Source organism: Rhinopithecus roxellana, chromosome 3, assembly GCF_007565055.1.
Source record: "Rhinopithecus roxellana isolate Shanxi Qingling chromosome 3, ASM756505v1, whole genome shotgun sequence".
Taxonomy (NCBI): Eukaryota; Metazoa; Chordata; class Mammalia; order Primates; family Cercopithecidae; genus Rhinopithecus; species Rhinopithecus roxellana.
In genome coordinates, this window is record NC_044551.1 from 54,121,197 (window position 1) to 54,193,285 (window position 72,089).

Below are 72,089 nucleotides of genomic sequence, written 5' to 3' on the forward strand. Positions count from 1 at the left end.
AGGGCTTTTGTTTTTTAGCTGGAATAGGAGGGATATGTTCGGTTGAGGGCATAGGCTGTAAGAAGATTTTAAAGGGATGCTGTCAGCTTTGCCACCTGCCCCTAGAAATGGGATTGATCCCTCAGGATTACAGAAATAAAATCCAGAAATCAGACCTCCTGAAACTCTGGACAAAAACAGACCTGCTCTAGGGCCTCCATGAATGAGTGTCCAGAAAGCGAGGAAAAAGGCCATTCTTCCAGCTCTGTGTGGAAGTCAGGTGGCCTGCAGCATCTTGACCATTGCCAGTTTGGGGAACCTCCAATAACCAGCATCCTTAGCATAAACATTGTTGTTCTCAAGGTGCAAGCCTTCAGCAGAAACCATTGTGGAGTTCAGTCAACCAGGTACCTGAGCAGTGGTAAGGACATCTGCATGGGAGAGGAAAAGGTGGAGGACATCGATGAGGCTGCCATGACAGATTGGTTAGTAGGCACCTAGGAGGCTCCCTCGGTGGCTTACAGAAACAAATGAGGAATACTCAGAGTTAGTTTCTCCTTTGGGGATAGGTTACTTAAAAGCCTTGCCTGAGATGGGAATTCTTGCCCAAGTGACTGATTTGAGCACTGTTCTTGGGAGAAGTGCATGAGAGAAGCAGGACAGGGAAGGGGAAGAAAGCTACTCAAGAACGAGGTCTCAGCTGGAAGTTAGCTTCCATCAGACTCCATGCACGGATTCTAGAAAGTGGATCACATCACAGAATTGGCCTTTTGTACTACACATCTCGGGCAGTCATTTGCTGATGTTTGCCCTCAGGTCCCAAGTGTGGAGGATTGGAATAGCCTTCTTAATGAAGCGGTTCCTGAGGGCAATTCTTTGACGAAAAGGAAAGCTGTCCCTCCTTAAAAACCCCAAACTTAGTAGTGAGCTGGGTGGAGCACCAAGAGGTATCCACTACTGCTGTATTCTTCTTTAGCAGGTGGGAGTTTCAGAGTTATTGTAATTAAGGTAGAAGTGTAAATGTGACCCTTATTTTATAGTCCCAGGCTTGTGAACGCAGGCATATTAATCAAACATTGATCTTAGATTAGCTTTAAGCATGTAGGCTAATCGAATTGTTCCCAAGGGAAAAATTAGGTTAAGTACTTTTTATTTGGGAACATTACCTGATTTATCTGTAACATTTGTAAGCTCCATACTTATGATTAGAGAAAAATGGTTACATTTTACAATATCAAAGAGGTAGCTATAGTGTATAAAGAGGATTTGATGCAGGGTTTGCTCAGAGGGAATTTGATCTTGTTTCTACCATTTCTGTGGCTTCACTCAAGTTTCTAAAACTCTCTGGGCCTTTATTAGATGAGGCACAATGACATTTGCTACAGCATTATCAATGTTTTCCTTATTGTGTCTGTGAGGTAATAGGGGGCCATTGAAAGTCTTCAAACAGGAGACAATTTCCTCAAGTTGGAAAATATCTTTGAGAAAGATGAGCCCAGAAATTCTGTGTGTAACTGCCTGGAGGAATGAGAAGCCTAGTATAATTATTCAGGCTTGAGGTAGTAAGGCCTGCTTTACTTCCTTCCCAACCAGACTAGGTTAAAGTTCCCTCCAGAGTTCTCTAAAAGCACCTTGCAATTATATGTTCAATTATTAGTTTATTTTATCCACTAAACTTTACTTTGCATAATGTCAGGAACCATACCTGTCTCATTTATCATTGCATACCCAGAGCTGAACAAATATGTACTGAATAAATGAAGGATTTGAATAAAATAAAGGAATGCAGTTGAATTCAGTAGATATTGGCCAAGAATAAGTGACAGATCTTGGTATGTGATGAAAGGAAAGAGTCATAGGTAACTTCAAAGCTTTGAGCCCAAGTGGACCATAAGAAAGCAGTTAGAAAGTTAAGTCTTCTATTGCTGTAAAACAATTTACCACAACCTATTGAATTTACACAATACACAATTTCCATGGGTCAGGAGTCCTGGCACAGCTAAGCTGGGTCCTCTATTAGAGTTGCGTGGGCAGCCAGGCTGATGTGTTTTGTTCTGTTTTGTTTGAGAAGGAGTCTTGCTCTGTCACCCAGGCTGGAGTGCAATGGCGCGATCTCGGCTCACTGCAAGCTCTGCCTCCCGGGTTCACACCATTCTCCTGCCTCAGCCTCCCGATTAGCTGGGACTAGAGGCATGCGCCACCACACCTGGCTAATTGCTTTTTATATTTTTAGTAGAGACAGGTTTCACCATGTTAGCCAGGATGGCCTTGATCTCCTGACCTCGTGATCTGCCCGCCTTGGCCTCCCAAAGTGCTGGGATCACAGGTGTGAGCCACTGAGTCTGGCCCAGGCTGATGTTCTTACCTGGAGCTTGGCAGCCTTTTCTAGGCTTATTCAAATTATTGGCAGCATTTAGTTCCTTATGATTATCGGACTGAGGCCCTTAGCTCCTAGATGCTGTCCTCTCCATCAGCAGTTCACAACATGGCCGTTTGCTTCTTCATAGTCAACAGGAGAGTGTCTCTTGCTTTGAGGCTCTTCTTTCAGGGAAGGCCTGCACCTGGGTTTAAAGGTCTCAACTGATTAGGCTGGGTCTACCTAGGATAGTTCCCCTTTTAATAAACTCAAGGTAAACTGATTAGGGAGATGAATTACATCTGCTAAGTTCCTTCACCTTTGCCATATTCTGTGAATTAGAAGCAAGTCACAGCTTCTATCCACACTTAAGGGAAGAGGATACACAAAGGTCTGAATACCAGGGGGCAGAAATCACACACAGAGAGCCATCTTAGAATTCTGCACACCACAATAAGTCAGCTCAGTTTTTGTGAGGTTTGCATGTTAGTGGAAGACAATAAGCTAGTCATGGGTAAAAGTCAGACTTGTGGATTTGACATAGTAGATGCTATGAGAGAGGGTTCATTACCCGGAGAGGAAAACGAAGGGCCAAAAATGCTCTTGGTCTTGGGAAGATGTTGAGTATTTAGGGAAGAAAGAGGACCTAGCAAACTGAATGTAGGAGAGACAGTAATAGTGAAATGTCCCATAAGTAAGAAGAAATTTCAAGAACAGCGTGATTAAGAGAGTCAAATGTAGCAGCAACCAAGGAGGACGTTGGTGCAGTCCACTTGCTTAACTATGCGGTGGCCTTAGAGAAAGTTGTTCAGGGCAGTGGTGACATTAGAGTCAAGGTTGAAGTGAATTAATGGAGCTGGGATGTCAAAATGGTGAAGTCCCATCCCAGTCCAGGGCAGTGCCAGGCTTGACTTCTAGAAGATGAGCCTGTTCTCAGGCCCTTTCATTCTAGCTCCATCTATGTAGCCCTTGGCTGACTTTCATTCTGGGGGGTGTGGGGTGGCAGCACAGTTTGTGTTGGGGCTGTCTCTGGGCTCTTCTGGGAAAGGGAAAATGACAGTATTAGCAGAAAACGCAAGTAATCTACCAACTTGGGGAAATCTGAGGTAGGGAGCCTTTCTGCTCTCTGAATTAAAAATGGACTCTTCTATCTCATCCTGTGAGTTGAATTTTTAATGACTAGTACAAATCCTTACTTGGTTTCTTTCTGGCCAGGCCTTATTTCTTTCAAGCCAGGAGCCCAGCTGTCCTTACTGTTTTGTAGAGATCAAGTAGAATTTGGAGGAAATGAAATAGTAGGAAGGATTAAGCAATTGTTGGACCCCAGACAGACATTCTGAGGCTCTTGAAATAGCAGCATTGAAAGGGGGTATCATTAATCAAATGCAGTGTTGCCATATAGAAGCTAAATTTAATTCTAATCTAACAAATCCGTAAATGAGACTCTTTCTCTTTACTCTGTCCCACCTTTCTCCTTTCATTCAGAAGATCAACCTGTGTTTTATTACGAGAGCTATATAGCTAAAAAAAAATAACACACGGAATATTAGGCATCTGATTCTACCAATATGGCAGTAATAAGGTCTGGCTTTCTTGTCTCTCACTTTCATTATTTGTTACAAAAATTTACTTCCATCACAGAGTAATTAACATAAGTATTTCACCATCATTTTTTTCTTTATCATTTATCCCATGTTAAAACTTCCTGGATATAAATACTATGTGTAAAAAAATAGGATTAAAACCTACAGCTCTAAGAGTTTATAATCATCTCTGCAGCCTGCAGTGTGTTCATCTAACATTTTAAATAGATTTTTCCATCATTTAAAACCAATAGACTAAGTGCTATGCACACTGTTGTAAAGTGTATTTCATGCCTCACTGGGCTTTTCTGTCTTTAACTTTCCAATATACGTCATTTGATTGAAATTTTTGACTGGTCAGGATAAGGAGGAATAGACAGAAATTGCTCTTAACAGAATCTCCAGTGTGCCTAGTATTATAATTGAAGCCGAAATGAACATCTTTCTCTATAGGAAGCTAAAGAAAGTCTTTGTTCCATTTTTACATGGGAGATCATCTGTTATTGTAACCTAGACACCTAAACCCACTCCAGATTCAAAATGTGCCATTTATAAACATGCATGCCAAGTTTCAAATGCCCTTTTTGAATGTTTGCATGTAATTTGAAGCTTGCAACGCCAAAGTAAAATACAGTTTCCATTGTATTGCATCTCCCACACTGCATGTGAGGTGCCTCTTTTCTCTGACATAGCTTGAATAGACGAAGCATAGTTTGACTTTATTCAAAAAGAGGAATGTTTCTCAGCTCAACTGAAATGATTGCTAGGTATACACTGCCAACTTCATTTTCTCCCTTGCAGAAATGTACATTTTTCCCTATTATAAAAGGTACTCATAATAGAAATGAGACGGTTCCCAGGAGTGTGATTATCCAAAGGTAATCTCAACCCAATCTGATTAGAGGCAAGTGGCTCATGCCTCAAAATGCTCCAGGGCATGATTATTTTATGATAACCATACTCTGTATCATGTCTTATTGATTAACTAATAAAGCATCAGCGTTGCTATTTAGAAGAAAAGCTGAGAAACCAGGGGGAAGGTAACTGGTTCTAGAAAGCAAGTGATTCATTCAGAACACCCAAACTACCTCTTTTGCGCCACCTCTTTACAATTTCAGGTGGTGCGTGAGAGGTCAGCACATGCCTATGTTAGTATCTTTGGTGATAAGCTCATTAATTTGTTAAATATGATACAGTTAGTTACGTTTAAATGTATCCTAAGCTACTTCTCCCTGTTACTGACTTTGTGAGAGCAGAATGGCATTCCTTTAAAGAATGCTGTACTCTGTTCTCATCATCCAGATGACTTGATCGCCCAGGTCCAGAGAGATACAGATAGAACCTGAAAAACACAGTACCTAGCTTGCCTGTAGTAGCTGTATGCTGGTCCAATCACCTAGCATTAGAGTGAGAAGAGCCTATGACTAGCAGGCAAATATTTGCAGATACAGTAGCTTTGGGGCTCTTACTAGGAGTGTGTCCCCTGGGACAACATTCAGCCATCCACAATATTCTTATCATTCCCCATAACTATGACTACACATCTATAGAAAAAGGTGGAGTGAGGGAATTGAAGCAATTGCCTTAGGTGACTCAATTGAACAACCTATTTTGTCACGATTACTTTATGTTTTCTTTGTAAATATAAGCTTATGGCCTGAATTACCAAGTTCATTTCTCCAGAATTCCATTTCCTCTTCCTATGTAGACACAGCTAATATATTCAAATTGAAACATGTTCCACAAGTAATAGTGCCCAGCTCTAGTTCTTGGTGACGTATCTTTTTGATGAAATTTAACTGTCTGAGAAGTAGAGTTTAGTCAGTTCTATTATAATTGGTCAAGAGTTACCAGGTGCTAGTCAGGCGCTCTTTCCCTCCTCAATTCATTTCCTTGGCTATACATTATTGATGTCATCTGAGCAGAATAACACTTTGAGAAGATATACATAAGGTTAGCTTAATTTATACATGTCTGCTTTAAGTATCCCACTGTTCACAGAGCCAGTGGTATTTTTATCTTCAAAATCCAAACCTGCTAGAATGGAATTTCTGCTAATTTCCCAAAGAACATTTCACCAGAACCTCTATCTTTAAGATCTAAGTTTAGTATTTGCCTCAGAACCCATCTGAACTACTTTCAAAAGACCCTTAAAACTGATCAAACTGATCACATAACACACATCTTCCTATTAGCCCGATGCTGCTTCTCTCCTTTTCTAAAACAGGATTTTACTGCCCATCTCTTTTTTCTTCTGGTAGTACCTTCCCCCCACCCCACCATTAGACTTTCTGTTTGTTTGTGTTGTTTGTTTCTGCTGGATAAACACAGTTGCTCTAAATTATCTTTGGCACTCTTGCACAGCAGGACATGAAGACTCGGCCTTCCAGCCTCCAGCAATTAAGGGACCATGGGAACCCTAAAGACTGATGATGGCATTTGTCCTAAGGAGAGTTGTGCAAGAAAAGCTTCCCCTACTCTTCACTGGAGAGTAGAGAAAAGAGCCAACCACTCAGCTGGTTCTGACCTTCTCTCAGACATTAGTGCCATTTCCTGCTATTTCCATGCTTTTCAACATAGATGAGGCGTCTAACATTCTCATGTTTTTCTTTCCTGCTTGCACTTACTTCAGGTGTTTGTTTTTTACAATGAGGAGCGGAAATAACTTAGACATATGAAAACATGAAAGCTGTTGTATGCCCTCCTATCTTATCTTTTCATTTCTGTGTCTCTGGCTATCTTTTTGGGCTGTGTAGTTCGGTAAGCCCCTATTCAAGTCAGAATGGGCTAAGTTATGCCGCAGTAACAAACAACCATACAATTATAGTGTTTTAAAATAACAAAGACTTTATTCACACTACAGGTGCATAATGAGAGAATAGGATCCACCCCACATGTCTTCAGTGTAGACCCAGGTTATCAGGAACACTGCTGTGCACTATAGCAGAGAGAAAGAGAGCTCTGGAGAGTCTTGGATTGGTCAAGTGCTGTGGCCCAGAAATGATACATATCACCTCTGCTTCCATCTCATTGCTGACATCATGCACATCATCCGTCCAACAAGGATTACACCAAGGCAAACAGACAAGACTCCAGTGGATGCCTGAAACTGCTGATAGTACCAAACCTTATGTTTTTCCCATCTGACAACTGAGATGGCTACTAACTGGCTAATGAGTGGGCATCTAAAGCATGGAGACATTGGACAAAGAGAGGATTCATATCCCTGGTGGGACAGACTGGGAAGATCAGAGACTTCATTGCAATACTCAGAATGGCTCACAATTTAAACTTATGAAGTGTTTATTTCTGGGATTTTCCATTAAATATATATATTTTTTCATGATTGAGATTTTATTGGTTGAGGATCAGTACAGACATTTCAATTTGTACACAATTCTTAACATATGTAATGAAATTCTAAAAAGCCATGTATTGTAATTCTTTTTTAAAGTTATTCCAGTGACTTTCCAACGTAAAATTTGGAAGCAAATTTTCCTTAAGAGGCTATCAAGTACCAGTATCTTCACATGTTGGTCGGCTGTTACATATGGCCCACCAGGTCACAACTGAATAGCATGCGCACTACATATTCAAATCTGTAATCTTTCACAGCACAGTAACAAAGTTATCAGGAAAACAGGACTACCACAACCAAAGATGTTACAGAGTGCACACAATTCTGACAGGGAGCACCATGATCAAGGAGTAGTTTTCTTTAGGAAACAATTCTACTAAAAAACATGAGAATAGAAGTAAAATAAAATGTTTAAGACATTAAATGCAGGACTGACTCCATATTGCCATTTAATCTGCTTTGTATTCTAGGATATAAAAACTAACCCCCCATCTATGGAATGTTAAGCTGACACCCGAGACAGTCGAAGCCTCCCATAATTCAATATCCCACACTATTTTCTAGTTGTACCAAAAAATAAACAACCAGCAAATGATTTCACCTCTTAAAAAAGAGCATTTACACTTAAAAAATGGGATGAGGTGGGATTCCCTCCTTCTTAAAATGTTTCTAGAGCTACTAAAAAACTTGAATTTACAAAATAGTTGATAAAAATATTCCTCTGGATTGTACAAGAAGGGAGACAGGGACCACTGATAAGACATGGTGTATGGTATTAATCAGACTTGGCTTCTTTCTCTCCTGCTTCATCAGAGGCTGGACTCTCCTCAGTTTTCGTTTCCCCGTTTTCTGCGGTAAATCTTCTTTAGTTTCTTGGTTAGCCACTTCGGCCTGTTTTCCCTTTGCTCCCCTTTTCCCTTTTGTTTGCACTTTTTTGTCTGAAGAGTTATCCTTCACTGCTGCCTTTTTCAGCTTCACTTCCACTTTTGCAGGAGATTTAGCTGACAACTGCGCCAATCTCCTCTTGGGCTCTTCCTTGGCGGCCCCTTCAGCGGAGCTGACCTGCGGGGACAAGGAGACGCGTGAATCTCCATTTAATATTTTTAGACCTCGGTTGACTGCCATTTACTATGGGTAACAGCCCTGACAAATGAAACCTCAGATAAGGGGATTACTGTGCAGGGCTGTCCGCATCTACAGTGGGGGATTGCTGGAAATGCTTGATGAACAGCATGAATGGAGATCACATGCCCTCAACCAAAACAATGGAGACATCTTTTTCTGTCTTACAAAGAAGGCCTCTTGCGTCTTCTCTCACATTACCTAATAAATCCTCACAGTACCTCCAAACCTTGGATTAGGCATATTTTTCTCAAATATTAAGGCTCAGTGATAAATTCATTAGTTTTCTATTTCTGCATTAGAAAATACCCCAAACATAGTGACTTCAAATAGCATACATCTATTATCAAAGAGCTTCCCCAGATGGGAAGTCTGGGTATGAGCTAGGTGGGCGTTCTGCTCAGGGTCTCACTTAGCTGGAATCAAGGGTCAGCCAGGGCTGCAAGGCCCTCAGAGGCTTCCCATCCTTTGCTGGTCTCACTGGTCCTTGGCAGAATTCAGTTGCTTTGGGTTGTTGGAGTGAAGTCCCAGCTTCTTGCTGGTCGTTGTTTGGGGACTACTCTGGGTTCTGGGGGTGCCCTCAGATTCTTGCTACATGTCCTGTATTAGCAGTTCACAACATGACTGTCTGCCTTTCCAACATGAGCAGGAGAAATCTCTCTCACTTCAGATATCTGAACTCTTGTAAGGTCTCCCTGATTAGGTTAGGCCCACCTGGCATAATCTGTCTTTTTATTATCTCAAAGTTAACTACTTAGGGCTGTTAATTACATCTGTTTATACCTTCTGCCATTCATCATGACCTATTGATATAGAGAGTGATATTCCATTATATCCATAAGTGCCTTCACACTCAAGGGAAGGGAATTATTCAGGGCATATACACCAGGGGGTGAGAATCTTGGGGGCCATCTTAATAATTTTTCCCACATAGAGACACAGAAGGGCCACTGCGGTTAGAAGCCAGTCTTGAAAGTTGATTGAATTGGTGTGTTTGGGACCATCTTACTAGCTGGCTTTATAGAAAAACTTGTTGGAGTGTTCAATTAATTAATTAAAAGACAGAGAGAGAGAGGAGAAAGCTGGTATGAAACGGTTTGATTTGGTGCTGCAGGTAGAGAGGGCCATGAGGGCAGTGAGGAGCCACATATGAGTCAGATCAGCTTCCAAGTGCCAAATTTCCAGTGTATGCCCAAGTGCCACACTGTCTCTTTAACAATGATATATGTGGCATTCTTAGTTGGCCCATGATAGTGTATCTGATTGTATCTCCCTTTTGATTTCTTTTTAAGTTTTACTTCTGAAAACAACACTATTATTTTTGCATGATTCTCTTCTTTCTGGAGTGAACATTTGTTGTTCTGCTTCTTGCCCAACTGCTTAAGATGGCTCATTATTCTATAATATGTGCAGTATTGCCCAGAAGTAATTTTCCTTTTATTTTTGTCCACAAGGTGGAAAATTAAGGATGAAATACAACTTTATTTTTCCTTTTCCCAGAAAAGGTGACAAGGTAGTTTTTTCTGCCTGTTTTTCTATTAGCAGTGAAATATTATTTTGGCTATAACAGTTGACTACTTCATCCTATTTTGGCAAAATAGGATGTAGAGAGACTCTACTTTTTTATCCATTCCAATGTGACAGAGAATTTCAAGAACTATAGTAGTAAAGAACTACTTTTCTTCTTTTATAGATCTTTTCTTCTGTTTACCTTTCACATCATTTTATGACGAATACCTAAGATGAACTAATTTTATGAGAAGGTGTAAATTTTTTTTAGCTAAGGAATATTTAAAGAATCCGTAGAGTCCTGGAGCAGTCATTTAGTATTTATTCAACACAAATTCTTGAATAAGTACTATGAATATAGCACTGCCCCAGCCACTTGAGACATTTAAGAAAGATCTGGTTTCTGCCTCAAAGAGAATAGTTGGTGGAAAGCACATCAGTTCAGCATCAGACAGACCGGGGTTTGAATCCTTGTTCTGCTACCCGCTGGATGTAAATCTCATGCATATTCCGTATTTCCCTACTTCTCAGTTTCCTGTCTGTAAAATGGGTGTTTTGAACTCTGTTTACTTATATTGTGAATATTAAAAGACTCCAGTAAGATAAAAAATGTATTACATCATGACCAAGTTAGGATCATATGAGAAATGGATGAATCATTTAATATTAAAAATTCCATAAATATAATCCACCCATTAACCAATCATTAGAGAAAAACCATGTGATCATCTCAGTAGATACAGAAAACACATTTGAAAAAATGATGTGGTTTGGCTTTGTGTCCCCACACAAATCTCATCTCGAGTTGTAATCCCTTTGTGTTAAGGGAGGGATCTGAAGTCCCCACATGCCGAGGGAGGGAAGTGATTGGATTACGGAGGCAGTTTCCCCCATGCTGTTCTCGTGATAGTGAGTGAGTTCTCACAAGATGCGACGCTTTTAAAAGTGGCGGTTTTTCCTGTGCTCACACTCACTCTGTCCTGCCCCCTTGTGAAGAATGTACCTGCTTCCCCTTTTGCCTTCTGCCATGACTGTAAGTTTCCTGAGGCCTCCCCAGCAATTCAGAACTGTGGGCCAATTAAAACTGTTTCCATTATAAATTACCCAGTCTTGGGTATGTCTTTATAGCAGTGTGAAAACAAACTAATACAAAAAAACTTCAAAATATTTAATCATGATTAAAAAGAAAACTCTTAGCCAACTCTTATGAGCTTCCTTATGAGATAAAGTACCTACCAAAAACCTGGAGTAAATGTCTTTATTAATGATGAAATGTTAGAAGCATCCATTTAAAATCAGTCCTTAGATAATAATGGTCATCTGTCACCAGTTCTTTATTTAACATTATACAGGACTTACACAGCAAGACATGAAAAAGAAAGAAAACTGTAAGAATTGAAAAGCAAGAAACATGACTCCTAATATTTATGGAGGATATGACCACCTACAAAAGAACCCAATGCATCCTATATACCAAGAATTGGGGCTTAAAAGAGAGGTTTTTAGGCTGGTTTAATATATGATTAGTATGTAAAAACAAACAGTTGGAAAAACATGTATTAAAAGGTTTTTATTTATAAAGAATCTAGAAATTAATATAACCGAGAATTTGTCAGGTCTATATGGAAAAATGTATAAAATGCTTTTCAAATCCTTACTCAATTTGTATTCCACAGTCAATAATTATAACCACTCAGATTATAGGCATATGCTCAAATCCTTTGCATTTTTCCTGCTTTAACATTATGGTCTGACTAAACCGAATTCATGGTTCTATCCAACACTTCCTCTAACCTATATACTTGCACCTGCGCAACTGGATGTGCTGGAATACAATAACACAAATTTGCTGACTGGTTTTACTTTAAATTCAGATTGCCAATCTCAGTTGAGCCCTATGAAAGCCCTGCAATTATAATATCTTCTTTTGGTTCACCCTTGCTTCCCTTCTCTTAGACAAGTGTCTTCAAAATGGATAAATGACCATAGAATCACCCTATGATCCAGAAATTTCACTTCTGGGTATATATCCAAAAGAATTAAAAGCAGAGGCTTAAATAAATATGTATTTGTATACATCATGTTCACAGAAGCATTATTCAAATTGCCAAAAAGTGGAAACAGCCCAAATATCCATGGATAGATGGAAAAATAAAATCACACACACACACACACACACACACACACACACACACACGAATATTATTCAGCTTTTAAAAGGAGTGATAGTCTGATACATACTACAGCATGGATGAATCTTGAAGACACTACACTAATTGAAATAAGCCAGTCACAAAAAAACAAATATTGTGTGAGGTACCTAGGATAGTTAGTTTCACAGAGACAAAATGATAACACTGGTTGCTAATGGCTGGGGAGTTGTTTAATGGAAACAGAGTTTCCATTTGGGATGATGAAAAAGTTCTGGAGATGTGTAGCAGTCATGGGGGCACCACAATGTAAATGCACTTAATGCCACTGAATTGCACTTCAAAATGGCTAAAAAACATTTTATGTTTTTTATGTTATATATATATATATATATATATATATATATATATATATGTTTAATTACAATTTTAATCAAATGATACATGAAGAATTTCTAAGAGACACGTTGGCAAGGATGCTTTTAAGGGAGTCACTTTGCAAATTTACACTTTCCCCAAATTACCTTGCCTGAGAACATCTGGAATTTAGGAGTCTCCTTTCACAATTGCTCTTCTCTTTTTATGAAAATAGGAAAAATACATTTTTCTTATCTGTTATGAATCTTAGTATGCTCCATGGCCAAGTGCATAAGGAATTAGATACAGAAACCATCTGAAATATTGGTATTTGTGTTAAGAAAACAAATGAGTATTATTGGGGAATATAATTATTGCAGCTCAGTTTCCTATTCTTTGCTTTTCATTAAACTGAACAAGAACTAATTACATTGTCAGTTGATAGATCATTAAAAATAATTTTTCATAATAGATATAAAAATATTTGTAAAAACACTTTTTGGAAATAATATTTGTGATTTATGCTACATAACTCAGAAGAGTTTCAAAAATTCCATAACTTTGCTTTAACAAAAGTCGTTCTCTTCCCAGCTGGTTATATAAATGAAATTACATCTTTTGCAATGATTTAAATTTATAATGAAAAATTTTAGTTGCCACTTAAAAAATATATGAGGAAATATCATTTTTCGAAATTATTTTAGGAGGTATGAAAGCAAAAAAAGTTTGATGATTGCTAAACTAGCGGACTGCTTCACATTATTTCCTCTCTTCGCAAAACACCAACTTCTCCCAGATTCTGTTAGCTGATGACCTTGCTTTTTGTTGCACTGAGAAAATGGACACAATCAAAAATGAACCTCCTTACCACAAACCACTCATCATATCTACACACCCACAAGCATCTGTACACACACACTCCACCATCTCATCCCTCCTGTTTGTAGAGATGACCTCTCCAAGCTGTTAACTCAACCCAAGCCCTTTCCTTATGCTCCAGGCACCACCCCTCCTTGTTTGTTCCAGGGCATTGCCCAGCAATTCACTTCTCTTCTGCATCATCCAATTTTTGCCTTTATACTGGATCATTCCTATTAATATACAAACAGGGTGTTATTTCCTCTCATCTTAAAAACAACAAAGCCTGTCTTGATTTACTTTTCCTTCAATTGACCACCCATGTCCCTCATCTCTTTATATGTAATTTTACAATTTATAGCAGAATTCCTTGAAAGAGTTGTCTATTCTCAAGTCTTTAATTCCTCTCTCAGACCCACTTCAGTGAAGTCCCCCTCCCACTACCATTGCTCTTGTCAAGGTCAACAATGATCTCTGCTTTGCTGTGTCCAGTGGTCAGTTCTTAGGCCTCATCTTCCTGGACCTATCCAGGTCCTAGCAGGTGATACATTTAATGCTCTCTCTGTGTAATCATTTTTTTCTTTGGCTTCCCAGACACCATACCTTCCTGGAGTTGCTTCTTATCAGTCTCCTTTGCTGCTTCCTCCGTGCCTATCCAGCTTCTAGAAACTGGACTAATCCAGAGTTTAGTCCCAGACCTCTGCAAGATCTTTTCCATCTGCATGCCTTCTCTAGTCATCTCACCGAGTCTCCTGGCTATAAATCCCAGCAATACCAGCTTCTCTGCTTGCTCCAGGTAATGCCTCTTTCCCTCCGGATAGATTCTCCACCTTTCTCTGCCCTGGTCTCTACCCGGCAGGTTGGCTGGTATGTACTTTATCTGCAGGCCTCTGTGCCTTCTGGATTCTGGCTGGTTGTAACTAATGGTGAGTGGTTGCAAGATATTAAGGGGAAAGAGAAGAGTGATATTGAGCCTTTTTTCCCTCAGCCCCAACTGTGTGAAGACATTCAACCAAAGATAATGTCTCTCATGGACCTCCTTGGTTTTTATTATTATTATTATTATTATTATTATTATTATTATTAAATATAGGGTCTCACTCTGTTGCCCAGGCTGGGGTGCAGTGGCATGATCGTAGCTCATTGCATCCCTGACCTCTTAGGCTCAAGTGATCATTCTGTTTTAGCCTCCCTGGTAGCTGGGATTACAGACTTGAGCCACCATGTCTGGGTAAAGTATCTGTCTTGATCCAGTTCTCCACCTCCAAGTTCCTGTAACCCCTATCTCCCTTGTTCTTTGATATTTCAAGTAGAGCACTGGTGTTCTACCAGCTCTTGTGTTCCCTGTACCCCCACCTGTAAAAACAGTTCCTTTGTAAATAAACCCTCCTTAAATGTTCCTACTTTGAGTATTCCACTGTTTTCTGTGGCAATCCTGAGTGATACATCCAAATGTCTAGCATCATTTGGAGCCACCCTTCTGAACTCCAGTCTTCTCCATCCAGCAGGCTACAGGACACCACTTCTGAGATGTCTCATAGAAACCTCAAACATCATGTCCAATATTGAGCTCCTTGCATTACCTCCAGCCTGATCTGCCTCCCTTCTTCCCATCTCAGCAAAGGCAACAACATCCTTCCTGTGGTTCAGGCATGTCTCTAGGACTAATCAGTCTTTATCGTTTCTCACACCTCACACGGTCCATCAGCAAATCCTGTCAGAGCTGCTGTGGTTTGGAGATGTTTTTCTCTTCCAAACCTCATGTTGAAATTTTTTGATCCCCAGTGTTGGAGGTGGGGCCCAATGGGAGACGTTTGGGTCATGGGGATGCATCCCTCCTGAATAGATTAGTGCCCTAATGGAGTTAATACCTTAATAGAGTCTAATAGACTTCTTACTCCATTACTTCCCACGGAGCTGGTTGCTAAAGAGCCTGGCACCTCCCCACTCTCTCCTGCCTCCTCACTCACCCTGTGGTCCCTACACAGACTGGCTCCTCTTGGCCTTCTGCCTCAATTGGAAGCAGCCTGAGGCTCCCACCAGATGCAGATGCCCAATCTTGAATTTTCCAGCCATCAGAATCATGAGTCAAATAAACTGTTTTTCCTTTATAAATTACCCAGCCTCAGGTATTCCTTTATAACAACACAGTGCTTCTTTTCACTGGCCACTGCTCACCACCCCATTGCCACTATGTTGGTCCAAGCCAACATCAGTCTTCTCTGGATGAAATGGGCAAAAGCCTTGAATAAGCTTTCAGAGAAGCAGAAACACAAATGACCAATGTTCACAATACGTTTAATCTCATTAATATCAGAAAAATTCAAGTTCAAATTTGCAATGTAAATTGCTAGATTTAAAAAAATCATAAGTGTCATAAAACAAAGTGTGAGTGAGGATATGGAGCAAACGGAACCCTAACGCCTGCTGGTAGAAATGCCAATTGTACCATCATGGAGAAGACAATTTGGATTACCCCCAAATGTGAACTTCCCCATGTGTACCAGGAGACCTATTTTGGAATGTTTACAGCAGCATTGTTTATCATAATAGCAAAAGCAAACAACCCCTCTCAAAGAAACACAATTTTGAGAAGCTAGAAAGAACTCAGATGTCCATTGACTGAATGAGTAATTGAACTCATGAATATGAATAAATTATGGTATATTCATACTATATAGTTTATGGCAGTGAAAATGAACGAAGCACAGCTGCACGCTGGCTTTCTCTTCAGTCCTGCTGGCCCGTGTCGCTCACGCCATACAGCTCAGCTCCAGAGTGGATCCAATAACATGGTCCATCCAGTGCCAGTGTGGGCTTTCAGTGCGGGCCCAGCTCCCTTCCACTTAAACGCCACCTCTGACTCATCCTGCTTCTGGTCTTATCCACCAGATAGTCACTGGACCTCACCTCCAACGCAGGCTGTGTGTGTGTGTGTGTGTGTGTGTGAGAGAGAGAGAGAGAGAGAGAGTGAGAGAGAAAGAGAGAGGTGATTCTTGAGGAGAGGAGAGAGAAGATTCCAGAACAGTGTTATGATTCTGTTAGGAAGAGGAAAGAGAGAGTGGATGCTGGATATGCCTGCACGCAGCCACTACCCACTACTGCTGGTTTGTTTCTGTGTCTTCTATCATACTGTAAACTCCTTAAGGGGAGAAACCATGTCAATCATCTCTGCATTCACCTACCACAGTGCCTGGCACATGCCAAGCATTCAAGAAATATTGAACAGAAGCATAGCATAAGAGAGACCTAACTGGTCAGACCTATGGAAACAGACCTAACTGAAACAGAAACCAGGTCAAGAGCCTCTTGCCAGAACCAACACGCTACTTGGGAAAGCTGCTATCGAAAGATAAGGAAATGGGTGGATGACAAATTAGGAAGTAGAGGCAGTTTAAGGGCTACTCTGAGTGGCAAAACAAAAGCATAGTGGTCAGGGACAATGACCGCCCCTGGGGAAGGGAGCTAAGTTGGCAAGGCTGTGACCACCACTGCCTTTTAATGAAATCTTCAGAAGTAACCCCATAGCAAGGTGATATTTTCCTGATCTTAAAAGAAGCACAGCAGGAGTTTTTGTTCTCCAGCCGCCAAGGCGTGGAACATGGTTTGCCATCCAACTGGAACAGCATTTTTGGCAGCAGTGCCTTTCGGTAGCTTTTCCCAGCTTGCCCCCCGCATAAGCCAGCCACTGCTGAGGCAGGCTGCGGTGGCACCACGATGCAGATGCACCAGGCCTCCTGGGCTCACCCACTTGCCCCTGTGTTCCAAATCAGCCCAGTGTTAATGCTTCATACCCCCATGGTGATGACTCGTTTACAACCCCTGTGTCTGAGAAGGTGCCAGAGAACTCAGAGAAGAGAAGCTCAAAATTGTCCTGACTTACAGTCAAAACACTAAGATCTGGCCAGTGTATGCAAGTATCTCAGGACCAGAATCGACCCTCCTCCCGCGCTTCACATCAGGGTCATCACATGTGGTTACGCATGTGGTTGCACCGAAGCTCTGGCTGTGGTATAGGGGGCACTGAATCCAGACTGCACTCTGCTCACTAAGCTTGTGGGTGGGGTGCTTCCTCCATCTGCCTGGAAGATGGGGCTCTTTTCTTCTCCTAGATGTTTCTGCTTGCCAAGCCAGGGCTGCATCTGCCTAGAGGGGCCCTCTCATCTAACTGGTACAGAGGCACAGTGTTCCCTTCCCATCCTGTCCCTAGGACAGACCCAGAAGCCTTGGGCTGATTTGAACTTGCTTTTTGTTCCAACAGGAAGTATGCAAGTATGCAAGAACCAGCAGCTTTCTTACTGGCAGTGAGACCATCCGAGATGCTTGTCCTCCTTGATCCTGTTCTCTGCCAACTTCCCATTCCCCTTCCTGCAGATGGGCCGTGATCCTGGCCTATCTTCCCAGCCTTGCTCATGGTTATCTCTGTCTTCCTGGTTGCTGTCTGTCTGCAGAGCATCCTCTGACCCATTGATCACCCTGCTGGTGGGGGCCGTGACTGCTCTCAACCTGCCCCCTGGCTCCTCGCCAGGCTGATTCCTGGCTCATGGCTTAGCCCTGGACTTCCGCTTGTTTGTGCCTAGGCTCCTGCCTGATTACTGACGCCATCCCTGAATGCTGCTGGCCCGGGCTTTTAGTCTTGACTCTGGGCTTCAGAACTTATAGACATAGCACTGACAGCAACTTCTGATCTGGACAGGAAAGGGTTGTTTTCCATGGATGGAGTGTATCTGTCCACCCCAATTAGACATCTTGGAGCAGCCAGGCCCAGCCCACTGAGCGTGCTACACATGCCCCTGTTTACAGATGGCCTCCTGGACCCTCTTTCTCTTCCAGCACTCACTCCCCACCCTGTTCTTCTGGTCAGCAACCAGAGTTCATTCCACTGGTGTCTGTAACTCTGTTAATCTTTCTAGATTTCAGATGATCTTTCTCAGCATTGTTTAAGCAATTTGCTCACAGACTCCATCATAATATCCTTTATAGCTTTACCCAGCTTCTAAGATCCTCCCAACCTGTGTCTCCCCAAGGAGCCACCCTCTCTCCTCTCCTTCCTCCCTCTCACACACAGCCTGCTTTGGGAGTGGGGTCCAGACACCATTTAGTTCTGGGCAGAAGCAGGGTGAGTCAGAAGCTGAGTTTAAGAGGAAGGGAGACAGGCTGCCCTGAAAGTGCGCATTGTTGTTGGAACGAGTTGCTGTTCCCATTCTGGAGCTGAGCTGCACGGTGTGTCTGGACATGAACAACATGGGCCAGCAGGGTGACAGAAAGCCAGGATTGCAGAGGAATAAGAGACTAGACATTATGGACTAAATGTGTGTGTTCCTCCCCCCAAATCAATATGTTAAAGTCCTAACCCCCCAAGTGATGGTGTTGGAAGATGGGGCCTTTGGGAGGTGATTAGAATTAGATGAGTGTGGGATCCTAATGGTGGGAGTGGAGGCCTCATAAGAAGAGGAAGAGTCTCTCTCCTCATGTGTGAGTGTGTGTGTAGGGGTGTGTGAGAGTGTGTGACTGTGTATATGTTTGTGTGGGTGTACATGTGACAGTGTATGTGTGTACATGGTTGTGAGTGTGTGGGCATGTGTGTGTGAGTGTATGTGTGAGAGTATGTGTGTGTATGTGTGTGTGAGTGTGTGTATGTGTGAGTGTGTGTATATGTGAGTGTGAGTATGTGTGAGAGTATGTGAGTGTGTGTGAGTGTATGTGTGTGTATGTGTGTGTGAGTGTATGTGTGTGTGTTTGTGTGTGTGTGCATATGTTAGTGTGAGTGTGTGTGTATGTGAGTGTGTGCATATGTGAGTGTGAGTATGTGTGTGCCCCATGCACCAAGGAAAGGCCATGTGAGGACACTGTAAGGAGGAAGCCATTTGCAAACCAAGGAGAAGTTTCCTCAACAGGCACCAACCCTGCTGGTACTTTGATCTTGGACTTTACAGCTTCTAGAACTGTAAGAAAATCAATGCTTAAGCCATCCAGTGTATGGTATTTTGTTACGGCAGCCTGAGCTGACTAAGACACTGGAGGAGATAATCCTGTCAAAAGCCTGGGAGAAAACATACTTTGAAAAATGAGCTTGGAAGTCATCGTACCTCCTGCTCCCTTCCCCTGCCCCCAGCCCCACTTCTGCCTGGGATCTTCGAAGAACCCAGTTCCCTTTTCCCCCATAATTCATTCTGTCCACCTACTCATTCCGGCACACTTTTTGACCTGATTTCCATGGCTCAGCTCCAAAGTGCTTGCCTTAGTCCCCTGGGCTGCAGGAACCCACTCTGTACTACTCCTTTGCTCCCACCCGACCCTCTCCCAAGAGACAGTTTTGGCATTCAGACTCTGCTCACCTGCACCTGGCTCCAGTGAAGCACGAATGCAGTGAGGGCAGCAGTCCTTTCTTTACCCTCCACAGCACCTAACGTGATTTGGGACGTGTGTCATGACTAATCAATGTTCATTAATTGATTGATGAATAGATTGATTATAAGCACATTTTCCATTACACTTTATAATGTGGTATTTTTCTAAGTATGCTATAAGGACCTGTTGTACCAGAATCTCATTGAATGTCTTCTAAAATGCAGATCTTGGACCCCACCACACCCCTTGCAAACCAGAATTTGTGAGAAGACAGCTCTGGCATTTGTGTTGTGGTGGATGAAAGATGGTTACAAATTCTTTGACATTTTCCCCATCTAGAGGTGGGATCTATTTCTCTGCCCCTTGAAATGCCTATGGCTGCTCTGATCAATGGAACGATGCAATGCCAATTCCAGAGCTAGCATAGGTCTCTGGGAGCCCTGGGCCATGAGAGCAATGTGATGAGACCCTAAGACCATGTGGAGACAGAGGAAAACATGACTGAGCTAGCTTTACAATCACCCTCTAATTTTCCAGTCATGTAGGTGAAATTATCTTGGACTCTCCAGACAAGACCAGCCACCAGCTGAATACCAGTGGGTGACCCCAGTCAATCACATGGAACAGAAGAATCACTCAGCTGAGCCCTGCCAGAATTCTTGGCCCACAAAATCCTGAAATGCAATTAAATGGTGGTTGTTTTAAGCCCCTAAATTTTAAGGTGATTTGTTAAATAGTGATAAACAACAAGAATATGCAGGTGTCACAAATTCTCCAGGTTATACATTTGTATCCTAGAATGTAGGAGTCATTGCTATAAAAGGATCTGACATTAATGAGTAAAATTTTATGTTAAAGAATAGAAAGGATAATTCATTTCATAATGTGTTGTCTGCATATCTTAGGGGAAGGAAGATGTGGTAAAACAAAATCTCACAATTTATGTTGTTGGTACTCATTTTATTGGACAGCAGGCCCGATCTGCTCATAGCATAAACAAGAGAGGGCCTCCAGCTCTCCTGAACTTTTCTAGACAATCCAGTTGCCACAGACAGTGTTAATAAACAGTGTCACCCCAATGGAATAAAATTTAGCTTTGGATTTAAAATGTAGTGAGCCCTGAAAACATTTGGTTTGGACATGTTTCCTTAGTCTATGCTTCCAGGCCAAAACTAAGATGATTTTTTTTTCTGGTTTGTCTCTTGGGAGTATATTTTAAGACTAAGCTTGTGGTTTTTTTTAAGGTTTTATAATGAAACCTTTAGGTTTGTGAGTCACATGACTGACCACTACTTTTGCCGTAGTTTTGGACAAAAATCATGGACCCTACAAGCCCCATTGGGATTAGTGATTTTTGTTTTGATTTCTCAACAAAGCAGTTTGGACAAATCTGAGAGATTTTTCCAGACTCAGCAGAGATCTGTGTGAAACTCAGCATCTTCCTTGGATGCTTCAGCTCAGCTTCCGTGGGTTTGGATGGACCCAGTGCTTAAAATGGAACTCTAAAAGCATAAAACCACATGAGCCAAAAATATTTTCCAAAATGAGTTTAACTAAGCTGAAGCTGCTGGGATGTGTGCCCTCTCTGTGCAGACAAGCAAATGTGTCCCTTGCAACTTGATCTCCAACTTGCCTTCAAGCACATGGCATCTGCAGTGTCACCTGCTGAGTAAAGCTGTCCCTTAGAACTGAACTCAGTCCTCTTTAGACACTCATCAGAGGTGCTAGCATGTTTCTAAACACTTGATAATTTAAGTTGGGCAAGAAATTCACCTCACCGTTTATTTTTATTTTGTTCGTCTGAATAACAAAGTGCCCATATGGTGGTATCACTTGAGGATAGCTGACAAATAAACATTATCATCCTTCGAGCCAGTGGTTCTCAAACAGCGGGCCTGGTAATGGCAGGGCTGCTTCAACACTGCTTAGGGCTCTGGTTACAAATACAGATTCCCAGGTAGCCCCGCCAAATGGGAATTTCTGGGTGGGAGCCCAGGAATCTTTGTTTTTAATGAGTTTCTCAGATGATTGTACACATCCAAGTTTAGGAAACACTTTTGTGTTTAAAAAACACTTCTGCTTCTGGCTGAGATGAAGTTACAGGGACTGGATTTATCCTCCTGCCTGACACAACTGAAAAACTGGGCAAAATGTGTGAAAGAATGGTTTTTAGACCAGGGACATCAAGAGCTCAGCGTGGTGATCTCTGCAAGGGAAACAAATGAGGTGGACCATAGGATAGCCCCAGCTCACTGTCTGAGGAGTTTCTGGCCTGCAATGCAGAGCATGGTGACCTCCCTGAGTCCAGGGGATAGAGCTGGGAGTCCTGGAAGCCACAGTGGCTAAAGGAGAGCTGTACACTGCTTGCTGTATGACAAAATCTCTTTATCAAAAGAGATGATTAGGCCTGGCGTGGAGGCTCATGCTAGTAATCCCAGCACTTTGGGAGGACGAGGCAAGTGGATTGTTTGAGCCCAGGAGTTCGAGACCAGTCTGGGAAACATAGTGAAACCCCATCTCTACAAAAATTAGCAGGGCATGGTGGCACGAGCCTGTAATCCCAGGTGCTCAGGTGACTGAGGTGGAAGGATTGCTTGAGCCCGGGAGGTTGTGGCTGCAGTGAGCTGAGATCATACCATTGCACTGCATCCTGGGCGACAGAGATGATTAGAAGGCAATGGTATTTTGCTCTCCAAATGATTTGTCTTCATTTCATAGAACAGTCATCCCACGGTAGGGACCTGGCTGCTGAATTACTAGAGGCCTGTCCTTCCAATGTTCTGTGGGAATATTCTGTGGCTTTGGGAGAGGTGTGAGAGGTATGCAGCTGCTAACATGGACTAAGGCCAAGCAAAGAACGAGTTTACTACATGCCCTTGTCTGTGTTTTTAAGGTAGAGATATTGACATGTTGAGATGTGCAGAATATTTCTGTGGGAAACATAGTGAAGTGTTGTGTTAGTTACCTCTGAGGAACAGGCCTGACTGCCTGGGATGTAGTGAAAGATTATTTTTACTGTATACTTTCTGTACTGTTTAAATATCTTGCAATGCACATGTATTTCTTTTTCAATAAAAAAGCTAGTTAAAATAAAGTATTAAAATAAATAAATCACCTTAAGGATTTCATTAAATTTTTAATAAAATTTCATTTCATTTCCACAAACTCACTCATTATATAACTCTAGGAAATATCTACAATGTAAAGCAATTGTTATAATACTCATCTATGTGATGATTTATTCTATATGTCATTCACAATTTAGTTTATCTTTTATTCATCTGGCATATATATAACACTACACAAAAAATGACAACACATTGCATCATTATTGTGTTTCAAATTGTTCAAAAAACAGGTTATTGTCTTTGTTGCCTATTCATTTACAAAATATGAGTTTAAAAGTGTTTGATTGTTTTGGAGATCTGGCCCAGTCCTACACAATGCCCAGCATCAATTATCTGGCTGCATACACATTCCTGCTGTCTCTGAAATCTACAAAATTACTCTATTTGAGACTCTTAAGCGTCAGAAAAATAAGGTATTTCTAAGGCCTTCTTTGTCTCTATGTCTAGGTGCATATAAGACAGAGAAAAGCTTCTGGGTGGAATAAATGTCCATGCCTCAGGCCATGGCCAGCACCCCAACGTGCTAACACAGAGACCCAGGGTGAGGGCAGCTCTTCCTAAGGGGATACTGTACTGCACTTGCCACTGTGTTTTGTGTTCTTTTCTTAAAGTCAGCATACACATGTTTTTGTTGTTTGGCAAAAAAGATGAGCTCTATGAATTATCTAAAACTTTTAGATTTTGGAAATTTAAAGAGTTAAGAGGCCCAAAGAATAGGTTTAATCAAAGAACCAAAGTCAAATAAAATGATTCTGGGAATCTAAACAACAGAAATCATTTCCATTCTTCCAAGCTGCTGATATCCCATCATGTCTTCCCTATGCATGGATGCCCACCACTAGGACAAAAAAAGCAAGTTCCTTCTCTCCTAAATTATATCTCAAAAACAGTGGGAAAGGGAGGAAAATATGGATATGCTTGTGTATGCTTGTATCGGCATGAATCCTGGGATGATACACAAGAAGCTAATGATGTACTTACCTTCAGGGAGAGGGGGCTGGGGAAGAGGCCGGGCCAGAGCAGATGGGGACAGACTTCTCAACATATACATTTTTATATTGTGTTGATATTACCACATGTTAATGCATCACCTAGTTTTATTTTTATTTTTTAAAGACAAGTTCTGTCGCCTAGGTTCTAGTGCAGTGGCTCAATCCATAGCTCACTGCAGTCTCAAACTCCTGGGCTCAAGCGATCCTCCCACCTTAGCCTCTCAAACAGCTAGGACTACAGTCATGTACCACCGTGCTTGGCTAAATTTTTTATTTTTTGTAGAGACAGGGTCTCTCTATATAGCCGAGGCTGATCTCAAATTCCTGGCCTCAAGCAATCCTCCTACTTCAGCCTCCCAAAGTGCTGGGATTACAGGCATGACTCCTTGTGCCATTTTTAACATTAAAGTTAAAAAATATTTCTCAAAGTTTATCTCTTTTCATAAAACCTTTATATAATAAGCCTGTGCCTGGGTCGAATGGACTGAAGTTGCACAAACTGACTAAAAACTACAGGAAGCTGGAGCCTAACCCTGTCTCCCTCCTGTTATCAATTTGAATGAAAAGGGATCTCAAGAAATTGTCATTTCTTACACAGCCAACAGACGCATGAAAAAATGCTCATGATCACTGGTCATCAGAGAAATGCAAATCAAAACCACAATGAGATACCATCTCACACCAGTTAGAATGGCAATCATTAAAAAATCAGGAAACAACAGGTGCTGGAGAGGATGTGGAGAAATAGGAACACATTTACACTGTTGGTGGGAGTGTAAACTAGTTCAGCCATTGTGGAAGACAGTGTGGTGATTCCTCAAGGATCTAGAACTGGAAATACATTTGCCCCAGCCATCCCATTACTGGGGATATACCCAAAGGATTATAAGTCATGCTGCTATAAAGACACATGCACACGTATGTTTATTGCGGCACTATTCACAATAGCAAAGACTTGGAACCAACCCAAATGTCCATCAATGATAGATTGAATTAAGAAAATGTGACACATACACACCATGGAATATTATGCAGCCACAAAAAAGGATGAGTTCATGTCCTTTGTAGGGACACGGATGAAGCTGGAAACCATCATTCTGAGCAAACTATTGCAAGGACAGAAAAGCAAACAATGCATGTTCTCGCTCATAGGTGGGAATTGAACAATGAGAACACTTGGACACAGGAAGGGGAACATCACACACTGGGGCCTGTTGTGGGTGGAGGGAGGGGGGATGGATAGCATTAGGAGAAATACCTAATGTTAATGACGAGTTAATGGGTGCAGCACACCAACATGGCACATGTATACATATGTAACAAACCTGCACATTGTGCACATGTACCCTAGAACTTAAAGTATAATAAATAAATATCAGACACCAATTAAAAAAAAGAAATTGTCTAATTGACTGATTTCTTTTGGCTGCCACTTTTCACAATCTTATGTCAGATGAATCTCTAGGTTCTTAGAACATTTTGAAAACTAAGAGACAAAATTCTACTCTGTGTAGCTTTTCCTTTTACAGGCATTTTGGGCACTTCACTACAGAATAACCTGTGTACACATTAGGAAAACAGAGGTGAACTAAACAAAGAGGAGCTAAAATGTCTAAGAGATTGTGTGTGTGTGTGTGTGTGTGTGTGTGTGTGTGTGTGTGTGTGTGTGTGCAGGGGCTGGGGAACATTGGGAAGAGGGTAAAGAAGGACTGGAGGTATTTCCCAGTGTAAACATTAGAGGTTTAATTTTTGCAAAGCAGCTTTTCTGGTGAAATATTGCTGACTGTATTTGGAAGTTGATAATATAATTCAGTTCTCCTCTGGGCATTGTGGGTACCCTATTATTTTCTTGGTTGAAATGCCTTCTCCCCACCCCAGAATAGTAGAGAAAAACTGAATAATTTCATATTGGACACTTTCCTTTTGGGGAATGATTTAAGCACTACCATATGTCTTCTTATTTTGTCCTTCTTCCGTCTCTCATGAACCACTGGGCTTTGAAAATTCACATAGAAAACAAACACAAAGAAACACTGGAGAAGTGTGTGTGTGTGTGTGTGTGTGTGTGTGTGTGTGTGTGTGTGTTTAAAATCACTCTGGTGATTCCTCAATCACTGGGCCATGGTAATTATCCAGGAAGGGGTTTGAAGATATGCTCCACTGAAGGGGAGTGATAACAACCTTTAGAAACTGCTCAAGCCCTAGGAGCTAAAATCAGCCTGATGGTGGCTGCACAAGATGGGAAGAAATCATCATTGAAACTAGACCCAAGGAAGAGCAATGAAGTGTGTTTGCCATCAGCCACCAGCATCAGAACACTTCAGGCCCAGGTAGCAGGCGTTTTACCTGCGATGAATAGCTTGCTCTGAGGCACTCCTGTTGAGTTGGTGTCTCTTTCCCAGTATTGTGTGGTGTTATCGCCCCACGTTCACAATGGGCTGTCAGATTTGCCAGAGCAAAGGCCGATTTCTGAAGCATCCTAATCAGCCTAGAAATAATAGTCCAATTACCTGATTTTTTACACAGTTCTTTACCTTTTCCCAGCACCAAGGAGTTGTGTAGCTAACATTATTCACATCAAACAACTGTGGAGGTTAAAGTTATCTCAGATTTGGAGCCATATAATTTACTTAAAAGGTGCAGTGATTTTTAAAGTCCATTTAAAGGACTCGGCAAACCGATTATTCAGAAGGCCTCTTGTCTCTGAAAGCTGATTAAATCATATAAATTATCAAGACACTTATTTCAAAGATACTGAGAAAATCAGAGTGTTTTTAGAAGGTGCCTGCGGCCCCAGCATGCCTTCACATCCTCTCAAGAAGAAGGGTCCCCGTCTCCTCAGCTGAATCAAGATGGGCTGGTGACAGTGAAGGATGGTAGAAGTGTCGCTGGTGTGACTTCCAGTGCTGGGCTAGAAAAGGCCACGCTGCTTCTGCTTTGCTGTCTTTGGCCGCTTACTCTGGGGGAAGCCAGTCAGCATGTAAGAAGCCCAGCTCCATCGAGAACGCGACATTGGGAAGCCCTTCTGGTCACAGCCCCACTGAGCCTCCAGAGCAGCCGGCATCCCCTCCCAGCCATGTGGATGGGCATCTTGGGCACGCAGCCCGTGTGAGCCATCAGGTGATTGCAGTCTCGTCAATATCTGACAACAGCTTCATGAAAAACCACATGTGGCAAGGGAGTAGCCAAGCCCTTCTTGAGTTCATGACCCGCAAAATCATCTTTTTAAAAAATTAACCAATTGGTTTTTGGTTTACACCACTCCATTTTGGGGGCACTTGTCCCACAGTGCCAATGGCAAAGAACTTTCTCTCCTTAGATCTTCTGATCATTCCAGCTGCCCACTTTCACTTCTGGGTCTTTATATCATGGGTGCTTGTATCCATTTTTCCTTGGGTTTATCTTTTCACACACAGACACACAGACACATACACAGCTGCACATGGACAGCCACCCGCATGTACACAAAATCCATCACTTGGCTCAGTTTTACTCCCTGGGTCACTTAGTTCTACCCTCATTTTTCAGCTGAGAAGACCTGGGTCTAGAGATTAAGTTTCTCACCCAAGGTCACTTGGCTAAGTAGTGGCACAGCTGAAAGCACACCCAGGTCTTCTGATGCCTAGTCCAGTCTTTTTCTCATTTAATTACTTTAATTTCCCACTGACCTCATAAAATATAATGGATCAGTTCTTTTCTAGTTCAGAGACCATAAACTCTGAAAGTGCCAAACAAGATCCTGGGTGCAGTCCCTCCTTTGGCCCCCTAGGAGTGTCCAGTGGACTCCAGGTAGCTGCCTGCAGGTCTGTCTGATTGGGGAGAGGAGGCGAGTGAAGAAAGGAAAAAGGGAAGTGCCAGAAGGACCTAGCCTACTCCCTGCCTTCTTCCTCCTAGGCCTGCATTCTGAAGGCACCACACTAATTATGGTTAGAGTGCAGGCGGGGATTCCCGAATGTGATGGAAAAATGCCAAACTCCTCCTTCAAGCTTCTATGTGGGACACTTCTAAAAGCAAAAGTATTTTAAAATGGCACATTGCATATTTTGGAATCAAGCTTTAAAAAGATGAGTGATTGGGACAAAAGACTGAGAAATTCTCTGGTAACCAGGACTGGGGCTGCTTAACTGTGGGCAGTGTGTATCTGTGTGCTTTATCTGCCGCTCAAAGGCCTAGGCAGGCTGTCATTAATACATTCTCAGCCGCCCACTGCCCCAGAGTTGCCCCAATTTTTCTAAGCCCTACAGCATTGTCATTCCGTGTGTCTGGCGAGGGAATAAGAGCCAATGAATAAGAAGGCCACCCCCCCCCCCCACCCCGTAATGCTAGATTTCTATTCCCTTCAACTATCCTGCCCACAGTCAGATCTCCCTCCTCCACCCCCCACCTACCACCATTCTCCTACACCAAAGAATGAAGGATGATTACAAGTCTTTTACAGGAGGTGTGGTTTAGTTCAATATGTACTGTTGGTTCTGCAAATATGCTGGTGGGAGGTTGACTATGCATGTTATGTGCCATATGCCACCCTGTTGGCTGGCATGCAGTGGGAAGCCTGAAAAGCAAGGGCAGAGAAATGGATATTCTTTCTGCTTTTGAAGCACAGGCTTTAATAATAATAATTTTAAAAACAAGAGTTTTTGAGAAAAAAATTCACATAACTACAGTTGTGTTAATTCTTCGTGGATTCCTTACACCAGGCACAATTTGCCTCTCAAAAAAGCAGCAGCAGATTAAATCTACCTCTTCAGAGCCATAAAATCATGTTCAACTAGATATACCTCACTTTGTGTGCTTGATATATTCTGGAAAAGTTATGTGTAAATTGAATTTTGCAAATCTTGTCATATTTCAGATAATTCTCAAGGTGCTTTCAATTTAAATTGGTTCCATTTTGTAAAGCAAATAATAACTTTGTAATGCAAATAGTTACTCCCTAGCTTATTTGTTTTGTAAGTTTGGGCTCTTGTATTTACACGTTTTTTTTTTCCTAAAAGCAAGGTACGTCTATAGATAAGAGTAGACAGTAGGACTTTAATTTATAAGTAATACAATGTAAAAATATAAAATATAAACAAAAATCATTTTAGAAATGTGATCTAGCAATTTAGATGTTTGCTTTTTAGAACTTTAATGTAAGAACTTATGCCTGTCCCAAACGTAGACCTTGTAGCATCACAGAGAAGTGCACAGTAGACTTTTCTTAAGGCAGTCTGGCAACACATAGCAAAATATGGAATCTAATTGTGAAAAGATAAACGTACCAAAAAGTTCATTGCAGCATTGTTTACAATAACAAAATATTGGAAGGAACCTAAACATAATCAATAGAGAGATCATTTAAATAAAAATATTATTTTAGGCCCGGCGCAGTGGCTTATGCTTGTAACCCCAGCACTTTGGGAGGCCAAGGTAGGCAGATCACTTGAGGTCAAGAGTTTGAGACCAGCCTGGCCAACATGGTAAAACCTGGTCTCCACTAAAAATACAAAAATTAGGCCAGTGTGGTGGCACACACCTGTAATCCCAACTACTCAGGAGGCTGAGGCAGGAGAATCACTTGAACCCAGGAGGCGGAGGTTGCAGTGAGCCGAGATCACGCCACTGCACTCCAGCCTGGGTGACAGAATGAGACGCTGTCTCAAAAAGCAAACAAACAAACAAAAACAAACAGAACCAAAAACATTATTTTACTCTCATGCAATAAAATATTATGCTGCTATTTAAAAGGGTAAGGTGATAAAGAACCACTAAAAGGGTAAGGTGATAAAGAATCACAATGAGATAATCATTTTTTGCCTACCAGATTGGCATTTGAAAGTTTGATCATCTACTAGTGAATGTGAAATAATGAGGTCAGGAGCGGTATGAACAAGCATCATAAAACACTCACTGTGTGGTCTTCACTGGGAGCTGTTGGTAGGGTTGGGTACCATCACGTTTGCTCATCCACAAGTATTCAGGAGACTGAGATGCCATACTCAATGTGATATGAGCTTGAAATATTTACTTACAAAATCCTCAAAAGTCAGTTTTATGTATTTTAAGAGATTCAAAAAGAGACGTTAAAGAATCATGTAATTTAATGAGCAACTATTAAAGTTTAATCTTCCTGAGATGTTTTTACTGGAAACATCATTTACTGGTTTTTTAAGAGGAAAATAGGTATCCAGCTCTTCCAGAGCAGGTTCTACATAAGATTATTTTATATATTTTCAAGTTGGGTAGTGCTTTTACTACACTTGAGTAGTGGTTTTACTGCATTTATAATACTCAATGTTACCCACTTTGGGGTCTTTTTCAATCTATACTTCCTTTCTAGATTTACTTTGTTGAAATAAGTTAAGAATTACTTGACACTTCAGTTTATGGAAATAAGCTATTATTTTAGATGTGATCCTAAAGACACTTTTGATTACCAACAGTAAATTTTTTCCATGTATAGTATGGAAAAATGGGGGGCAAGGAATGCTTACCAATAATCTCACCGTCCTAACTTAATGTTCTTGTTTGTTTGTTTATTTTCTTCCAAGAGTACTTCTTAGAATTGTTATTTTTTAAAATATGAAACAATTCGAACAACAAGTAACATATTAGGACTCCTGTTCACTTCAGTATGGCAATAGATACTCTGAACAGCCCTCCACTGGAAACAACTAAAAATGCTAAATAAAATGTCAGAATTCAGAATTATTTTTGGCCAGGTGTGGTGGCTCATGCTTGCAATCCCAGCACTTTGGGAGGCCGAGGCGGGTGGATCACTTGAGGTCAGGAGTTCGAGACTAGCATGGTCAACATGGTGAAACTTCGTCTCTACTAAAATTACAAAAATTAGCCAGGCATGGTGGAGGGTGCCTGTAATCTCAGCTTCTGAGGAGGCTGAGGCTAGAGAATCGCTTGAATCCAGGAAGCAGATGTTGCAGTGAGCCAAGATAGGGCCACTGCACTCAAGCCTGGACAATGGAGTGAGATCCTGTCTCAAAAAAAAAAAGAAAAAAAGACCGCGTGCAGTGGCTCAAGCCTGTAATCCCAGCACTTCAGGAGGCCGAGGCAGGCAGATCACGAGCTCAGGAGATCGAGACCATCCTGGCTAACACGGTGAAACCCCGTCTCTACTAAAAAATACAAGAAAAATTAGCCAGGTGTGGTGGCGGATGCCTGTAGTCGCAGCTACTCGGGAGGCTGAGGCAGGAGAATGGCATGAACCTGGAAGGCAGAGATTGCAGTGAGACGAGATCACACCACTGCACTCCAGCCTGGGCTACAGAGTGAGACTCTGTCTCAAAAAAATAAATAAATAAATAAAAATAATTTTTTGAATGCACCATTGAGCTGACAGAAGAGTAAAAAATATCAGAGGCAAATAAAATGAAAGCAGGAATCCTGAGAGGTGGGAGTGCTTACCTGAATGTAGCCTTTTCCATGGAGGCATCTGTAAGATCCTTGCTGACAATGATCTTAGGTTTTGATGTTGGCATGGGGTGAAAGGGACAGGAGAACAACCCCAGGGCCCAACCAAGGTGAAGTCTAATACGAGATCCCCATGTAAAGCTAGGTCCCCAAAAGGAAGCACTTTCAGTGTGAAGGTGAACAAGAGGTAAGTCCACTCCACAGATAGAGATAGCAAGGAAACTTCCTTGTCTTCACCATTGTGCTGAGTGGAAAGGAAAAAAAATCTTCCCTGAAAATGTATAACCACAAGCAAACCTGCACAGGAACTTGAGGTCCAAAATGCATACTATCTGTGAGGACCAAAAAAACCTCAAGCTGAAATGCTTATTTTAAGCTGATTTCAAGTTTTAGTTGCTTTCAGGTATATGGCAGAAACAAACACAATCTTCTCTGGAGGAATCCACCTTCAAATCAGGCCTCAAAAAATTCCCACAATTGAGCACCAAAGGTTGTGGTCTGACCTTCAAAACTCATAAGACACACAAGCAGTTAAGACACCATGGGGGATAGCCAAGAAACCAAATAGAAGGATCAAACCAACAATGACATTAGATATTATAATTACCATGAAACATAAAATATATGAGTTTTTTTTCATAGTCATGTTATTTTATTTTATTTTTTGATTTTAAGTTCCAGGATACATGTGCAAGATGTGCAGACTTGTTACATAGGTAAACATGTGCTGTAGTGGTTTGCTACACCTATCAACCCATCACCTATGTATTAAGCCCCACATGCATTAGCTATTTATCCTGACGCTCTCCCTCTCCCAGCACCCTCTGATAGGCTGCAGTGTGTGTTGTTCCTCTCCCTGTGTCCATGTGTTCTCATTGTTCAGCTCCCACTTATAAGTGAGAACACTCAGTGTTTGGTTTTTTGTTCCTGTGTTAGTTTGTTGAGGATAATGGCTTCCAGCTTCATCCATGTCCTTGCAAAGAATATGATCGCATTCCTTTTTATGGTTGCATAGTATTCTATGGTGTATATGTACCACATTTTCTTTATCCAGTCTATTATTGATGGGCATTTATGTTGGTTCCATGTCTGGTATTGTGAATAGTGCTGCAGTAAATACACACATGCATGTACCTCTTAATAAAATGATTTCTATTCCTTTGGGTATATACCCAGTAATGGGATTGCTAGGTCAAATGGTATTTCTGGTTCTAGGTCTTTGAGGAATCACCACACTGTCTTCCACAATGGCTGAACTAATGTATATTTGCAACAACAGTATAGAAAGCGTTCCCATTTCTCCATAGCCTTGCCAGCATCTGTCGTTTCTTTACTATGTATTTATTTATTTATTTATTTATTTAGACAGCATTTCACTGTGTTGCCCAGGTTGGAGTGTAGTGGCACAATCTCAACTCACTGCAACCTCTGTCTTCTGAATTCAAGCGATTCTCCTGCCTCAGCTTACCAAGTAGCTAGGACCACAGGCATGCACCACTGTGCCCAGCTAATTTTTGTATTTTTAGTAGACACAGGGTTTCACCATGTTGGCCAGGCTGGTCTTGAACTCCTGACCTCAAGTGATCTGCTCGTCTCAGCCTCCCAAAGTGTTGGGATTACAGGCATCAGCCACTGCACCTGGCCTCTTGACTTTTTAATAGTTGCCATTCTGACTGGTGTGAGATGGTATCTCATTGTTGTTTTGATTTGAGTTTCTCTAATGATCAGTGATGTTGAGTTTTTTTTCATGTTTGTTGGATGCATAAATGTCTTCTTTTGAGAAGTGTCTGCTCATGTTTTTTGCCCACTTTTTAATGGGGTAGTTTGTTTTTTCTTATAAATTTGTTTAAGTTCCTTGTAGATTCTGGATATTAGACCTTTGTCAGATGGATAGATGGCAAAAGTTTTCTCCCATTCTATAGGTTGTGTCTGTTCACTCTGATGATGGTTTCTTTTGCTGTGCAGCAGCTCTTTAGTTTAATTAAATCATATGTGTCAATTTTTGCTTTTGTTGCAATTGCTTTGATGTTTTCATCATGAAACCTTTGCCCATGCCTATGTCCCGAATGAAATATGTGAGTTTAATTGGCAAAAAGAATAATAGAGGGGATTAAAATTATATAAGGAGAAAGGACTAAAAGTAATAATCTTACAAATTTCAAAACAAATAGAATTTATAAAAATAAAAAAGTTGTAATTGAAATAAAAATTCTAATAGACTGGTTAAACAGATTAGGCACAGTCAAAAAGAATAAGAAGAAGGAGAAGGAGGAGTCAGGTGAAGTGGCTTATGTCTGTAAGTCCAGTACTTTGGGAAACTGAGGTGTGGGGATTGCTTGAAGCCAGGAGTTCGAGACCAGCCTGGGTAACAAAGGGTGACCTGGTCTCTACAAAATACTTTTTTTAAAAAAAATTAGTGGGACATGGTGATGCATGCCTGTGGTCCCAGCTACTTAGAAGGTTGAGGCAGGAGGATTGCTTGAGCCCAGGAGTTCAAGGCTGTAGTGAGCTATGACTGCGCTGCTGAACTCTTGCCTGGGCAACAGAGTGAGACCTTGTCTCTTAAAAAAATTTAAAAAACTGGTAAAAATTATTCATAAGGTTGAACAGAGAAGCAACAGAAAAGTATAAAAGGGAAACCAAGAGAGTTTATAAAATCTTACATAGATCTAATAGGAGTTTTGGAGAAAAGACTCAACTTTGATAGTAATCAGGGAAGGTTTCTCGGGGAAAAAAAAGAATATAGAAGTGACTGGATGACTTAAGCAAAAAATTGGGAACTATTTTAAAATGTATTTACCAGTGTGGCCCCTTGTCTTTGTTGCAGGACCCTAACTCTGAGGTTATTTTACATGTAACTGGAAATCCACAGAGAAGCATTGGCATATGCAATCAAAATATATCACAATATGTATAGCTAAAGCCTGGATGGAGGTATTGGAGAGCAGCTTATCCTACAGCTATGAAGTCTGATATTTGTCTTCTTTATGATTCTATATAATTAGCTGAATCTAAGGGAACAAGAAAACAGTGTCTCCTGAATCTGCATATCCATACACTTGAATACACTCCCAAATAAGCCCATTCAAAGCAGTTTTAAAACAGTAATTTTGCAGTATCCGATCTTGTTTTTAATTAAGGTTTAACTTCCACTCTCCCTTGCATTGCACTGAAGGATTAGGCCAGGCCACATCACATCTGGCTGGGCCTGTGATGTCTCAGGGATTTAGGAATGGCAAGCTGTATTAGAACTGCGGTCGCGTGCAGTCATCCTGAAATCAGAAGCTGAGTGCTCCCTTCCCAGCGGCGCTGGGTTTGGGGTAAACAGGTCATCAAAGGCAACACTATCTCTGCTCTCTCCTTTTTCCAGAATCTTGCTTCATGAAAATTCAGAACCTGAATCTTGTGGAAGCCAAGTGATTCATTTCTTAATGTTGGCTATGAAGAGGGCAAGGGAAGAAAGAGGCTGGGACCAGTGTGAGAGAGAATCAGAACAAGACAGAAGGGCACTGCAAGTTCACCAGCAGGAGAGGCTGCCCTTGCACCCCAGCCAAGAGGTCCATGGAAAAGCAAGGTCATGGGCCTTGTCTATCGGAGTTCCCGCTAATAAGCTGAAAAATATGCAAACTAGCGAGTTCACACAGAAGTTCAGACATTCTTGGGGCATTACTGAGAATTATTTTGAAAATATACAATAAGATTATTGAGGGGCTGATTTGTCAGTGAGCTGCAGCAGAGGCTCTGGGAATGTGGGAGCCTTTCCTGAAGCCGCCGTGGTGGCCGCGGGTTGTGGAGAGACACTTGTCTCCCTGGGAACAGGGCTGTCTGTGTATGGTCCGTCAGATTGGCTGGGCAGCTGTCTTCCTTTCTTCAATGACTGCTGCCACCGAGGCCACCTCTGGCAGATCTCTTGAGGTCATGCCTTGGTTCCTTGAAGCCCTGGCATCTTGAAGCCCTGGGCTTTTGCCTCTTCCAGGGACAATGTGCTGGAAAACAGCAAGGAGAAAAGCTGTTATCCCAAAAGACTAATCTGGGAGAAACAGACACCTAGAGATAGACACTAAATGGGACTGGGATAATAGCATGTGGAAGTGTTTTGAAAAATTCCAAGAACGACATAAATCAAAGCTAATACTATTTCTGTATAACAGCATGGCTTAATGGATCCACAAACTGTAAGCACCGGGCCATGGACAAGCTGGTCCTTAAGAATAGAACCAATAGTACCACCTTTCCTCACTGTGCCTAATCCATAATTCAGCCTTGTGGAAATTCAACTAGACTTTGCGGTATACCATACATATTTGGTACCATGCAAATAGAGTCAGAAACTTAACATCAGTTATGGTCAGCTAAGACGTGAGGGAATAGAAAGTGGCATCTAATCGTTCACATTAATATGCATTACAATTTTCAAAGCACTTTTGCTTTGTAGCCTCACAACTGTGTGAAATAGGTAGGAGTTGTCATCTCTATTTTCCAGGCAAGGAAACCAAGACTCACCCAGGTGTCACAGTTCACCCCAGGTCACAGGGCTGATGAACAGGTCCCTCACAACTGTGTAGTCAGTGGCCTCTAGGATACTCTGCAGAAACATGACAGGATAGCACTCTAAATCCAGGAATTTAACCCGTTGAACTGCAGGCAGAGCAGTAGAGACTTGAAGCCCTTTCCTTTTCTGGGGCTCTCAATATTGCTGAAAAGCTGAAGTGTGCCTGGGGAGAAGGTGTGTTTGACTCACCTAAATTACACCTCACCTGCTATACCTTCTCTTTCAGAGCCACGTGTGCTCGACAAAGGAGAGCTTGCTCCAGAAATTGCAACCTGGTAATATTTAGCACATTCAGCACTTTCCATCTAGATGTTATCTCATTAACCTTCCTGGTGTCCCAGGGAGGCATGTGCTACATGCAATGTTGCTGAGCCTCTATCGCTCTAGGAAAAGGTAGTCCATTCTCCAGTCACCCCAGGATGAAGGCCTTTGGCTCTGCAGCTATTTTGCCATGTCCTAGGTGCTTTTAAAGGAAATAACTTGGGTGCAGGTGGCAAATGCTTTCTATTGCTATTTTCTGAATGCAGGAATTTAGAAGTCAATTATTGCTATTAAAAGGGGGCATTTGCTTCTCTATAATGATACTGAGTATTAAATAAATACTTTCTTTATGTCTGTCATTTAACCCTTATAACAATGTGGGAAGTAGGTATTTTTGCCTTTATTTTATAGGAAACAGGCTCTTAGAGATGAAATACCTTGCTCAAAGACACACTGGTATTAGGTGGCAGCATAGGGTTTGTTACAAGGTCTGGGTGACTTCTAAGCCAAGACTTGAGGTGCCAGCATCCTACTTACAGGATTGTTCTAAGCTGTGACTTCATGAGCTAAGGGAGAGAATGAGGACCCAAATAACCAGAGCCTCACTGGCACCACCTAAATCCACAGGTTTCCCCACTGCCCGCTGCAAGCCTCAAAGCAGGTACAGGGCAGGGGGTGTAAAGGGAAGGGATGGACAGCCTGGGACCCCAGACTCTGCTTCCCTAAGGTTGCTCATCCATTGTAGAGAAGGTCTTTTGAATGCCTCTAATGTGGAGAGGTGTTTCAAGGCTCTCTGTGCTGTCAGGGCAGGGAGCGTGTGCCCTTGTGTTGCAGACAATCAGGTGGGGCATGGTGAGATTCTCAGAAACAAGGCGAAAGAAAAAGAGAGGACAGGAGCTGGAGAATCCACGCTAAAGAAGAGGAGCAGGGGGCTGGAGGGGGCCAGCTCACGCTGTTCAGTAAATGCTGCAATAGAAACGTGCCTGATGTTGCTGAAAGAGGACTTGCTGATTTGTGAGAGTGCTATGTTTCAACGCAGGGGCTGCATTTTAAGAGCTGTCCTGCAAATTTTAGAAGGAAAAGAAATGTCCTGGGGCAATCTCAATCAAATGAAGTGGTGTATGCATAATCAAATCAACAAGAATGGAACTTTTCAGAGGTTTTCAGATGCCTTTATTGTATTTACATTCACCTCTGGGATTAATGAGAAAGTCTTGCTAATAATAGTTTTTATATAAAATTGGTTGTAACATAAATTAAAAAGAAAAAATTTGGTTGTAAGAGGAGAGGTAGTCATTACTCAGGTTAATGATGACCCAGTACCATAATTTCACAGCTAGTAAAATCAACTTGCAGTAGCATTTGAGTCGTTCCTTTAATCTGGGTCTTGGACACAGGAACCACTGGCTGTGAAGCAGAGCTGCTCCACACCGGGCTGCTTGGTGACTTGCATACTGTGTATAGAGTTTTTACATGGTCAGAGAGACTGACCATATCTAATACTCATTTTTACATTCTTCCATGGAAAAGTGGATTCAGATTAGGATCAGCCCTACTAATAAGCACCCCAGACATAATCAGCCACCTTCCCTGAGGCTACATTTCTCATGCAATGTCCTTGTTCTGGGTATGTGACTAATCACAAAACTCTGATAAAGTAGTGTGTGTTTAACGTAAATTATAAACTGGATGTTGGGCTGACATGTTGGCCTGATAGAGCTAAAACAGGTATTTCCAGCTTTGTCAGATCAAACTTATCACCTAATGGATACTTTCGGAAGTCTGTAGCTGATTCCTCATCTACTTAAGTTTCAGTAGCTTCTCTTCCCCAGATGAGCATAAGATTACAAACTTCAAGTAGCCATTTGGTTATTCCCATTGCCATTAAGTAGGTGAATAATAAACTGCTCAAGGACTTACACTTGCCCTTTCTTGTCCTCTTCCAAAGGGACAGAATCTCACTCTCAGTAGCCCATGTCATTATTTGATCATTCTTACAGGCAAATTCTCCCTTAAATCTGGCCAGAGTCTCTCCTGCTTTAATTCCATTTCCTCTTTCACTTAGGTCTTGAGAAATCTTGTAGAATAACAGTTTGACACTCCTCCCATAAAACTCTCCAGGAGCCTGGAAACAGCAACAAAGGTCTTTCATAGGCTTCTCTACCATAAGGTAAAACTTCTGATGCCTTTTTTTTTTTTTTTTTTTTTTTTTTTTTGAGACAAGGTCTCATTCTGTTACTCAAGCTGAGTGTAGGGGCATGATTTTCTCTTTCATCAACTTTAGATAAGCCATAAGAATACCGCAGCCTCCACCTCCCCAGTTCAAGCAATCCTCGCACTTCAGCCTTCCGAGTAGCTGGTACTACAGACACATGCCACCACGCCAGGCTATTTTTTTTATTTATTAAAAAAATTTTTTTTTGGTAGAGACAGAGTCTAGCTACATTGCCTAGGCTACTGTCCGACTCCTGGACTCAAGTGATCCTCCCTGCTCAGCTTCCCAAAGTGCGGGGATTACAAGCGGGAACCACTGCACCCAGCAACCTGATTCCTTTTAACTTTCTAGTTTCATTCTGTTCCTCCTAGTAGAGGACTCCTGAATCCTCTCTGGTTTCCCCCGCCTTTATTAAAGTGTATAGGATTCAACTAGGGATTAATTGTCTCTCAAAATGAAAGTCTCAGGCAGAGTGTCTCCAGCCCAAGCAAACAACCAAGGCTCTTTCTACAGTCTCTAGTAGGTTGGGGATGTCCCCCACTCATGTTGCAAGATGTCTGTCTGCAACAGTTCCAGACATCCTGTGCAATACTACAATGCCCAGTGAAAAGAGAGGGTCTCCTCCTATGAGTCTCTCTGTACTATAAGAAAAGTCTTTTCCCAAAGTTCCCTAGGTGGCTTACAGTCAGACCTCCTTGGCTAAGATTGGGCCACAGGCCAAAGTCATGAGTCTGCCAAGACTGTCTGGACTAATAACCCTTCATGTCCCCACCCAGCCTGGCAAGGGGAGTTGTTTCCTGAGCACATGGCCTTCAAACAAAATCAAGGCTCCACAAGCAAGGTGGAGAAGGGGGAGAAGGGAAGGTGTGGCTAAGTGGCAATCAGCTGTCTTTGTCACAGGTGAGCAAAAACGGGGTCCAAATGATTCTCCATACAGTTCAAAATAGTAACAATAACACAACAAAACAAGTAATTACTGAGAGCCCACTAAGTATCAGGTATTGTGAGATCTAGCAGGTTCATAAAGATGAACAAGATGTGGCCTTTGACCTGCAGAGTTAGCGATCAAGTTGGGGAGAAGATACATCCCATATAATTCCAAAATTGTATAGTATGTGATAAAAGAGACATGCATAGAGTGTTCTGGAAGCACAGAGAACAGAGGCTGGCTAGACTGACTGCAAGTGCTGAGAATGAGTTAGCTCAAGAAAAACAAGACTTGGGAAGAACTATGAGTTATGTGACTTCTGATTTTCTAATCTTTGTGTAGTATTTTATGGTTTGTTTGTTTGTTTTGAGACGGAGTCTTGCTCTCTGGCCCAGGCTGGAGTGCAGTGGTGTGATCTCATCTCACTGTAAGCTCTGCCTCCCAGGTTCACGCCATTCTCCTGCCTCAGCCTCCCGAGTAGCTGGGACTACAGGCGCCCGCCACCACGCCCGGCTAATTTTTTGTATTTTTAGTAGAGACGGGGTTTCACCATGTTAGCCAGGATGGTCCCGATCCCTCACCTCGTGATCTGCCCGCCTTGGCCTCCCAAAGTGCTGGGATTATAGGCAGTAGTTTATGTCTTATTATTATGGCTCATCTAAAGTTGTTGAAATAGAAAATCCTTTCAAGCCTTGAGGGTGGTGTGAATTTCAAGGGTCATTTCCCATGAGTTCATTTTTTCATATTTTGTGTCTGGATGAAATCCATTTGATGATGAGTGAATTCCATGTTTAAACAAGGAAGCCACTCATCCAGTAGGAAAATGTGTGAAGGAGAAAATGAATGCAGTCTTGATCATCATGATGTCACTGGCTCTGTAAATGGGCTTGTTTTTAAGTATTATGAGAAAACTTCAGTAATTTGGACTGAGGAAGAATCAGAAGGATTGAAAGTCATTTGGAATTATTAAAACACAGTTTTTATTACTTTTATTTAGGTCTAGCTTAAGTTTAAAATTGGATAACAGAGTTGCTAATGAGGAATGTGTATTAAATAGGTAAGAATGATTTCCTTAGCAAATTTACCATCTCCCTAAAAGTGTTCCTCAGATGGTAAGGGACACTAGAAAACCAGTGATTCTGTTCTCCTGTATCTTTCCTTTTTCAAGTTTTTACAAGATTTACACTTCACTAGGAAAATCTGCTTTAACAAATATAAACTTTAGTCTGGTCTCTGTGGAGTTTATTAGAGAATTATGAAAACGTAAAAAGTAATTGCTTTTTAAAATCTTAGATACAGAACTGGAGTTCTGTGTCCATGCTCTCATATAACAATACAAACCTTTTTTTATAAATCAATAAGAAAAAGGTAAACATTGCAATAGACACACAGGCAAAAGTCATGAACAGGCAATTCAGGGCAACAAATCATATAAAACAGTTTTCTTAATAATCAAATAAATGAAAGTTAAAACAAAGTTATCACCTATCAAATTGGCAAAGGATTTTGTAGAACATAAATAAAGTGCTTGTGCCCATGGCTGACGAGAATATGGAGGAATGAACACCAAACTTTTATTCTGTATACAGAGATTTATGTATAAGGATGTTTGTTCTAGCACAAAAGTTTAAAATAAAATGTCCATTAATAGAAAACTGGTTAAATAATGGTGTAGTCACGTAAGGGAATACTACACATCTGTTAAAAAGAATTAGGTATGTCTCGATTCCTTAAAATTTTAAAATGTATTACATAAACCAAGGGACAGAGCAGAATAAAAGTTATCCATGTGTACATATTCAGAGATATTAGTAATTATGTTTTCTGGAAGGACATACGATAAACTATTACAGGAATTACAGTGATTACTTCAAGAAAAGAACTAGAAGTAAACGATGGAAGATTTCTACTCTTTATTTTATACCTTTGTGTATGATTTGATTCTGTGCAAGGGCTACTTTATTTTAAAACATAAAATGTGTTTTTATAAAAAATATAAATAGATTACATCATTGTAGTTAGTTGACATGGAAAATATCTACAATATAAGAAGAGAAAGAGCTGGTGCAGAATGACCAGAATGTTATGCCATTCCATTATGTTAATGATTTCATTTATATATAAACACAGATGTAGACCAATATAGTGTTTGTATTAAAAAACCTGAAGGGCTGGGTGTGGTGGCTCAAGCCTGTAATCCCAGCACTTTGGGAGGCCAAGGCAGGTGGCTCACTTGAGGTCAGGAGTTCAAGACCAGCCTGCTAACATGGTGAAACCCTGTCTCTACTGAAAATACAAATATTAACCTGGCATGGTGGCATGTGCCTGTAATTCCAGCTATTCAGGAAGCAAGAATGGCTTGGACCCAGGAGGCAGAGATTTTAGTGAGCCGAAATCAAGCCACTGCACTCCAGCCTGGGTGACAGAGCCAGATTCTGTCTCAAAACAAAACAAAATGAAACAAAACAAAACAAGAAAAGCTTGGAAGGATATATCTAAACTATCAATGCGGCTAACCCTTAGACAGAGGTGGAAAAATGTTGACACTGCAGAAACATTTACTTTCTCTGTACTCATTAACTTTGTATAGTGGGTCGGGCACTGTGGCTCATGCCTGTAATCCCAGCACTTTGGGAGACTGAGGCAGGTGGATCGCTTGAGCTCAGGAGTTTGAGGCCAGCCTGGGCAACATGGCGAAACCCTGTTTGAATTAAAAAAAAAAAAAAAAAAATTACTGAGCTAATTTTGTACACCGCTAGTAAATTATCAGAAAGGAAAACATACATTTTTCTGACTGGGAGGAAAACTCAGAAGAAAGACTATACAGCCCTCAGGCGCCCACTTCCATTTGCATGAAGCACTCCTGTCTGCCCTATGCAAAAACAAGGGTTGGTCTCCATCTCTCACCTGGCTCTTCCAGGCTTACTCTCACTCATTTCCCTTTTAAATCCCACCTGCAGGGAAGTCTTGATAGTTCAGAGTGCGATAGGTGAGAAATCTCTCCTAGGATCCAGTTTACCTACCTGAGTCTTACCCAACTAGAAAAACTGGAAAATAAAAATCAAAAACAGAATGTTCAAACAGGACGCTGAAAACTAGCCTAACCTGTAAATGAAATCAGCACCTTTTAGAGCACCATGGATTGGTAACAGGAGCCAGCAGCCAGCTGAAATGAAAGGAACCATGAGCTGCAGAAGCAGGCCCTGGCACTCCCAGGGACCATCTGTGAGGTTCCTCCACTCTTTGAGCCTCCTCATTTTTCTCATTTGCTCATTATATCTATTTCTCTTAACTGTAGAGGCTGCTATGAGAATCTGTGGGGGCAGAAGGTATGCTATGAAAATGAAAGATGATTAACCAATGCGTAAGCCCTGGAGGGTAAGGCTTAAATCATGGGTTCGTTATGAATATTGCCTAGGAAATCAGGAGAACCCAAGATGTTCATTAACCCTAATATGCTCTGACATTATTAAGAAACTGCTATGACAACCCAATTCTAAAAATTCTTTTCAATTATTTTTCATATCAAGATCTCAAAGACCCCTGAATATCACTTTAAGGTTTTCATCATGACTGTACAACAATAGGTATAAATGGTACTGGGCAACCAGTATTATCCCTATTGACATATTAATATATGTTCTAGCATCTCCCCTCCTTCACAGATAATGAAAAGTTGTTGGGTTTTGTTGTTGTTGTTGTTGTTACTGTTGAGAGCCACTATTACAGTAAAAATTAAATAAAATAAATTTTTTAAAGGCAGCTCAGATGTGTCCCAGTGCTGAAATCTCAGTTAAATGAGTTAAATCTCAGTATAAATCAGATTCCCAGTTTGCTGGGGAAACCAGAAGAAGAGGCTTGAGCAGATACACACAGGGGAAGTGGCCGAACAGCAGTTCCTAAAGCTCAGGCCACTACTAAGCTCTCAAGCAGTTCTTCTTTGCCATTTGTTTGAGTCTCATTCGTTATTACTCTAGTTACAGAACATTCCTTGTGCTGATTCACAAAACAAGATAATTTTTTGTAAGTTGAGAAAATATTTAAATGACAAGGTAGATGATGGTTATTTGCAGAATTGTGTTCCCCCCAAAAAGATATATTGAAGTCCTAACTCCCATTCCTCAGAATGTGGTCTTATTTGGAAACAGGGTCTTTGCACATTTAACCGAGTTCAAGTGAGGTCATTAGGGTGGGCCCTAATCCAGTAAGACTGGTGTCCTTATGAAAAGGGGAAATTTGTATACAAAGACAGACCCACACAGAGGGAAGAAGATACAAAGAAACAGGAAGAAGGCCATGTGAAGATGGAGGATTGGAGGGAGGCAGCTAAGCCCAGGAGCCCCTGAGGCTGCAGGAAGCTGGACGGGGGGCGGTTCTAATGGCCCCCTCCCCAGCACCTTCAGCGGGAGCATGGCTGTGACAACATCTTCATTTTGGACCTCTGACCTCCAGAACTGTGAGACAATACATTTTTATCACATAGGTCTGCACCCATTTTGTGAGACTTTTCTTATGGCAGTCCTAGGGAACTAATACATCTACTAAAGTCATAGTTCTTAACAATGGTCAGAAAGTGGAGTAAGAGTAAAATCTCAGCTTATTTCAGTACGGGATGTTTGTGCGATGACACACATAACAGGAGCTCATGGCTTCTCCATTGCAAGGGTGGGTTTTTACTGAAAACACTCAGCCTGGAGGTGGTTCCCTTCCTGCAGAGTGCAGACAGCAGGTTAAACCCCTCCTTCAGCGGCAGGGCAGAGGGGAGAGGCCCAGAGCCCTGCCCATGACAGCAGGGAGGGTGCTATCCTAACCTAGACCATTGCTTGGCTCTGTGCAGGAGCTAACACTGTGCATAGCGGCTCAAGCCCTATCTGTTACCCAGTAGACGCAAAGACAGTTACAGGAGGAGTAACACAGCTCCTCAAAGGGGATGAGAGTTCTAAGCCCAGCAGCCAGGCAATGACCCTTCTACGCCAGCCCTGGAAGGTACGAATCAGAGGCCAGCAACGTCTCAAACCAACAGAAACAGAAAAACTCAAGAATGCCATTAACTGGACCCCATCTCGTCGTGGATTTTTTTTCTTGTGTTTTATTTTTGTTTCTTCTTTTTGTTTTATTTCAAGGCTTCTTTAGAGAGTAAAAATGAGCACTAAAACTAGAGTCCCAGCACGTAATTTTTGCTTATGCTTGTGGGAATATAATTTATTCCTAACTCTGTGTGTGTGTATCATTCTATTCTATGGAATCAGTTTTTAGCTCATCCTTTTTTTGGAAGCGAGGAAATAAAAACAAAAATAAGCAGATATTGTTGAAGAGAGGACCCACGTGGACCACGAAGTCCCCACATGAAGGCAGCCCTGAGTGGGCAGAGCCTGAGGCCTGAAAGCTGCCTTTGCAGGAAGGTGCGGTCCTTACACAGACCCACCCTCCATCAGAGCAGGGTCAGACACAAGCGTCATGACGGAGCTTTTGTTGTCCTTCCTTCAGTAGCTCCTAAGACCCAGCTCCACTCCCTTTCATCTAAAGAATAAGCCAGGGTAGGAGGGGAGGGATAACTGACATCACACAGGATGCTCGAAAATAATGTTACAAATTGGAGGTAATTTCCCCTGTTCATGTCACCTTAGAAAAAGGCCTTCTTTTGTCAAAATTAAAACCATTTACAAAAGTGCAGGTTTGTTGTTGTTTTGAAGAATGTGAATAGCTAGGTGTTTTCCCTGGGACTCAGTTTCGAAATCAACAAACGGACACCTGCCTGAAGAAGGAAAAAACGGAGTCAGCGATGTCATCATCCTTCCTCAGCAGCACTCCAGGTGAGAGGAGCCACTCCTGGGTCCCACTGTCCCCAAACAGGAACTGCATGGTGCTTCAGAAGCTGCCCAGGCATGGGAGGGAAAGGAGGAAAGGTCAAGTTGTTTGTACATTTGGTCTTCTTACTATGACTGGGCTGGTAAAATTGTTTTTCTGAGAGCTCCTTGTTCATCTGGCTTTTAAATACTTATTATGCTTTTTTCTTTTTTTGTTTTCTGAAGGGTGAGAGAGAAGCAAAATTTCCACAGGGTGAACTGTCACAGATTTTTCCTGTGCAGTACAGAGTGGCAGCAAGGTGGTTCTAAAATGTGTGATTTATTTATAAACATATCTGGAAATATTTTTAAAATTAAAAAATGCCAAGGGTGAGGCTAGGTCATAGGCAACCATGAGAAGTAAGATGTTTGTTCTGGAGGTCGGTGTTAGCACTCTCCCACGAGTAGTTTTAGAGCAATCTAGGGTCAAGTGGAAACATTCTGACTATACTGCCCTGCAGTTTTGTTTCAAGAGCATTTGGACCCCAGTTTCAGGGAAGCTGATTTGAGTTGCTCTGTGCTTGAAATATAAACTTGTTCTGTAGAGTTCCCAAGACAAACGCTGAGTGGGTAGTATTTAAAGAACAGCTTGGCAGTCCCTGTGCCCTGAGCCCTCACCTTCATTTCCTCCTTCTCCCTTCCTTTGTGCTGTCTTTCCCTTGCAAGGCACACGCAGACAGAGGAGGAGGCCAGCAGAGGATGGGGAAGTCGTTAACACGGCTAGCACGCCCTTCCCAGGTTCACTCTGCCACCTTTCTATTCTTTGCAGTCTTACTCCATTCTAGTTGGGAGTGTTTCTTCAGTTGCTTTAAGTAGGGGTGGGGAGAGGATACTTGGTCAAAGGGCATGGGGATGGGAACAGGAGAATCGAGGAGAGGAAGTAAGGGGCCAGAGATAAAGAAATAAGAGCTAGGAGGAGGGAAGTAAATAGAAGCAAAGATGACGAATAATACCAGGTACACAATAGACAGGGAGCAAAATGAAAAAGGAGCGACACATACAGGTTGTGCTGCAGAAAGGAACAATTCAAAAATAGAAAAATGTGAGAAACCTGAAAACAAACAAACTTGGAAGCCCATACAGGAAAGCAAAGAACCAAATGGAAGTAAGAAACAGAACCCCAAACAGGAAGGATGTCTGAATGAGAAATGTGATTGAGGGAAGGAACAGAGGAGCCTTTGTAGTGTGTTTGTAGATTAGAGGGAAAACGACAGAACAGAGAGAATCCAAGAGTGTTTATTCCTTGCACCTGGCAAACAAAAAATTCATTTTAATCATTTTAACCATGGAAGAAGTATCTCTAAGAGCACTGGGCCTTTCATGCTACGGGACTGTCTCTCACTCATCTGCATCCCTTAGGGTTCTTTTAAAAGCATAAGGAAACCCAGCACAAGGAAAACCAACTTTCCACCCAGATGCTATTTATCTGAAGTTTATTTTATAGAGGTGAGTCCTCATGGTCCTTAGAGTTCAAGCTGGGTTACCTGTCCCCGGTGGTGAATGATGTCCAGCTTTTTGGTCCCTATAAATCCCAGATAAATGACAAAGATATCTCAGTCCCTTAAAAACACGGGTAAAAAATGAAATCATTATTTGCATGATTCTCATTTCCGAAGCCTGTCTTATCATTAATAAGTTAGAGGTTGCCTTGTAAGTTTAAATAATTTAGGAAATGGAGTAATAAAAAAAATGTAAGTAAAGCATAAGCCGATAAATATAACACATACCCAGGAGAAGTAAAGATTAGTTATTTCATTACTGCAAATTGCTGTTACTAAACATTATGATAGATTACCAAAAAGATGCCTCTTCACCCCTTCTATAATTTTAGGTTATTAATTTTATTCACATGCAAGTGATTCTTTCCTTCTATGCCTCTCTTGCCCTGTTTCTCTAATGAGGCAACAGAAAAAAAATGCAGTAGATAAAATGCTTAAATTGAGGCTGAGGCAAATGAAAAAAGATATCAGAAACAAATAACATTATCAGCTTTTAGCTCCATAATAAGCTCTTGTTTATTTAGACCCTATTAATTTGGAATTTATAATAACTTGATTGGGACCTGGGCAGAAATTTTCCTTCCATTTAGCAAACCCTGTCTTGCTAAGTAGTGCAGAAGAATGATGTAAATGAGATTACAGGAGGAATATTTGAAATACATCTTTGAGCACTTCAGGCAATCCCTTATATATGAATAATTAATATAAGAATACATATAATTCTTATCCAATAATTATCTGGCAATTCAGAAGGAATTTGTTAGGTCATCCTGCAGAGTAACAAGGTGTGTGTTTGTCACTAAATAGCTCTATGACCATAGGCAAGGCACTTAACTTTTTCAGCCCTTATTTTTCTTACCTAAAATTGGATTGATAATATCAACTCTGACTAGTTGGAGAGGTTGTTATGATCATGAAATGAGAGAATGGATGGAAATCCATTTTGAAATCCATAAGGGATTAGGAAAATCTGTATTATGTAAATGAGTTTAAAATTCATACTTTCTACTAATTCAATCCAACCCTCCCTCTGATGGTCTACACCAGTGAGATTTTTATGTTTTATACAGCTGTTACATAAAGACATGTTTAGCACCTTCAGCCATCACTGAATTTCCCTTTTGTTAGGGAAACTGCCTAATGGATTTGTGTGTGTGTGTGTGTGTGTGTGTGTGTGTGTGTGTGTGTGACACTACTCCTCCTCTGGCCTCTAACAGATCTTTGGAGTCATTCTTTGTGTTCTGAGTACACTAAATATACTTAACATGACATAACTGGAGAAAGTTATTGTACTTGAAAGAGTCTAAGCTTTGAGTCTGACAGTCTTGGATTCAAATTCAAGATCTTCCACACAGATGAGTTAGCTGAAACAATTATTTCTCTGAGCCCCAGTTTTTTAATACAATTTTTTTGAAGCCTAAAAGAGATAATATACATAGCACAGTGTCTGGCACAGAGTCGGCACTTCAAAATGATGACGATTATATGAAAGATAAGTTATCTTGAGGTGATATTTGCATTGGATAAAATATCTAAGACTCCCCCCTTGAAATCTCTGTCCCCTATTACAGTTTGGTTCCCAAATTACAAAGCCAAATAGAGAGTCACCCTTATAATATCCAGTCTTTTTACACATAGATAACCTGTATTGTTTTTGATATGTCGCAAAGTATTAAAATAATGTCTTCTCAATTCTAAGACTCCTGCTTTTTCACATTTGGATGTTTTGGAAATCAGAATGAATTTTACAATCATTGTCAAAATGAACATGTCAACTGCTAGGTAGAAGAGTTGCTAAGAGGTATTGTCATTTGCTTGTAATAGGTGAAATCAGCCAAAGCTTTCAGAATAAAGGGTTTTCAAAGCCAGGAGATGTTGGTGTTTATGCTTCATAAACAGATGTTTATGCAAAACATCTGTCTGTCAAGTGCATTCAACGAAGCTATTGAACTCCCTGCAAGATGTAATCAATTAAGGGGAAAAAAATTGAGATCCCAGATCAAGAGTGCTAAAGAGGTCAAACTCCCAGGCACTTTTATCAGTGTCACCACCTCTTCTTTGCAGCAACTGCCAATGTCCTGGTGATTCCAAAGAATCTTTAGAGTGTAGTTAAGATGAAGTAATTACATTAATAAAGTGCATGCTGTTTGTTGCCAAAAAATGTGTATATTTAATGTAGCATTTCTTTTTTTTTTTTAAATATCTGATGATATGGTTTGGCTGTGCCCCCACCCAAATCTCATCTTGAATTATAGTTTCCATAATCCCCAAGTGTTGTGGGAGGGACCTTATGGGAGGTGATTAGATTATTGGGCAGGGGGTTTCCCCCATACTGTTGTCATGATAGTGAGTGAGTTCTTATGAGATCTGATGGTTTTATAAGGGACTTTTCCCCCGCTTTGCTCTGCACTTCTCTCTCCTGCTGCCATGTGAGGAAGGACATGTTTGCTTCCCCTTCTGCCATGAATGTAAGTTCCTTGAGGCCTCCCTAGCCACATGGAACTGTGAGTCAATTAAATCCTTCATAAATTACCCAGTCTTGGGTGTTTCTTCATGGCAGTGTGAGAACAGACTAATTCATCTGAATAAAACCGTGTTTTAATTCAATAAATTAATCTCCTTTCTTCTAATTGACAGACTCACAGAGAAAGTGTCTAGCTTTTAAAAATCATCTAAAAACAGGGTTAAATATAATTATATTTATACTTACGACATCTGCTGATTGCTGGATGTGTGTTATACTTTAGTAAAACATTAAAAAATTAGAGATGTGTATTTGTGTATTTAGCTTGAATAGCTGAAGATTTGTCAAAATATACACAGTTATAGCTTTCAAACTAATAGGTGTACCATTTATAGAACACACTTTCTCCATCAAGTCTTGGGCACTTTACACTTGTTATTTAATATTAATAATAACAGCTAATATTTATTAAGCATTTACTACGTGCCAAATATTTTCAAGGGGTGTTTCATCTCCTTTAACCTTTAAAAACTAATTGAGGTGAATATTATTATTGCTGACTATATGAGATGGGTAAGTTTTACAAAGATGGAAATTCATATATAAGGGACATATAAGTTAGTTACTTCATGAAATCACACAGCTAGAAAGCGGTTGGGGAAAAACTAGAATCCAGAAACTTGCATTTATGTATTTCTTCACAGTCACCCTAAAAAGTACATGACGGGTCATACTGTCCTTATTTCACAGACGAGCACCCTGAACCTCAGAAAGGTTAAGTGATTTGACCATATCACACAGCTTGCAAGTGGGAGAGCCAGGATTCTTAACTGAGCCTGTCTCCAAATAGACAATGCAATGCCTTTTTTGGAGATCATGTTCTTCAAACATGGGTTTCTTAATATCACCTCCGAATAAGCCAAAGAGTGAGAACCCAGGGGTGGGGAAAAGTGGGGGAGACAGGAGAGCTGAGGAAGCAACTCTCAGAACTCCCAGGGAGCTGTCACTGATGTCTTTGATCCAGGCAGTCCAGAAACTACAATTTTCCTCCTTTTTTAGTTACTATGACTATGGATGTAGTTGCCATTGAAATTTAATTCACATTCATTGAGATATTAAGTCACAAATTTTCTCTAACTGAGAAGTATATTTTCCTTTCTCCCCCTTTCCTTTCTGGTTAGCCCCAATACATCTGCTCCCCTTAAGAAAACAAAAGAGCAATAGTGGACTTTAGGAAGCATACTCCTCAAACATAGGAACCCGCACAGGCAGCCACTGTTGTCTTGTTTAAAGAAGGGGATGGCTGAGTCCTGCCCCTCAATGCCAACCTGGAAGGTTAGGCTTCTTTTAGCTTCCTCTATGTCTTGTTATTTGTACATTAGTACCACCCTTTTAGTTTCCAACTACACACACACACACACACACACACACACACACACACACACACAAAATGCTGGCTTCAACAATAATTAACTTGGGACCATTTTAATTGCCTGCACTTTTCCTTATTAGGAACTGAAAATTATGATTGGGGTCAGTTCCACTGTCTGTGAAAGAAAAGCTTCATTCTTCATTCATCCTCACTCTCCGGGCCCCCTCCAAGAGTGTCACAATATTGGCTTGGGAACTTACAGTAGAGGAGACAGCATTGAAATTCAGGGTACTATTTTGGTATTTTTAGCATTTTGAAAACCATCTACTACATTGTAGCTTGAGAAATTTTGAAAGGCTTCTCTAAACGTTGGCTTCTAGAGACAAAGAGAAAAATAGATATGAAACAATTTTACAAAATTGCTGATTTTTTGGAGAAGTTAACAGACTACAGTAATTTTTATCAGTAGGAGTATATTCTCATTTCCACTTGGTTCACTCTATAAATGTCTCAGGAAATAGTTTATGTTGTAAAGAAAGGTAGTACTCTAGTGTCAGCATCTACCTAAGCAATACAAGTTAAAATAGAAAGAAGGAAGGAAGGAAGGAAGGAAAGAAGGAAGGAAGGAAGAAAGGAAGGAAGGAAGGAGGGAGGGGGGAGAGAGAGAGAAGAAAGAAAGAATAAAAAAGAAAGAAAGAAAGAAAGTAAAAGAAAGAAAGAGAGAAAGAAAGAAAGAAAAGAAAGAAAGAGAAAGGAAGAAAGGGAGAAAGAAGAAAGAAAGAGAAAGAAAGAAAGAAAGAAAGAAAGAAAGAAAGAAAGAGAGAAAGAGAGAAAGAGAGAAAGAAAGAAGGAAAGAAGGAAGAAAGAAAGAAAGAAAGAAAGAAAGAAAGAAAGAAAGAAAGAAAGAAAGAAAGAAAGAAAGAAAGAAAGAAGAAAGAAGATTCAGTTAGACCTCTCATTAATCTTTATGAAAAAACAAGGTCAAAAAAAATTGCCACAGTTCATGGTTTTTGAATGTTTGAATGTTTTAAATAGTGGGTTACTGGGTGTGTCATTTTTTTCTTTGTGTTCAGTTTCCTTTTTAGCTGTAACATAGTGACATGTTTACCACCTTCAGCCATCAAGGCAGCTGAAAAATAAAATAATCTGCCCCTCTGAATTTTAGTTTTGGGTCTGTACCCCAGTACCTGTCAATGTCAAATCTCCACAGATGCCAGATTCCAAGCTTGAGCCTCCATTCACAAACAAAGGAGTTGGGCAGGAGGTAGGGACAAGAAATTTAAAAAAAATTTAAACCAGTGGAATCTAAAAGCAATGGTTATGAAAGTTGAGTTGGGGCCGGGCGCGGTGGCTCAAGCCTGTAATCCCAGCACTTTGGGAGGCCGAGACGGGCGGATCACGAGGTCAGGAGTTCGAGACCAGCCTGGCTAACACGGTGAAACCCCGTCTCTACTAAAAAAAAAAATACAAAAAGCTAACCAGGCGAGGTGGCTGGCGCCTGTAGTCCCAGCTACTCGGGAGGCTGAGGCAGGAGAATGGCGTAAACCCGGGAGGCGGAGCTTGCAGTGAGCTGAGATCCGGCCACTGCACTACAGCCCAGACGACACAGCGAGACTCCGTCTCAGGAGAAAAAAAAAAAAAAAAAGAAAGTTGAGTTGGAAAATGCTAGACTGACCAATGCATTTGAGTATAGGAGTGGTAATGTTAATGCCCCCTTCAATAATGATTTCTGTACTTTAAGCCATCACTCACCCATGGACACTCCATGATCTGATCACTAGATAAAAAGAGGCTCAGCTGGTCTAAGGCAAGGGCCCTGTTTTATAAGGCAAGGTGGGTCTGTTTTTGTCTAGAACCTCTAGATAGGCCTCTTTTTCAGGAAAAGAAGAATCTGCAAAATATCAAGAAACATGAAGCTACTTGCTGAATCTGTAAGATCTTCTTTAGCCACAGCTACATTCATGCAGTGGGAATCTACATGGATGCATAGAGTGACAGCCTTAGACAGTACTAGGTTCCGATGCCTGCCTTGCCACTTTCTAGCCCTGTAATTTAAAGAAAGTTACTTAAATCACCTAAGCCTCCCTTTTGTCATCTGCAAAGTGGGGATAATAATGGTCACTACCTATCAGGCATGGTAAGGGCCAAATGTCACATGTGCACCTGGCATGTCTCATGTGCTAATAAATGCTTGAAATGTGTTTCTGTCCTTTCACTTCTTAGGTCATTTTTAACTGTATGATTTGTATGTTGTGATAAGATCATTTACAAAACAGCTCACATCTCTTTGACGTTTCATATGTAACAGAAGCTCCAAGTTCTGCCCTGAGATAAGGTACTTTCTTGGCTTCCTATTGAGGAGTTTAGGGTATAACATGGCTTCCAGGCCCTGAACCTTCTCTGTGGAACTGTGGGAAATGCCACAGGTGGGAGCCAGTTACCTGCTGAGAACAAGGATGCCAAAGCCCCACCCTGCTTCCTTACCCTCTGACCCTCTGGCCCTTTGGCCCAGGACTAGGTGCAGACCAGGAGAGTGACTGGCAGGGGGCAGTCCCAGTGGTGACAGTGGGTGTGAGAAGGTGCCCAGCTTGGGGCAGGTAGGCATCAAGAACTGCATCCAGAATGACCAAGTACAGTAGACCAGAGATAGGCTGGTCCACTCCAGGTCTGGAAGGCCACCATGTAGATCAAGTAGAGGACACTTGTGCCCACAAGTAAATACCAAGATCCAGCAAGGAGGCTCCAAAATCCCTTCCCCAGGGCAGGCGGGTGTCGAGGTCTGAGCTGACTCAGAGCTTCAGGGAGCTTCACCCACTGCCAGGGACTGTTTCTATCCAGATATCTGCTTCTCCCCACCATCTCACAGGCCGACAATGCAGACTCCGAGAATGGGGCAGGCCTCATGGAGCTGTAAACCTCTTGGAGAAAGAAATCACAGGCCAAGGCTGTAGACATCATTTCAACTAAGAGCTGTTCAATTCAAAAAGAACCTACAGGGCTCTGTCTGCAGTTCCTGTGCAGAAATGGAGGACCCTGGTGCGTGCCCTGGAGGCCCAGCCCTCTTCAACCTTTTCCTCTTGTCCACTTCAACCTTCTCCATTTTTAAAAATCAATAGGGAAAAGACCAATGACCCAAAAGAAAAATGGGCCAGGCCATCAGCAGGCAGTTCACAAAAAAAAAAGAGGGAGAGAGAGAGAGAGAGAGAGACCAAATTGGCTGCTAAATATTTTAAAAATTCTCTTCCTTTCAATTTAAAAAATCCAAAGCAAAGTAAGATTTCATTTTCCACTTGTCAGGCTGAGTAAAATAAAAAAGATGTTTACTAATACATTGCATTGTTTATGATCAGGAAGAGCATAACACAATGTAAATAGCTATAATCTCTTCAGAGGGAAATTTCAAGGCTACATATTTTTCCTATGTATACACTCTTACCTGTGAGCCAAGAAATATGCACAAAGAACCAGTTAAAGAAAGCATGGTTCATAATGGGGTAGATTTATTTGTACTCATGTGGCACTATCTCCAAGACACGATATTAAGTGAAAAAGAGTGGGTCAGAGCAGGGCATAAAATATCTCTGAAAGAAGATACAAGAACCAACAGGTCACGGTGGTTGCCTCCAGAGAGAGGGCTGGAGGGCTGGGCCGCTAGGGTGGAGCACAGACTTACATTTCACTATACTCTTTCGTATTTTTTTTAAACCATAGGTATGTATTTCTACTTTAATTAAAAATACACTACTTTTTTTTTTTTTTTAAAGAAAACCTTCTCCATTCTTTTCTATCCCTCTATCCTGTCCTGTAAACTTCTTCCTTAGTCTCTTTTCTTCTCTCTCTCTTTTTTTTTTTTTTTTTTTGTTTTTGGAGACAGGGTCATCTTACTCTATCGCCCAGGCTAGAGTGCAGTGGCACAATTGTAGCTCACTGCAGCCTTGACCTCCTGGGCTCAAGCAATCCTCCCACCTCAAACTCTAGAGTAGCTAGCACTTCAGATGTGTGCCACCATGCCCAGATAATTTTTTAATTTTTTCATGGAGTCAGGGTCTCACTATTTAGTCCAATTTGGTCTCAAACTCCTGGTATCAAGCAATCGCTCCAGCCTCAGCCTCCTATAGTGCTGAGATTACAGGCATGAGCCACTGCATCTGGCCTCCCCTTCATTTTTTTTTTTTTTTTTTTTTTTTTTGAGACAAGGTCTTGCTCTGTTGCCCAGGCTGGAGTGCAGTGATGTGTGCAGCCTTGATCTCCTGGTCTCAAACAATCCTCTTGCCTCAGCCTCACGAGTAGCTGGGACTTCAGGCGTGTACCAACACACCTGGCTGATTTTTTTTTTTTTTTTTTTTTTTTTTTTTTTTTTGTGGAGATGGGGTTTCAGCACATTGCCCAGGCTGGTCTTGAACTCCTGAGCTCAAGAGATCCATCCATCTCAGTCTCCCAAAGTGCTGGAATTATAGGCAGAAGCCGCTGAACCTGGCCTCTACCTCTCATTCCTGACAGATTATCTTGCCTTCCACTAACATAGAAAATCAAAACATCAGTGAGAACATCTTCAACTCAGTGCACAGCCAAGACTGTACTCTAACTGCACCACATCCATCCTTTCCACTTTATTTTCTTCTCCCAGTGCCTGGATGCCATCCCTAGTAGGACTTGTCCCTCTTTGGTAAACCCTCAGCCCCAATCTTTCTTCTGGATTTTTTCATTGATTTATTCAAATTCACCAGTCCCCCAGTTCCTAAACCACTTCTCAACTGCTGCTCCTGGACCCTTTAGTCCCTTTTGTGGTTAATCTTCTCAAAAGAGTTGTCTACATTGCCTATTACTTGCTCCTCTTCCTTTGCTCATTCTGCAGTCTGGCTTCTGACTCCATCCCCACCCATCTTATACCTCCAAAATCATGTGTGACCTCCATATTACTATTATACAATCACTGGACACCTCTTCTTGAACACTCCCTTCCACTCCTATAACTAGCTTCGGTTACCACGTCTATATTTTTAGTGCAGATTCATCAGCTAACTTACTCACTCTACACTGGTCATCTGCTTTAGATGCCCCATAGACACATCAGCCTCAGTACCTGTGTTCTCTCTTTCAGTGAATGGTGCTGTCATCCAAGCCAGAGACTTAGGAGTCTTTCTCTCATCTTCCCCCTCCCCTGCTCTCTATAGCCAGCCTTCCAATTGTCATTTGAATCTGCCTTCTCAGCTACTATCCTAGTCCTTGCCACCAGTTTCTCTGTGTCATTACAACAGCTGATCTCTCTGTCTCCAGCCTTCCCCTCCCCCATCAATTCTCTACACTCTTTGCTTTGACCCTTTCAATGGCTTCCCCTACCCTCAGGATAAATCCCATGTTCCTTGACATTGTTACAAGACCCTGCATGACCTCGTCTTATTCACCAACCATCTTTTGCATTCTAAGATCCAGCCCTACTGCTTTCATTCTTTAAATACTCTATATTCTTCTATACTCTGAATCTTAGAATGCACTGATCCTTCTGCCTAGAAAGCTCTTTTCTTTTTCTCTTCTCCTGGATAGTCTCTCCTCATTCTTCAGGTCTCAGCGTTCATCTCTCTTCCTCCAGAAACCCTGGTTTGATGAGCTTCACCCTGGGTTAGATGTTTCTCCCATAGCATCTTGTGCTTCCTCTTTCATAACTATTATTGCCCTGTAATGAATTGCTTCTTTACTTCTGATTCCTCCACAAGATTGAAGTTTAAAATGGAGCTTATGGCTGGGTGCTATGGCTCACGCCTGTAATCCCCAGCGCTTTGGGAGGCCGAGGTGGGCAGATCACTTGAGCTCAGGAGTTCAAAACCAGTCTGGGGAACATGGAGAAAACCTGTCTCTACAAAGAATGCAAAAAAGTTAGCCAAGGATGGTGGTGTGGGCCTGTAGTCCCAGCTACTTGGGAGGCTGAGGTGGGAGGATCACTTGAGCCTGGGAGGTGGAGGTTGCAGTGAACCCAGACTGTGCCACTATACTCCAGCCTAGGCGTCAGAGACAGACCCTGTATTTAAAAAAGAAAAAAAGAAAAGAAAAGAAAAGAAAAGAAAAGAAAAGAAAAGAAAAAGGAGCATAGCCCTCCTGGTACGTCACTCTGGCACACAGTAAATGCCAAATAATCACTGTATGAACTGATGAATGCACAACCAACCTCCATTTCACAGTGCATTTTAACAAAGAAACATACACAGAGCCTTGCTGCCTTTGTGGAATCACCAAGGGGAAATAGCTCAGCCAAAGGTACTCTACATAGTTAGAATTCTAATTCTGACTAACTTGTTAGGGTTCTCCCTCTGGTGATATATTGTAGAATTTAAAACATGTTTGCAATAATGCATGCCTTCATCTTCCTTTTAAAAACTGTGTGTGGGGGTGTGTGTGTGCCTGTCCACATGAGTGTGTCGGAGAATGGGTTTGCCAAATAGGCCTTTGTAGTCCAGTAGTTTGAACTATTTGATTCCTAATAGAAATCTATGAGAAGATTGTTCTTTAGCAAGTTTTCCAGAAAATTATCTCCAGGCAAGAATGTAGCAACTGGGTATTTTAAAATGTATTTTTGTAGCAACTATTGACAAAGTACAGCCTGTATTGCTTAAGAAATTTTAACATGTAGACACACCTAAAGCGCATTGTTGAAATAAAATGATACATACATTCCAAGGGTCAAGGCTGACCAATGTCAGATTTAAGAATGTCAGTTGGCAGAAGTGGAGGAATTTGGGAACTAGAAAACATGGCTATTTGCTCAGGTTAATTCTGAAATGGGTAGAGGGAGAATCAATGAGCATGTGAATCCAAGCAGTCCTCAGACAGAATTTTTAGCAATGCACCACAGTGAAAGTAAAACCTTTAGAAACTCAAATAATTAAACATCAAGCTGAACAAATAAATAAAGCAGGAACCAAACTGGCATAGGTCTGGTTTTTTAAAAGAAGAGAACCAAAGCAGGCAGTTCTTAGCTGATCTCCTGGAATTCCTAGTAAAAGAAAGAAAGAAAATAAGGCGACCCACACTGGATTATCAAATCTGTTTTCTTTTCCTTAGCTCTAGGGCTGTACAGAAGCCTCCACACTCTTGGATATGTGCGCCACCCCAAACCCAGCCCCTCCCAGACGCTTCAGGCCCTGAGCTGCACCCCCAGCTGGCTCTCCTTCCTCCCTCTCCTACCTGGCTCTCCCTCCCGCTTCCCCCACCTGGCTCTCCCTCCCGCTTCCCCCACCTGGCTCTCCCTCTCCCCTCCCCCACTGCTGGTCTGGGTGTTGTCAGTTCTTCCCATTTAATATGGGTCTGTCCATGCCACCACCCTGGTGCAAGTCCCCACTGTCTGCTGCCCAGCCTGTGGGCAGGAAGGAGCCCCTGGGATGTAGTAACTAAGCTCTGGGCTCTAACCAGGGACCACCAGGGTCACATCCTGGTTCTAGCACTTACAAGCCAACCAGTGCTGGTCCAGTGACTCTGTGTCTTAATCTCCTTTTCGGTAAAAGGAGAGGGATGATCGTCCCTGGCCCACAGGGCTGTGTGAGGACTGAAGGAGACGATGTGTATAAAGATCACAGAGCAGTACGTGGTCCCCAGTAACATGCTCCTTACACACCAGCTACTGTTATTTCTTATTGTTTCCTTGCTCCCTTTCTTGCCTCCTTTCAATCCATTTTCCTGCAGTGATCACTTTCATATAAACTCTGATCATGACACCTTCCTGCTGAAAACACTTGCAAAAGTTGCCCGTGATTTTTAGGAACAGCCTAAATCTGTAAAAAGGCTTCCAAAACTGGAGGTAGGCCTGGGCCCTACCTCCCTCTCCAGCCCCATCTTGCACCCTCTCCCCTTTGTTCTCAGAGTTCCAGATGCCTGGCCGTCTTTCAGTTCTTCAAACTAGAGAAGCTTCCCTCCACCTCAGGGCTTTACACAAGCTGCTTCCTCTGCCCAGAACGCCGACTCATCCTTCCCGTCTCGCTGTGAGCCTCATCACTTCCTCAGGGAGATCTTGCCCAGCCTCCCACACTAGGTCAAAGCAGGCTGTGGCACCAATCATACTTCTCCTTTAATGGCATTCCTCAGGGTCGCCATCTAACACATTTGTGTGGTTACTAGATCAACACCACTCTCACTGCTACAGTGAAAACTCTGTGAAGGCAGGCAACATGACTATTTTTTATTTATTCCAACCCTCAGAGCCTAGAGTAGTTCCTGAAATGCAACAAGGTAGGTGCTTAGTTAATACCTTTGAAATAAGGAAGGAGCTGGGTGAGGTGAGGTGGCTCACACCTATTACCCCAGCACTTTGGAAGCCATGGTGGGAGGATCATTTGAGGCCAGAAGTTTGAGACCAGCCTGGGCAATGTAGCAAGACTCCATCTCTACAAAGAATTTTATTTTTATTTATTTATTTTTGAGACAGAGTCTGGCTCTGTTGCCCAGGCTGGAGTGCAGTGGCACAATCACAGCTCACTGCAGCCTCAACCTCCTGGGATCAAGCAAGCCTCCCACCTCAGTCTCCCAAGGAGATAGGACTCTGGGTATGCACCACCATGCCCAGCTAATTTTTTTTTATTATTATTTTTTGTAGGGACAGGGTGTCCCTATATTGCCCAGGCTAGTCTTGAACTCCTGGACTCAAGCGATCCTGTTGACTTAGCCTCCCAAAGTGCTGGGATTACAGGTGTGAGCCACTGCACCTGGCCTGCTCTAAAACATTTAAAAATTTCCTAGGCATGGTGGTGCATGTCTCTAGTCCTAGAGGATCGCTTGAGCCCAGGAGGTCGAGGCTGTAGTGAGCTGTCATCGCGCCACTGCACTCCAGCCTGGGTGACAGAGTGAGACCCTGTCTCAAAGAAAAGAAAAGACAAAGAAAAGATATAAGGGAGGGAAGAAAAGAAGGAGAGGGAGGAAAAATGCATGCTAGTACCCTTGCCTGTTCAGGAGGCCACACTGCCCTGAGGATTTCTGTCAGTCTCCAGGAACCATCTCATTCCATAAGCCTCATGTGCTTTTCTCACTTTCTACTGCCTTTGATTCATTAAGGTGTTGATTCTCAATTCAATTCCAGTGTTTGTTCTTAGGAAAAATGGTTGTTACATTGGCATGATGGTGTGACCTCTGAAAGCATTTTATGGCTTTTTTGTGTGTTTGTTTTGTACAGACATTTTGTGATTTCAAGAAAGGAAAAAGTGATAGGTATGAAATTGCAGGGGAAGAAAATTCCACCAACCCAAATCCAAAAGCGAATTCCTTGCCCAGCACAGCACAGCAGCTCACTCTCTGGTATTTCTGCCCCACACTGAGGAGAGACCCACAGGAGGAGCTCCAGCACAAGCCGATGGCAATGGAAGGAAAACAACAGGAGGAGAGAACAGCCTCCCACATCCACCATTTCAACCTCTCAGAGAAAGCACTGAAAGTGAAAGGAGCATGAATAAAGGAAGACATTTGTCTGAACTACAAGCAGAGGAGAGGGCTATTCCTCCTGCTGCACATGAGTGAACAAAGATGGGCTCCAGAGGAACCAGAGGAGAAAGAATGCCAGTGCTGAGAGGAAGTTTTCCCCTTAATCCAACTCCATTCTTGCGTGAGGGAGGCAATGAAAGGCCAGAGAAGTGAAGGAATTTGCAGAGGACACACAGAGGTGAGCTAGAGGAAAGGAGGTGGGGTTTATTGAGTGACTACTGCTTTCAGCTCCTCCCTGTAGTTTAGGTATTTTGCCCTGATTGAATTTTATGTAACTATATGAAGTAGATTTCATTACCACATTTTACAGAAAAAACAAACAAGCAAACATGGATACTCTAAAAGGCCCAGGACGAAGATATAAAGCTGCCCAGTGGAAACACGCTGTGGCTGACACTGCAAAGAATCCCCACGCAGCCACATCCTTGGTCTTGTGCAAGCCAGAGCCCTGCACCTGAAGGCCCTTATCTGGAGGGCGACCACAGACTCTGCCTTGCCTGAGTCAGACCTGGTTTACACCTGTTGTTCTCAGTAATCGCACCTCCTCTCTCAAAAGTGCCTTATTTGAGGCTGGGTGTGGTGACTCACACCTGTAATCCCAGCACTTTGGGAGGCCAAGGTGGGAGGATCGCTTGAGCCCAGGAGTTTGAGAACAGCCTGCACAACTCAGGGAGACCTCATCTCTACTAAAAAAAAATTTAAATGTAAAAGGTGCCCCGTTTGGGATAACGAATTTTTTGTATGATCACCCTACTGTCTATAAAATGGGGATATTAATGTTACCTAGGTCATGGAGCAGTTGCCAGGACTCAATGAGATGTTGCACAGAAAATGCATGGCATCTAGTCAGTGCTCAATAAATGTTAGCTGTTATGATTATTATTAGGCTGGCATCTAGAGAGGGGACAGCAAGGAGTGAAGCCCGGCTTCCCACTTGACATTCCCACCTTGGTCTCTGTGAATGATGCTCCCAGGAGCTGTGCAGTGCCAGCCTTTGTTGCTTCAGACTGACCCAGCATGGGCAGCACTAGCTACTCTAGATTAGAGACCATATGGGGGCACCACACTTGCCACTTCTACCTCTGCACCAATCAGATTCACCACCTGCTCCTTCTTCAGTTCCATTGTTGGGACTGAATCTTTTTTCTTTTACTGAAAAGTTTAGAACCCAGATTTCTTAAAGAGGAAGAGTGTCAAGCAGAGAATCCTGCAGAGCATCCCTACCCCCAGCCCCAGCCCATGCTAATTAAGTGAGTGACTTAAGGAAGTTGCCTCCTCTTAGAAACTAAGAGGTGGATGTGAATATTTTCCTCTGTCCTCCTTAAATGCTCTTGATTACAGTAATAAAAATGCTGAGCTCTATTGCCTCCTATTGGAGTAAAGGCTGCTGGAAACTCCTCATTCCCTGAAGATCCTAATTGTCGATGCTAGTGCATCTAAACAGGTGTTCTTTAGATTGCTTTTGCTAATGACTTTTCACTGCAAAGATCAATTTAAATGTTGCTTTGAGCTAATTAGTTATTGCTTCTGTGTTCATCCAAATTTATTATATTTGATTCTGCGTGCTGGATGTGGCATTACCCTCAAAGTCTATAAGCTTATACAAGGTAGGTAATTTTTAACTTAGTTATTTGTCCTCTTCTATATTTTACACAAATATGCATATATTTCTTTTATTATTTAAAATGCCATCAGGTGTTGTGGCTCATACTTGTAATCCTAACATTTTGGGAGGCTGAGGTGGGTGGATTGCTTGAGCCCAGGAGTTCGAGAGCAGCCTGGGCAACATGGTGAGACCACGGCTCTACCAAAAAGAATACAAAAATTGGCTGGGCATGGTGGTGCCCGCCTGTAGTCCCAGCTACTTGGGAGGCTGGGGTGGGAGGCTCACTTGAGCCCAGGAGGTTAAGACTGCAGTAAGCCTAGATTGTGCCACTGCACTCCAGCCTGTGTGACAGAGCCAGACTCTGTCTCAAAAAAAAAAAAAAAAAAAAAGAAAAGAAAAGAAAAGATAAACAAAATGAAATGCCTAGTTTAAACCTATATTAGAACGTCCAGCGTCATCTTTGGATGTCCTCTATCACCAAGCATGGTGTGTTATACAGAGTATGTGTTGAATGACTATATGTGAAACAGATAAACTAATACCCTAACTTAAATGGCAAACAGATTAGATTTGTTGTCTCTAGGTGTTTTCGTTAGGGAATCCTTTAAATGTTGCCTAAACTTTCTGTGTCTATTCTGTTCTCTGCCTAGAATTTCCTCCATTTCATCTCTATTTCTGGAAATCTTGCCATTCATTCAAGATTCTCTTCAAATGCCAGTTTCTCCATGAAACCCAGCTTGCAGTCTTCAACCAGGTATCATGGAGTCATTCTTAGAACAAAGGATCTGGAAAGGGCCACGTCTAGTTTTCCAGATTCCACATTACTCCAGGTCTCTGTTACCTTATCTGGTAGGTATGCGGAGAACGTGAACTGCCTAAAATGAGACAGAGGGTATACTCTGCCGAACCAAGTATGTTACCTAACTGATAGAAAGTGCTTAATGAACGATGTTTATAGTTTTGAAGAAGGATGTTTAAAAAATAGGGTACACCTGAAAACCTATTAATAAAAGTAATTAATGTGGGGCTCTTCACATTACAGACATTTTGTACAGACATTTTGTGATTTCAAGAAAGGAAAAAGTGATAGGTATGAAACTGCAGGGAAAGAAAATTCCACCAACCCAAATCCAAAAGGGAATTCCTTGCCCAGCACAGCACAGCAGCTCACTCTCTGGTATTTCTGCCCCACACTGAGGAGAGACCCACAGGAGGAGCCTGTTTTGGGGGAGCTTTAGAACCTAGAAATTGTCTGTTCGGACTCTCCTTTTAGAGTCTTAGGATCTTGTCTAAGGTCACCTGGCTGAGGAGGAGCAGAACCCAGCCAACAGGTCTCTTGAGTGCTGTTCCAGACATTTCTTCAGGCATAATTTAACATGTATCAGTTTATCCTTGAGTGTAAAGTACACTTCATGATTGAATGAGGGTAACTGGCTATTCATACTTCCCCACCCCCTTTCTTTTACTGCCTGTTTCTAAGCAGCAAAGTTGTGGTTCAGTGACTTCTGTCTGTATAATATGAAAACAGGGCACTCAGCCAATTTTGATGAGCTAACTATTTCCCTAAATTATCATGCCTAAGCAAAGGGCCCTCAACTCTGCTGTTCAACACTTATCATTGTATTTGGGGGATGAGCTGTACACAGGCATATCATCAGATAGCTGGGATATTCTATTTCAGATTGTCAAGCAGTGAAAAATTGTCATTCTTAGAAATGACTGGCAATCCCCCTGCCTCATTTCTGCTATATTGAGTTAGGTAAAGAAAAAAAAAAGACTTCAGTCTTTTTACAGATTTCTTGCTGAAAATACATGACAGAACTGCACATTTTCACTACAAATTGATGGAAAAATGAGCACTTCCAAATGCCTGAAAAACTTGGCAAAGGTCCCAATTAACAGAATGTGGCTAACACCTCAAAAAATAAAGCAAAATAAATGTTGCAGTGGGCATGAATGTTGCTTCAAGTGCTGGGTTGTTGGCTGGTTGCCTGGGGAGAGTGGGGCCAGGGCTTGCCAGCTGGCTGAGCCACATGCCTATAAAGGATGCGGTCAGCTTACACCTTGGCAAACTACAATTTTGATGGAAATCTTAGAGGTCAGCAGACGTTCTCCCTAGTAAAGTTATGTTGGCTCAGGTCATTGCTTTTATTTGAGTGAAGAAAATATCTTGACGGCCATAATTCATAGGACCAAGTCATTACCCTGATCTAAACCAGAGTTCGTTACTGGATCTGAATAGATAGACATACCCTAAAGAAGGCATAGGATGTAATTGAAGGTGGCACTTTCATCTAATCCCCAAGTTCAACCAGTCATGCCACTGAAGTACACCAACTGGCTCGTGAGCAAGCACACATCTGCCCAAAAGTCCCACTCAACAGTCATTGTTTTCAAACTCTGAGCTCCAAAGCTACCACTATCCTATTCTCTGATGCTCATTCATATTCTGCTTTGTGTAGTTGTTGTTTTGTTTCTGTTTCGTAGATCTGAAGGCAGTATCTCCAAAACAGCCAGCTTAGTGCTTTTTAGTGAAGGAAAGAACTGCAGAGGGAGATTCTAGATTTCAGAGTCCATACTAAAAATTATAGCCATTAATATTTTTAATTGACAAAATACCCATCAGTCTCCCAATGCATTTGTTGTTGTTGTTGTTTTTAAATGGTCTAAATTGATTCTAATATTTATTCTTCTAAATATTAGAATCAATATTGGCATGGAAAGTAGCCAAAATAACACTGTGAACAAATTTAAAAGACAAATATAGATTGGAAAAACATTTGCAATACTGTTTATGTAACCAGCAAAGGGTCAATATCCTTACTACATAAAAGTGGACAAAGAAAATGATGTAAGAACTTACAGAGGAAGAAATAACTATTTAACATGCAAAAGCATTTTCAACCTTACTAGTAATCAAAAACTACAAATGACAGCCAAATGCCTCTAACCTGTCATATAAGGAAAAATCAGAGTTGTCCTGAGTGGTTATTTGACACTTTGATATGCTATCCATGACAATGCAAAATGATACCACCTTTCGGGGGAACAAATTGTCTTTCTCTCTCTTTCTCTCTCTCTCTCTGTCTCTATCTATCTATATAGATTCAGGATCACTATATACATATGTGTGTGTGTGTATATATATATATAGAGAGAGAGAGACTGTCATATAATACATATATATGACCTCTATGTGTGCATATATATATATATGTACTGCAGAATATATGTATGTGTGTGTATATATGTGTGTGTGTGTGTATATGTGTGTGTGTGTATATATATATATTCTGCAGAAACTCATCCCAAGGGAACAATCAGATGAATGTGTAATGGTTTATGTGCAAACAAATTGGAAAGAGCCTAAATCTTGGCCAACAGAGGACTAATCAAATGAGGTAAACTACATCCATATTATTATGCAGCCATTGTATTTGTAAGAGTATGATCATTTTTTGGAAAAAGGTACTTATATATACATATATATGTTTACATATTTTTATATATATACACAAATATCTATGCACATATATGTTTACATCTTCATGATAGCTATAATTTATGCCCTCGAGAGTGGTTTTCATATGAATGGATTGATTGAACTTAGTTTTCTGATAATAAATATGAGGGTTTTGTTCAAACGTGCTTAATGTTTTTTAGAGACTGGTCTCGGTCAACGCCCAGGCTAGAGCACAGTGGTCCAATCACAGCTCACTGCAACCTGGAACTCCACAGCTCAAGCAATCCTCCCATCTCACATTCCTGAATAGATAGGACTATAGGCGCATGCCACCATTCCTGACTAATTTTTGTTTTGTTTTGTTTTGGAGAGACAAGGGTCTCCCTATATTGCCCAGGCTGGTTTTGAACTCCTAGCCTCAGGCAATCCTCCTGTCTTGGCCTCCCAAACTCCTAGGATTATGAGCGTGAGCCACCATGCCCAGCCCAAACATACATATAAAATTTTTAACCGTAAAGACTTAATGGAGCTGACGTATTTGGATATGCGGAATAGAACAGAGGACATGAAAGAGAACTCTTATTGATGCTTACATGAATACTGCAATAATGAATGCATTGTTTTTTCTTTGCCAGATGTCAGCCTAGTTAAGGTCTTTAGATTTAAATATTAGTCAGTTTGAGAAATGGATATACACATACTAATAAGGAAGCGGAATTAGATGAAAACTAACAAGTTTTCCATGCTTTAGACTGACGGCATTACAAGTAAACACAAGTGACCCTTGACTCATTTACCCCTCAGTTGGATATTGAGGGATCACTAGAATTCTAGAACTGATTGTATAATTTCAGATATATGGAGGAGGGAAAACTGATGAAGTGAAGAATAGTAAGAGAGCAGGTTAAAAATAAACTGTAAAGAAGTAAGAAAAAAATAATTTTTTAATGCTATAAAGTTAGTTGGTAGAGGATAGTTCAAAATTATTAAAGTTGAATATAGTAAATCAAATTACCATTAATATTTGTGAGCACGTGGTTGTGAAAAGATGGATGAAATGACTAGCTAACTGTCTTTTTAATAAGACTATTGGTAATAGAATCAGTTGTGGTTCATTATTAACTGTATTAACAGAAAATTAGCCTACATGAGCGCTTAAAAATATGAGGTTGTTTTAATAGACCGTGGTCCCTTATCAACACACGTAAAACTTAAAGGTTTATAAACCACTTCCCTTCCCAGAACTAAACTAGATTAGATGATCAATTAATGGCTAAAATGTTATTATATCTCTTTTTAATATTTCTTGTTAAAAACTTAAATATTCCTGATTCAACTTGTGCTTCTATTTGCCTAATATAATTTGGTCATAATTGGTTTCATTTTGATTGTCTTTACATTTGGGGTACTTATTATCTTTTCTCTCATCCACTGGGAATGCCAAGCACCAATTTTTGCTACTTAGCAAGTCAGTGAGGAGCTTCCCACTGAGTGCCTTAATTATTGTTAATTGAATGTTGTAAATGATTTTTCAGGATAACCATCCTGGCAATTCACATAGCATTTTTCTCAGTTAGCAAAAGTTAAAGCACCAAGTGTCCCTTCTACCCCTTACCATACAGTCATCAAATCCAGTATCAGCAGTAACCAGTTCCTGCACAAACGAGTCTTCTCTTTTCAAATGTCACATCCATGTATATGCTTCATATGGCATTTAGAACATAGTGGCTGCTCAATGAATATTAAACGACAGCTGTCCTTTTATATAGAATGAGTTGTCGTTCCAGTCTGAGAGGGAACATTCAATTTCACTTTCCAGAGCTCTCACGGTTCATCTCATGTAGCATGGCATGCCTGGTACCCCAGGGTAGCACTCACCCATTGTCAGGCTCCAGGATCAAGCTTTCTAGAACTTTTTACTGCTCTATCATCAAAAGGAAGCAAAAAAGTAGTAAATGAAGAGCTTCAGAAGATCTGAGAGTATTGGAAATGCTACAGGTAAAAAACTGGAGTGACTGAGCCAGCCTTCTTATGTACTTCTTGCCTTACAATACACAATAAAAAAGGAATGTGAAATGTATGATCTGCCTTTTCAGCTTTCCAACTATGTCTCCAACTTTGGAGGGGGCTGGGGGCTAAGGCTTCAAAGGAATGAAGTTGTGTTGGAGGTTGGTTTCAGCTACATAAAATTTTGCCTTCTTAATGATTTGTTTTCTGGCCCAGTCAATGAAATTTCAACCACTGCTATGAAATCAAGACCAGAAGAAGCCTTGAGACATAATTTAGCATCTTCTTCCCTATCAAGGCAGCCCACAGATGAACACAGAAAGAAGAGAATCTGTCTCTTTTGAGAGACAGACTTCCACAGGGTGGGCTTATAACCTATTCTATAAATGACATTTTCTGCCTGGACTTTCCTCTTATATGTAGCCACTTGCTATTAAGTTTGACAGGTCTTAGATTTAGAAACAAATTCAAGGCCCACTGTCTTAGTCCCTTCCCACTGTTATAATAATATACCTTAGACTGGATAATTTGTAAACAACAGAAATTTATGGCTCACAGTTCTAGAGGCTGGGAAGTCCAAGATCAAGGCACGAGCAGTCAGTATCTGGTGAGGGCTGCACTCTCTGCTTCAAAGATGGTTCCTCCTTGCTGCATCCTCGTGTGGTAGAAGGGGAGAACAAGCTGGCTTAGTCCTCTTTTATAAGGGCACTAATCCCATTCATGAGGGCTCTGCCCTTATGGCCCAATCACCTCCTAAAGACCTCACTGCTTAATACTGTTGCAATGGGGATCAAGTTTTAACATATGAATTTGGGGAGTGGTGGGGCATACAAACATTTAGATAATAGCACCCACTTTTAGCAATTTTCTACTGTTGAGTGTTATAGACTACTTGATACTAATTTTGTCCCTGTGAAATAGGGAAAATTCTCTTTTTTTTCCCCATTTGCCTACATTTCTCAACTATTTGTTCCTTTTATATTGTACATAGTTGTGTAAGTCACCTCAAATCTTTTGTTGTAGAGATAGGTAAGAATTAATACATGATTGGATGAATAAAATAATAAAACATGCCCTCAGGCTGCAGTTTAAGGGCATTTTTCCTGGTTCTGAAGGAAAGCTGGTCCTCATTAGTAATCAGAGCCTGCCTGTGCCTCAGCCCTTTCTGATGAGCAATGCTCTGACCACACCCTTTTGCCTCCCACCCATCATCTGCTTTGGTGAATTGGACCGGTGGTGGGCACCTGACCTAAGGGCCACCGTTGCATTGGCCAGACAATGGTCTAAAATGCAACCTGACTCCAGTAGGTGAACTGGGCCAATCAGAGTCGTGCTCCTGAGAGCTTAAGTGCAGCAAGAATATGCTAGGTTGTAGCACTGAGCTGAAACTGAAGGGTCTTGGTTGGAGAGGGGCCCAAGAGGCTGTAATGAATGCCATGTGTAAGCTGGTAATGAGGGAGCAGAAGCCATGAGGAAGCCAAGAAACTAGTCAGAAAGGAGAGAAAGATGAGTCAGGGTGGCCCCAGTGAGAGATGGGAGAACAGCCAGACCCAGAGCTGCCATTGTTTCTGGAGGCTTCCATATCTGCCCAGTCCAGAGGTTCTCCTGGTAAATCTCCCATTTTTCCAAGGTGACCTGAGAGAGTTCATATTGTTTGCAGTCAGGAGACTTGGTCTGTGTCAAAATATTTTCTTTTCTTCCTGTTTTCTCTCAATTATAAAGTTTTTACCTGCTCACTTAGGGCTTTCTGTTTTTCCAATAAGATATAAAAATTATTGTCTTGTAGAATGATGTTTGGGAACAGAGGTTTAGTAGAAACCAAACAGAAAAGAATAATTATTCCCATCTACTTGTCTCCAAATAAATACTGGATTAAAAATTCTAAATATTTATGGAAGGAGATTCCCTTTCTTCAATGTCTTGTTTAATCTTCTCACAAGTAGGAGAACTTATCTGCCCTGAGGCTGCACTGTCTAATATTTGCAGATACTGAGCTTTTCCCCCTCCTTTTCTACTTGCTTTGGATAGAATATCTGGCTTTTGACTTCAATGCAATTCTTGGGCAAGTGATTTCCTTCTCTGGGGCTCAGTGCCATAGACTGGAGACCTATTTGTCTGGGAGGAAGGGGAGGGGACTATCAGCCTGTTTTAATATATTAGGTAGCTGAACTTTAAACTTTGCACATGGTCAAACTGACACACAGTGCCAGAGAGATCCAGAATTTTTGGTCATTCCATCTCCTACAAGGGAAGACTGATGACTAGCATGATGAAAATGTAGATCTCATGAGGGTTTTGCCATGATGACATGTCTTACATCACCATATTAGCCACTCTCTCTCATTTATTGGAATTCCCTTGAGCTTTTAGAAATATGTAAACATATAAACCCTTAGAAATATGTAACACTCCTACATTTTCATTACTTTCGCATTCTTTGAGCCTAGGATACCCACCTGCTACACAGAGTTCATAACTTTAAATAATTCATGAATGTGTCAGTGTCTAGTTTCTTTTGTAATCATCCTAATGACAAAATTCACTATACAGCAAATCAAATCAGCTGTGCATCATCCAGTTTGATCATCAGCTGAAAATATCAGAACTTTTCCCTTTGAATACGTGTGGATGCTGATGTTTCAAGAAATATAATTCAGAATCACTATGTGATATACTTGGACTATAGGTAATGCCTATTAATGGTGGCTAGATTTGCCAGCTCATTCTTAGCTTTATGAACAGTTAAGGCCTGCTCTGCTGAGGAGTTCATGGTGTTAATATCTCACTTACTTTCCATAGGAGAACCCTAGTTGCTTAATGGTACTCGTGTATAGAAACATTCTGGATATTCATGCTTCTAAGTGTCCCATGGTGCTTTCATTCTTTTTAGCTGAAATATCCTCCCTTTTCTGTGCACCTTTCAAGACCCAGCTTACATCTCCCCTCCTTCCTGAATTCTTTTCTGACCTTTCCAGCCCCCCACGATCTCCAGCTCTTTCAAATTTCGACAGCCTTAGCCATCCCTACCAGCTTACCTCTTTATGACAAGCTACAGTGGATAGCTTCCTGCTGTTTAGCAGGTCATCCCCTCAGCCAAATCACATCCTTTGAAATGGGCAGAGACCATGGCCTTTACCATGGCTTTATACTCTACACACCTTGCATGACCACATTCATCTTGATTCGAAAAAATATTGTTTGGTTAATTCACTTCAATTCTATTTTCTTTGCACGTGGAAAAGCAATATGAGGCCCAGTCACCATCACTTCTGTAGGAAAAGCTAGAGGGGCCACAAACCTTTCAATAGTTCTGTAAAAGAACCCTTATTCACCCAGAAACTATATTGCAGTAGGGCAGCCTGGAGAGAGGGCAGGCAGACTCCCAATTCTTCCTACACTTGCTTCATTAAGTCATTCTAAGGGAATGTCTAAATGCTCTGACATGTTCATATTCAAATGAAAGTATAAAACCCCCTCCAAAATAAAACCAAAATGATTTTTTTCCATTATCCTCTGAGTGTGGCCAAGTGAGCACTGAACACAGTGAAATTGCCTAATATTGATACTGTGGTGTTATTATCGCTCCCCTCCTTCCTAGCTCACAGGAGGAAATCGCAGTCACATTTAAAAAGTGCTCTATCATGATTTGAGTTGAATTATAACTAGAAGACCTTCTTATTCTCAATTTTTACATATTCTGAATGTCAAAGATGCAAAATTACTTTTACCATGCCGTTCAACGGCTCCATGATTTTTGACAATTAACGTTACTGTGGCATTGCTTACAACTAGTAGGCTTGAGTTTGTAAAGCAAGCCCTATTAAGACTGGCTAATTTAAAAAAAAAAAAAAAAAAAAAACTGGCTAATTTCCCCTAAGCCCCACGACTGCAAATTAGGTTGCTGCCACCAGGGTTTTCACATGACTCAACTGTTCTCCAAGCTCTCTCTGCTGAGGCAAAGCATTTAGCACACAATGCAGTCAATACCTTCAAATGAGATAATGAGTGTGAATGGGCTTGGAAGTGTCCCCCTCACTGCAGGGGTCCTAGCTCTGACAGCTATGATGAGAGAATAGCAAAGACTGTTGTAGTCCTCAGCCAGCCTGAAGGACTCCAAGGCAGAGGAAAAGAACTCTAAGACCATCCACTTCTGTATTACTGCCCCTATGGCTATTCCACATAGTGGTCCAGGAGGCAGGGCAGAGAACCTGGAAGTGGGGGGCACCAGGAAGTAGTCATATCCAAGTAGGGAGCACAGCAAATGCTCAAGTCCCAGCTGCAGTTCCTGCCCAGGGTGGGCATCAATGAGGACAGGCTAGAGAAATGCAAATTCTGGACTGGCTTGGTCACTGCTGTTCTGTTCTGGTGAACTCTCCTTTGAAGGCCTCTTGCACCACCGGCCCTGGGGCACATCTGCAATTGTTAAGACAGCACAATTCAGAACTGCCTTACACCAAACTGCAGAAGCAGAAAAATGAGAAGAACTGATGAAAGGGAATCAGAAGCCTTGGATGACCTCTACACGCAGTGGGATACCACAGCTGGCTCGTGAGAACCAGGTATCGTTTCCCAACTCTATGTTCAACGATGTCAGGTTGATACCTTGAGATCATTCTTTATTGGGATAGTTACACCATAGAAGTTGGCAAAGAATAAAAATCAGTGTTGTGGGTTTTCACCCCCCAGAGAGCCACCACTACATATCTGCCACATCAGCCATAAGAGTCTGGGTTAATTTTTTAACTTCTCCAAATCTTATATGATACTTATTTCACAGAGCTACTGGTGTAAATAAGATAATTAGTTTGGAATTTCTCTGTAAGATGACAGTTTGTACTAGTTGAAATAAAAGTTAAAGTTTTAATATTTATAAAAGTAAAACATATAATAATAATCTTCTTTTCTTAAAGCATTTTTTTCAAATTTTTTTTTATTTTCATAGGTTTTTGGGGAAGAGATGGTATTTGGTTACCTGAGTAAGTTCTTTAGGGGTGATTTGTGAGATTTTGGTGCACCCATCACCTAAGTTGTATATGCTGAACCCAATTTGTAGCCTTTTATTCCTTACCCGCCCTCCCACCCTTTCTCCCTGAGTACCCAAAGTCCATTGTATCATTCGTATGCCTTTGCATTCTCATGGCTTAGCTCACACTTATGAGTGAAAACATACGAAAAACATACAATAACAATCGTTAATTGCAAGCTTCTGATATGATGTAGGACAAGATTTTAGAAAGTGTAACACTTAGGAAGCAGCATATTTGTGT

At 41.4% G+C, this 72,089-nt stretch overlaps 1 pseudogene; it reads right to left on the reverse strand.

Annotated features, from left to right (window-relative positions):
• Window positions 1-8,051: 8,051 nt before the first annotated feature.
• LOC115896351 lies at window positions 8,052-18,061 on the reverse strand (annotated as a pseudogene).
• Between the last annotated feature and the right edge of the window lie 54,028 nt (window positions 18,062-72,089).